Here is a 72089-nt window from a genome sequence, read left to right on the forward strand (position 1 = left end):
TGAGTATAACAACGTAACCAATGTAGACCGTGTTAAAACTTACACAGTAACCAACCTGAATGCAGCATGCTATTCCCCTCAATGTGTCCTCGGTACATCTGGAGTTGATTTAGGTCCCTCAGTTTTCCGTGGACGGCAGACTCGTCTTTTATTCCTAAAATGTGACACCACAATGGCCAGATCCCTGGTCTTATATCCGCCCTCATCTCCTTGTGAACGAAGGTGACTAGTAACGGATTACATTGATAAATTAGCCTACCCAGACTCACACATCTATTACATTGTGAAAGTGTTTCATAATAAATGACCATGGGAATGATGTTACTTCTTTTTGACTGTATGTTTGGCATTGTCAAAGACTCACTAGCCCTACTATTCATAAGATCTGGTTTGATATTTTAATTAAAGGCTGGAGAAAGTTGATTAGTTATTTTTACTTTCAAACATCAAACAGCAGTGAGCTGCTGGCTGGGCAGGGCATCATGCACACGCCAGTGATCAGCTGAGCTATTTATAGCTATTGGAGAGACAAATCATGTCAACCATCATATGATGTTCTGTTGTCTATTCTATTTAGGCCTGTAACCTGTGAGTGATGATACAAAGGATCACAATACAATCGTATTTGTCACATGCTTCGTAATCAACAGGTGAAGGCTAACTGAAATATTTCCTTAGGTGCGTTTCCAACAATGCAGAGTTAGTCAAAATAGAAATAGTGACACGAGGAATAAATACACCGTAAATATGAATGAGTAAAAAAGAACATGGCTATATACAGTGAGTACCAATACCAAGTCGATGCGCAGGGGTACCAGGTAATTGAGGTAGCTATGTACATATACGTAGGGGTAAAGTGACTAGGCAACAAATCAAATCAAATTTATTTATATAGCCCTTTGTACATCAGCTGATATCTCAAAGTGCTGTACAGAAACCCAGCCTAAAACCCCAAACAGCAAGCAATGCAGGTGTAGAAGCACGGATAGATAATAGACAGAGCTGTAAGCAGCAGCGTATGTGGTGAGTGTGAAAGTATGTGTGCACATGTTATGTGTGTGTGTGGGTGTATGCAGTTTGGGTTTAGGGGTGTGAGCGTGTGGTTAGAGTCCAGTGTGTGTGTGCATGGTCAGTGCAAGAAATGTAGTAAAAAAAGGTCAATGCAGGAAGTCCGGGGTGCCATTTTATTAGCTATTTAGCAGCATTGTTTAGCAGTCTTATTGTTTGGGGGTAGACGCTGTTCAGGGTCCTGCTGGTTCCAAACTTGGTGCACTGGTACTGCTTGCCATACATTAGCAGAGAGAACAGTTGTTTTTTTCAGCCTCCCTGAGGGAAAGAGACGATGTCGTGCCCTCTTCAAAACTGTGTGGACCGTGTTAATTCCTTAGTGATGTGGACACCGAGGAACTTGAAGCTCTCAACCCGCCTCATCGTCCTCGTTGATCAGTCCTAACACCATTGTGTCATCAGCCAACTTGATGATGGTGTTGGAGTTGTGCACAGCCACGCAGTCGTGGGTGTAGAGGGAGAACAGAAGGGGACTAAGCACACAACCCTGAGGGTCCTCCATGTTGATGGTCAGCATGGCAGATGTGTTGTTGCCTACCTTCACCACCGGGGGGCAGCCCATCAGGAAGTCCAGTTGCAGAGGGAGGTGTTCAGTCCCAGGGTCCTGAACTTGGTGATGAGCATGGAGGGGACTATGGTGTTGAATGCCCATAGTCAATAAACAGCATTCTTACATAGGTATTCATTTTGTCCAAGCAAGGGGATACCTAGTCAGTTGCACAAGTGAATGCATTGAACTGAAATGTGCCTTCAGCATTTAACGCAACAATGACCAGCCATTCAAAGCATTTCATGGCTATGGATGTGAGTACTATGGGGTGATAGGCGTTTAAGCAGGATACCTTGGTGTTCTTGGGCACAGGTACTATGGTGGTATGCTTGAAACAAGTTAGTATTACAGACCAGATCAGGGATAGGTTGAAAATGTCAGTGAAGATGTCAGCTCATGCTCTAAGTATGCATCCTGGTATTCTGTCTGGCCTTGTGAATGGTGACCTGTTTAAAGCTCTTCCTCACATCGACTACAGAGAGCGAGATCACACTGTCGTCGGGAAAAGCTGATGCTCTCAAGCATGGTTCAGTGTTGCTTGCCTCGATGCGAGCATAGAAGGCATTTAGCTCATCTGGTTGGCTCGTGACGCTGGGTAGCTCGCAGCTGGGTTTCCCTTTGTAATCCGTGATTTTTGTAAGCCATGCCACATCTGACGAGCGTCAGAGCCAGTGTCAGAGGATTCGATCTTAGTCCTGTATTGATGCTTTGCTTGTTTGATGGCTTGTCGGAGGTCGTATTGTGATTTCTTATAGGCGTCCGAATTAGTCACACTCCTTGAAAGTGGGCTTTAGCTCTGTGCGGATGTTGACTGTAATCCATGGCTTCTGGTTGGGGTATGTACGTACCAGTGGAGGCTGCTGAGGGGAGGACGCTCATAATAATGCCTGGAATGGAGTGTCAAGCACATGGTTTCCATGTAGTTGATACCATTCCATTGACTCCATTCCAGACATTATTATGAGCCGTCCTCCCCTAAACAGCCTCCACTGGTACGTACAATCACTGTGGGGACGACGTCGCCGATGCACTTATTAATGAAGCCGGTGACTGATGTGGTAAACTCCTCAATGTTATTGGATGAATCCCCTAACACATTCCAATCTGTGCTACCGAAACAGTCCTGTAGTTTAGCAACCGCTTCATCAGACAACTTCCGCATTTAATGCGTCACTGGTACTTCCTGTTTGAGTATTTGCTTGTAAGCAGGAAGATAGAGTTATGGTCTGACTTGCCAAAGTGGGGGGGGCATGGAATGACCTTGTATGTGTTTCTGTGTGTGGAGTAAAGGTGATCTAGAGTTTTGTCATCAATAGTTGCACAGGTGACATGCTGATGAAAATGAGGTATAACGGATTTCAGTTTCCCTGCATTAAAATCATCGGCCACAAGAACCCTCTGAATGTATATTTTCTTGTTTGCTTATGGCCCTATACAACTTGTTGGGTGCCATCTTAGTGCCCGCATTGGTTTGTGGTGGTAAATAAACAGCTACAAAAAATATACATGATAAATAGTATGGTCTGCACCCAAGACTTCCTTAACATTAGAGATTGCGTACAAGCAGTTGTTACTTGTTAAGAAAGAGACACACCCTTCCTCCTTCCATCTTACCCAAGTCTGCAGTCCGGTCTTGGCAATATATAGACAAACAGCAAGATATATATCCATATCATCGTTCAGCCACGACTCTGAGAAACATAGGATATTACAGTTTTCAGGTCCCATGGATAGGATAGTCTCGAATGGAGCTCATCCAGTTTGTTCTGCATGCAGTGATTGCACGTTCGCCAATAGAATGACGGCCTATTTGCTCGCCAACATAGTTTTGTCAGGCTACCTGCTCGCCTGCCTCTCTTTAGCTGCCGCTTCCTCTTTCGAGTCCTGGGGATTAAGGCCTGGTTGGAGTAAGCAGAACATCCAGAGCATTTTGTCCAAATCGAGGTTAGTGATTGCTGTTCTGATGTCCAGAAGCTGTTTTCCATTTTAGGAAATGATGGCGGAGACAGTATGTACAAAAAAGTTATCAGCGTAAAAAAATATATATATCCACTGCAGCACCATCTTTTCTTTTTGTTATTAATTGTGAGCGGACCAAGTAATTGGGAGTCACTCTAAAGCGGGAAGGTGGAATAAACGAGTCAGGAGTAGGTTTTCTTGATTGAACACATCTTCTCTATTGAGGGCATTTGGTCAACACAAACACTCCAACATAATCAATGAAAATCTTCCAAGGAAAAACATACATCTTCTTCTCCAGATGAAACAGGAACACAATTATCTTTAAACTACAACAAAAGTCACGGGACTGTTACCGTCTTAGTGGTTTTTCCTGGATAGCTCCTCTCTCGGTGGCCATCTTCCAGAGATAGTTTTCCCCTCCCTCTCTCTGCTGGTTCCAGTCTCTCTCTTATAGGGGAAGGAGAGTATGTAATTAGTACCATCAGCTATGCTTAATTGCCTCTGGTTACCTTGTCTCCCCTGCCTTGTTGGGCTACTATCTGTGAGCCCAGCTTGCCCTCTGGTGGTCCTTCCACATAATCTAAAACTGTAAAACCCTATTAGCCAAGTAATTGAATAAAAAAAAAATTGAACGGGGTTCGTATTTGATGCATATTGCATTGGAGGGTCTGGTTCATTGGTATGGTTGAGGGAAAATAGAACTCATAGCCCCATAAAAATTATGCATGAAGATCTTTCTATAAACTAGGTTACCAGTGAGGATTTCCTACGCTGGACAACTTCTTACCTGACAATCTACCAATTTCTTTAATGTCATTACATTAAGCTATAAGGGGGAAAATAGCTCTATTCAATCAAATTCACAAGTCCTTTTCTGTCCTTGCATTTATGGCAGTGAAGTTGTTATCATATAGGCCTATTAAATTATAGGCCTCAGTTAAATTAGACACTGAACTTGAACCTTTTAAGAATCCTGGATCTAACTGTCTTTGTATAGAAATCTCAGACATGCAATCTCAACCACACTGCACACTGCCCTAACCCATCTGGGCAAGAGGAATACCTATGTGAGAATGCTGTTCATCGACTACAGCTCGGCATTTAACACCATAGTGCCCTCCAAGCTCGTCATCAAGCTCGAGACCCTGGATCTCGACCCCGCCCTGTGCAACTGGGTACTGGACTTCCTGACGGGCCGCCCCCAGGTGGTGAGGGTAGGCAACAACATCTCCACCCCGCTGATCCTCAACACTGGGGCCCCACAAGGGTGCGTTCTGAGCCCTCTCCTGTACTCCCTGTTCACCCACGACTGCGTGGCCACGCACGCCTCCAACTCAATCATCAGGTTTGCGGACGACACAACAGTGGTAGGCTTGATTACCAACAACGACGAGACGGCCTACAGGGAGGAGGTGAGGGCCCTCGGAGTGTGGTGTCAGGAAAATAACCTCACACTCAACGTCAACAAAACTAAGGAGATGATTGTGGACTTCAGGAAACAGCAGAGGGAACACCCCCCTATCCACATCGATGGAACAGTAGTGGAGAGGGTAGTAAGTTTTAAGTTCCTCGGCGTACACATCACAGACAAACTGAATTGGTCCACCCACACAGACAGCATCGTGAAGAAGGCGCATCAGGGCCTCTTCAACCTCAGGAGGCTGAAGAAATGTGGCTTGTCACCAAAAGCACTCACAAACTTCTACAGATGCACAATCGAGAGCATCCTGTCGGGCTGTATCACCACCTGGTATGACAACTGCCCCTCCCACAACCGTAAGGCTCTCCAGAGGGTAGTGAGGTCTGCACAACGCATCACTGGGGGCAAACTACCTGCCCTCCAGGACACCTACACCACCCGATGTCACAGGAAGGCCATAAAGATCATCAAGGACAACAACCACCCGAGCCACTGCCTGTTCACCCCGTTATCATCCAGAAGGCGAGGTCAGTACAGGTGCATCAAAGCTGGGACCGAGAGACTGAAAAACAGCTTCTATCTCAAGGCCATCAGACTGTTAAACAGCCACCACTAACATTGAGTGGCTGCTGCCAACACACTGACTCAACTCCAGCCACTTTAATAATGGGAATTGATGGGAAATTATGTAAAATATATCACTAGCCACTTTAAACAATGCTACCTAATATAATGTTTACATACTCTACATTATTCATCTCATATGTATACGTATATACTGTACTCTATATCATCTACTGCGTACTTATGTAATACATGTATCACTAGCCACTTTAACTATGCCACTTTGTTTACATACTCATCTCATATGTATACACTGCACTCAATACCATCTACTGTATCTTGCCTATGCCGCTCTGTACCATCACTCATTCATATATCTTATGTACATATTCTTTATCCCCTTACACTTGTGTCTATAAGGTAGTAGTTTTGGAATTGTTAGCTAGATTACTTGTTGGTTATTACTGCATTGTCGGAACTAGAAGCACAAGCATTTCGCTACACTCGCACTAACATCTGCTAACCATGTGTATGTGACAAATACAATTTGATTTGATTTGATTTATCTAGGTAACATTTTGAGTCTCCTTATGTTACAGGTGAAAGCTGTTTTCATGGGCACACCAAGACGCAGCCGGTGGAGAAGAGGTATTTGGAGTGTACTTCTGGTCTGACTCAGGAGGTGTGCACACCATCCACCACTTCTAAGTATTTTACTCGCAAATGTTCAGTCCTTAGACAAAAAAGTAGACGAGCTCAGGGCGAGGATCTCCTTCCAGAGAGACATTAGGGACTGTAACATACTCTGTTTCACGGAACCATGGCTCTCCCCGGATACACTGTCCTTCTCCATACAGCCAGCTGGGTTCTCAGTACATTGCACAGACAGCAATAAAGAACTCTTCTGGCAGAAGAAAGGCTGTGGTGTATATTTCATAATTAACTACTCATGTTTCTTGGTCATTTCTCTGCCTAGAAGGCCAGCATCCCGGAGTCGCCTCTTCACTGTTGATGTTGAGACTGGTGTTTTGCGGGTACAATTTAATGAAGCTGCCAGTTGAGGACTTGTGAGGCGTCTGTTTCTCAAACTAGACATGTACTTGTCTTCTTGCTCAGTTGTGCACTGGGGCCTCCCACTCCTCTTTCTATTCTGGTTAGTCTTGTTAGTCTTGTTGGGTATGCATGGGTGTCTGAGCTGTGTGCTGGTCTTTTAAACAGACAGCTCAGTGCTTTGAACATGTCAATACATCTCACAAATACAAATATGGAATCATGTAGTGAAAAAGTCAATCTGTACTCCTCCACTTGGAGCCAGGAGATTTTTATGAAAATTGACATGAAATATTATTAATATTATTAATGTTAGCTCTTCTGGATTTAGGGACTGTGAGATCTGGTGGCATGTCTTGTTGGGTATGCATGGGTGTCAAACAGACAGCTCACAGTGCTTTGCATGCCCTCTCACAAATACAAATAGTTCAATCTCTCCTCCACTTGGAGCCAGGAATTGACATGATATGTTAGCTCAGATCTAAGGGCAAGTCCCTCTTTGTGGCCTCTTTGTGGCACCTGACCACACGACTGAACAATAGTCTGGATGCGACAAAACTAGGGACATGCCTTGTTGATAGTTCTGTTAATAAGGTATTATGGACAGACTTCTCCCCATCTTTGCTACTGTTGAATCAATATGTTTTGACCATGACCTCAACTTGCTCAATTTCCACATGAATTATTACAATATTTAGTACAGGTTTAAGGTTTAGTGAATTATTTGTCCCAAATACAATGCTTTTAGTTTTAGAAATATTTAGGACTAACTTATTCCTTGCAACCCACTCTGAAACTAACTGCAGCTCTTTGTTAAGTGTTGCGGTCATTTCAGTCGCTGTAGTAGCTGACGTATATAGTGTTGAGTCATCCACATACATAGACACACTGGCTTTACTCAAAGCCAGTGGCATGTCATTAGTAAAGATTGAAAAAAGTAAGGGGCCAAGACAGCTGCCCTGGGGAATTTCTGATTCTATGTTGGAGAGGCTTCCATTAAAGAACACCCTCTGTGTTCTGATAGACACAATATAGCAGGGGATGTAAAGTCTAACAAAACAGCCCCCACAATCTTTTTATCATCAATTTCTCTCAGCCAATCATCTGTCATTTATGTAAATGTTGTGCTTGTTGAATGTCCTTCCCTATAAACGTGCTGAAAGTTGATTTTCAATTTGTCTACTGTAAAATAGCATTGTATCTGGTCGAACACATTTTTTTCCAAAACTTTACTACGGGTTGGTAACAGGGTGATTAGTTGGCTGTTAGAAACAGTAAAGGGGGCCTTACTATTCTTAGGAAGTGGAATAATTTGTTCTTTGTTCCAATCCTGAGAGCACACACTTTCTAGTAGGCTTAAGTTGAAGAGATGGCAAATAGGAGTGGCAATATCATCCCCTATTATCCTCAGTAAATTTCCATCCAAGTTATTAGACCCCGGTGGCGTGTCATTGTTGATAGACGACAATAATTTTTACACTGAGCAGCTACATGTCCCATTCTTTGGCATTTAAAATTCTGCAGTGCAAATGTGACACATTCTCTAACATTGAAACTAAGGAATCCTATCTGTACTTTTACCTGCAAGACTTTCTCAAACCTCAGCATCATCTTCACCTGACTCACTAGCAGTTTCGAACACAACCTCAGTTTCTGCTTTCTTCTTCACCTGACTCAGAGAAACTGGCCAATGTTCTCCCAACCCCATGTGCCCTGTTGCATATGGTGCTTTCATGTCAATTGGGAAGTAAAAAAAAAAAAAAACAGGTCAAATCACGACATCAGTGATCTTCAGGTCGGATTTTTTTTCGGGGTCCCAGTTGTTTTGAATGTTCTGTAGTTTGAGATTTCTGAGTTCCGATTTCCCAGTTGTTGTGAACGCTGCATTAGGTCCTGTCTTGGTACGTCATTATTTACATCTTGTAACAGTATCTACCGGAACTTCCGCTAAAAACGGAAGTAGGTACGTGGCCGCTTCAGGCAGCTGACATTCTGCATGATGGCGACAGAGGTTCAGAGCGCCGACCTCAACAATGGCAGTTCTAGCCGGCTCGAAGTCTCCATCGACGGCCTCACCCTCAGCCCCGACCCCGAGGGCGAGCAAGTCGCAGAACCTAACCATGATACCGGGGACCAGAGCGCCACCGACGATACTGAAGAAGGCGAGTCTTCCAAAACCACGATAGAGAGGAAATGGGGCTTTGGTTTGCTGGAGCTATACAGACTAGCCTTGAAATTCTTCAAAGGTATTTTATATTCGTATTTGATAAAATGTATAATAGCCTTTATTCACGATTTGACTAGGTAACGTTAGACAGCTTTTCATCCCTGTGTTCGTTGTTTTCTTGCGGTGCACTAGCTAACATTTAGCTCAACGTTAGCTAGCTAGCCACTTGCTAATGATGCTTGGCTAACTGACAACATGAAGCAAATTGAAGCTTTTTCATCCCTCAGAATCTCTGAATTCCAAATGTACCTGCATGATTGCTGGATTGTGTCTCTTGTTGTTCAGACAACGCAAGAATAAAAGGCTAACTGTAATGTTTAGAGCCGAGATTAAAGATGAGGCGACAGTTAACTTGACATGTAAATGTATCTATATGGTCATGTGGATCCTCCACGTAGCTAACTAGCTGTCAGTCTCTAGAGTCTAGTGAATGAGAATCCAGTTATGTGACAGGCACACACCCCACTAACCCATGATCATGTCTCGGTTCCATTACACATTGGACGAAGGGTGTTCTGTATGGGGGAGTTTTGTTACGAGCCCCACTGCCATATACCCATGTTACTGCCCGTGTTTACAGTCGACTACCTGTGCTAATTAGCGATCTGCATCTCATAACACCTGTGTGTAAACGGAAGATGGACGCCACAAACGTGTTACTGAAAAATAAGGTTCGCTGCAACTGTGTTAAAACTGTACAGTGTGTATTTTGCATATATGAAACTAGAGGTATTTATGTTTCTAGAACAATACCGCAATTGACAACCGATACATTTTAGATGGAGTATTTGGCCGTTTTGGCGTCCAGAGCCAATTCACCTTTATCCATAGCCTCTACGAATCCGAGATTGGAAGACTCCTCTCTCTTATCTAACCTGTAGGCTCACTTTCAGTGTACAGTCCCATTACAAGTCAGAATGTTGAATTAGCTTCATTTGAACATACTATTCCTGTTGTCTGCAGTTTTTGTCCTTTATGTAAGGTAATCTGAGACAAAGTATCCACAAAGTAGTGTTGGTAACCAGACTTTCAGTACAATGGTCTCTATCGGTTTTCTATTTCTGGTTTGTGTTTTCAATACCGATGCAATTCGCTCGCGACTTGCACGATATATCAATAATGGCTGAGATTGATTTACATTTTATTAGGAGTTATTTTAGTCCAGGGGCTAGTCTTCCAAGAGTCCTTAAGAAATGCAAAAAAAAAGACAGAACATTATCCCACACAATCGGCTGGCAAATTTGACAAGCACAAGCAGCTTATTGCGAGGTAACTTCCTTCGGTCGACAATGTTTGGTTACATTCGGCTGTTTACATATTGTACATCTCATGAAATGCGTTACGAGATACAAGCGATAGAATATACTGGCACCTCAAGAAGTCGAATAAACATTACTTTACTGTGGACATTTGATCTCTACCTTCCGGCAAAAGGACCAACCGCACGGGCAACCAGTAAAGTAAACTCAAATATTATTTTATTCAACATTCTGGCTTGTAGAGCCTTCTGTCTTTTTTATGGTGACTTCTTTCAGACTGACAAAGCATGTGAACACCTGCTCGTCGAACATCTAATTTCATGGGCATAAAATCATGGGCATTAATATGGAGTTGGTCGCCCTTTGCTGCTATAACAGCTTCCAATCGTACAGGAAGGCTTTCTACTAGATGTCGGAACATTGCTGCTGGGACTTTCTTTCCATTCAGCCACAAGAGCAATAGTGAGGTCCAGCACTGATGTTGGGCAATTTGGTCTGGCTCGCAGTCAGCGTTACAATTCATCCCAAAGGTGTTCAATGTGGTGGTCAGGACTCTGTGCAGGTCAGTCAATTTCTTCCACACCGATCTCGACAAACCATTTTTACAGTGAATTTCGCTTTGTGCACGGGGGCATTGTCATGCTGAAACAGGAAAGGGACTTTCCAAAAAGTTTGAAGCACAAAATCGTCAAGTGTCATTGACTGCTGTTGCATTAAGATTTCCCTTCATTGGAACTAAGGGGCCACCTAGCATGAACCATGAAAAACAGACCCAGACCATTATTCCTCCTCCACTAAACTTTACATTTGGCACTATGCATTGGGGCAAGTAGCGTTGTCCTGCCATCCGCCAAACTCAGATTCGTTCGTCAGACTGCCAGAAGGTGAAGCGTGATTCATTGCACAGGAGAGCATGTTTCCAATGATCCAGAGTACGGCGGTGAGCTTTAATCATTCCAGCCTACACTTGGCATTGTGCATGGTGATCTTAGGATTGTATGCTGCTGCTTGGCCATGGAAACACATTTCACAAAGCTCCCTTTGAACAGTTCTTGTGCTGACGCTGCTTCCAGAGGCAATTTGGAATACGGTAGTGAGTATTGCAACTGACGATAGCCCTTAAAAATTGTCTAAGCGCTTCAGCACTCGGCGGTCCCGTTCTGTGAGCTTGTGTGGCTTACCACTTCCCAGCTGAGCTGTTGTTGCGCTTAGACGTTTCCACATCACAATAATGGCACTTACAGTTGACCCGGGGCAGCTCTAGCAGGGCAGAAATTTGACGAACTGACTTGTACAGTCGTGGCCAAAAGTTGAGAATGACACTCATTTTCACAAAGTCTGCGGCCTCAGTTTGTATGATGGTAATTTGCATATACTCCACAATGTTATGAAGAGTGATCAGATGAATTGCAATTAATTGCAAAGTCCCTCTTTGCCATGCAAATGAATTGAATCCCCCCCCCAAAACATTTCCACTGCATTTCAGCCCTGCCACAAAAGGATGAGCTGACATGTCAGTGATTCTCTCGTTAACACAGGTGCGAGTGTTGACGAGGACAGCATCACTCTGTCATGCTGATTGAGTTCAAATAACAGACTGGAAGCTTCAAAAGGAGGGGGTGGTGCTTGTAATCATTGTTCTTCCTCTGTCAAACATAGTTACCTGCAAGGAAACACGTGCTGTCATCATTGCTTTGCACAAAAAGGGCTTCACAGGCAAGGATATTGCTGCCAGTAAGATTGCACCTAAATCAACCATTTCTCAGATCATCAAGAACTTCAAGGAGAGCGGCACAATTGTTGTGAAGAAGGCTTCAGTGCGCCCAAGAAAGTCCAGCAAGCGCCAGGACCGTCTCCTAAAGTTGATTCAGCTGCGGGATCGGGGCACCACCAGTACAGAGCTTACTCAGGAATGGCAGCAGGCAGGTGTGAGTGCATCTGCATGCACAGTGAGGCGAAGACTTTGAGGATGGCCTGGTGTCAAGAAGGGCAGCAAAGAAGCCACTTCTCTCCAGGAACATGTCAGGGACAGACTGATATTCTGCAAAAGGTCTGGGGTAAAATCCTTTTCTGATTGTTTGGGGCATCCAGAAAAAAGCTTGTCCGGAGAAGACAAGGTGAGCGCTACCATCAGTCCTGTGTCATGCTAACAGTAAAGCATCCTGAGACCATTCATGTGTGGGGTTGCTTCTCAGCCAAGAGAGTGGGCTCACTCACAATTTTGCCTAAAACACAGCCATGAATAAAGAATGGTACCAACATATCCTCCGAGATCAACTTCTCCCAACCATCCAGGAACAGTTTGGTGACGAACAATGCCTTTTCCAGCATGATGGAGCACCTTGCCACAAGGCAAAAGTGATAACTAAGTGGCTTGGTGAACAAAACATATTTTGGGTCCATGGCCAGGACAATTCCCAGAACTTAATCCCATTGAGAACGTTTTGGCACCTTTTTTGCAAGCTTTTAAATGATTTCAAGCTAAACCTTTAATCTAACTGCACTGTCTGTTTTACAGTAGCTATTACATCAAACATGCCATGCGATTGTTTGAGGACGGTGCTCCACAAAATATCTTTTCACCGGCACAGGTTTCATAAATTGTCAATTGGCGTTTTAAATACTCACTTTTTGAGTCTTCCTCAGATGTCATCCAAAGGGTCCCAGCTATAATATGTAGTGTTGTTTTGTTAGATAAAAAACTTCTTTATATCCCAAAAAGTTAGTAGCTGTTGCCATCGATTTGAGTAATCCACTCTTTCAACATGCAGAGAAAGGAATCCAAAAATCTACCCCTAAACTTTGTTTCAACAAGTCAAAATAAGTTTCTATTTACTCCTCAGATACCCTAAAATGTAATCAAACTATAATATTTCTTATGGAAATAAGTATGTTCAATAGGAAACCGATTTTTAGCAGGTGAGTCCTGTCTTCATGGCGCGTGCAAACATGAATTTCCAAGACTGTCCCTGTACAAAACCGGATATTTCTTATTCATTTTTGAAGTTACAAGCCTGAAACCTTGAACCTATACTGCTGACGCCCTGTGGAAGCCATAGGAATTGCATCCAGGGAGATATTTTCAGTGTGCCCTTAGACTGGCCATTTTAAGAGGATGGTCTCTCAAAAGAAATTCTGGTTGGTTTTTCTTTGGATTTTCTCCTACCATATCTATTATTCTCCTACATTATTTTAACATTTCTACAAACTTCAGTGTTTTCTTTCCAATGGTACCAATTATATGCATATCCTGGCTTCAGGGCCTGAGCAACAGGCAGTTTACTTTGGGCACGTCATTCAGGCGGAAATTTAGAAAAAAGGGGCCAAGCCCTTTAACCCTTTCCAGTGATAACTTGGATGTCTAATCCAGGGTAGGCCGTCATTGTAAATAAGAATTTGTTCTTAACTGACTTGCCTAGTTAAATTAAAAAATATATATATGATATGAGTGTGGTGGTAATTTACCAGCATTGTGAATGCAACTTTCCCGAGTTCGATCCTTTATTCTTACCCCCCAGGGCAATTGAACTTATCCCAGACGCTGCTCCAAGATGCCACAGATGGGGGGAAAAGGTATATTTTTATGCAAAAACTCTCTACCGTTGTTACTCTCCCTCCCGGTATGGCTACAAGTCCCTCCCCCGTCCTGCCTTTGGCAAATCAGATCACGACTCCATTCTGCAGAAAATCAAAACAGGAAGTGCCCGTGCTAAGATCGATTCAATGCTGGTCTGACCAGTCAGAATCCATGCTTCAAGATTGTTTTGATCACGTGTACTGGGATATTTTTCCGGGTTTTCTCTGAGAATAACATTGACACATACACGGACACATACTTCATCAGGAAGTGTATAGGAGATGTATGCACTGTGACTGTTAACCTACCCAAAACAAAAATCGTGGATCGATTGATTGCGGAATTTGCGTAAAACTGAAAGCGCCAACCACTACATTTAACTTCTTGCGTCGAGCCATCCCGGATCCGGGATCGTGACTACAGCCTCAAGCCCATTACCATAACGCAACGTTAACTATTCATGAAAATCGCAAATGAAATTAAATCAATATGCTAGCTCTCAAGCTTAGCCTTTTGTTAACAACACTGTCATCTCAGATTTTCAAAATATGCTTCTCAACCATAGCAAAACAAGCATTTGTGTAACAGTATTGATAGCTAGCGTAGCATTTAGCATAGCATTTAGCGTTAGCATTCAGCAGGCAACATTTTCACAAAAACCAGAAAAGCATTCAAATAAAATAATTTACCTTTGAAGAACTTCAGATGTTTTCAATGAGGAGACTCTCAGTTAGATAGCAAATGTTCAGTTTTTTACAAAAAGATTATTTGTGTTGACAAATCGCTCCGTTTTCTTCATCACGTTTGGGTAAGAAAAAACCCGAAAATTAAGTCATTAAAACGCAAACTTTTTTCCAAATTAACTCCATAATATCGACAGAAACATGGCAAACGATGTTTAGAATCAATCCTCAAGGTGTTTTTCACATATCTATTGATGATAAATCCTTTGTGGCAGTTGACTTTCTCTTCTGAAGAAATGGAACGCGCATGGACCTAGAGATTACGCAATAATTTCGACACAGGAAACCGGGCGGACACCTGGTAAATGTAGTCTCTTATGGTCAATCTTCCAATGATATGCCTACAAATACGTCACAATGCTGCAGACACCTTGGAAAAACGACAGAAAGGGCAGGCTCATTCCTGGCGCATTCACAGCCATATAAGGAGACATTGGAACACAGCGCCTTCAGAATCTGGGGCATTTCCTGTATGAAACTTCATCTTGGTTTCGCCTGTAGCATTAGTTCTGGGGCACTCACAGAATATCTTTGCAGTTTTGGAAACGTCAGAGTTTTTTCTTTCCAAAGCTGTCAATTACATGCATAGTCGAGCATCTTTTCGTGACAAAATATCTTGTTTTAAAATGAACGTTTTTTATCCAAAAATTAAAAGAGCCCCCCCTATCTCGAAGAAGTTAAGTGAGGTGAAAGGTGACTGGGAATATGGTGTATACAAACTGACCTGCTCGATTCGGTCTTATGTAGCAACATTTGAAATTGTGTTTTTTACATAGGATAAAAGTAGACTCAGAGCTAGAAAATTATATTATCATTCACTACAGTTAAGGAACAATGAGAAAGTAATTCTGCTTTGATGGTTGATACACTTTTAACCACACTTTGAAGAAAATGACCCTTGACTGTTTTGGTACACCTACTGGAGAGCTTTTCTTTGTCTACACCATTCAGCATTGTTCTCACCCTCTTAAACTTAAGCCCCACCCAGCTCTTTAAGGTTTGTGAGGCCATGTACTAAACAACCAAAGATTTCAAGAATAATTGCTGATTTATACTACAGGTGTGTTTGTAAATTCAATCTGGAGTGCCAGAGTGAGCTCTGGGCTTTCGTAAACTGAGCGTTGTCAGATTGTCCTTTCGTAAATTCAGAGCTATTCCCTCGGAGCGCTCTGGCCGAGGAGTAGGGTTGATACGAGCTTTCTGACCTAACATCAGTCAAGTACCTAAGCAAACTTGCTGACGTTGGCTAGCTTGCTCGCTACTTCTAGACAGAAATGAGGGTATAGCTCATTCTGACCATTTTACTTGTCCTCGCAGAGCTGGTTAGGCTGTTTTTATGTCATCCAGATCGTTGGTGAAGGCAACTGTGCTGTTGGCAACAATTTTAATGATACTTTTTGGCAAATGTTTACTGACACCGGCCATATTCAATGGGTATTGAGCATTCGTAAATTTGTAGTTATAGATGAGTGATCTGAAATCAAAGTAGATAGCCAGAGTGAATTTACCAGCTACGTCTATCGACAGGTGTCGCAGTGACGTCATTAACATTGTAATGAAATGGTTACTTGCATAGTGGTTAGACATGTAGTTAGCTAGCTAAACAATGAACCATAATCCCAACTCATAACATTACCACCCTGCATGAATCTGCAGGTAGCTAACCAACCAGGTTCAATGTTAGCTAGCTGGTGAACATTAGGCTATAACTAGCAATGCGAATGGCTCTGAGATATGAATAAAATTACTACACAAATCATACACCTGGTGGAGAGAGGCTGTATGACACAGAATGAATTCGTTATGGGTGCTGTACGTTACGACATGACACAATTGAACGTACAGCGTCAGAGGGGTCTGTGTTTAAAAATTAAACTTTTCTCCAATACTATCGGGCCATTACCATGTCAATCAACTCTTGAATAGAAATGTAGTTCACACTCCAGATTGATGCTTGTTAGGTTCTAAATTAATCTCATAAAATGTAATGGACAATTTAGTAAAGCTTAAACCAAGTTTATTTACCCATTGGGTCACACAGCTGCATAAGACACAGGCAGGCATATTTCCACCAGTGCTAGTGTGTATAATTAATCGCTCTCGTGCTCTCTCTCTCATACATATATAAAAATGACATCTTTGTTACTAGGCAGGAAGTTAAGTGATACGGCTACAAGCTGTTCTTTCATAAGATGACCTGACCTCTACCCCATTCCTCACTACACAGCTCTCCATCCTTATCAGTGCCTGCCACATGATTATGTTTCCTTCACTCTGTACATTCCAAGCTTAATTGCGTCCACCATGTACATTCCTCCTACAGATAACAGTAAACCCTAGACTATGGCACCCCTCATGTCTCTAGTGTAACTGATGATTAACAATATTTAATGCCAACAGTCGATACAGTCCCATTACTTTTCATTGCAGCCTCGTTTGAATGCCACGGTTGCGCGAATTTGTATGAAATGGGGTTAGCCAACAGTAGACTCTTGCCCATATATGTGGATGAAGGCTTCTCCCTCTGTCATGGTTGCCTTCGTTAGATTTAATCTGAAGACGGTGTTTTATACAACAGCCTTCTGTGTGTTCTCTTTATGACTCCGTCTGCATATTTGCAATAAAATACCAGAGTTCTCTCCATCTCCTTAGCTATCATACTCTAATTCCACCGTGCATTCAACTGATTTTCAAAACTCGGTCCTCCAGAAAGTGGAGAGCAACACTTCTGCAGTTCTACTACGTGATATCTTTCAAAAAAATATGTTAGTAAGTGTAACCTACACATACTGAACAGCTCACGCTATAGACAGAAGCATGCTACATGGCAGACCAATCTGAACTCATCCCTCGCCATGTCCAGCCCACCCATTCTGAGGCAATCATGGTCTCAATTAGAGGTCCACCGATTATGATTTTTCAACGCCGATAACGATTATTTGAGGACCAAAAATGCCGATACCTATTTAATTGGCCGATTTGTATCTATTTGTAGTCAGAAACATTGAAGTCATAAACAGCGCAATGCTTGACGAACAACGAAGAGCTGCTGGCAAAACGCACGAAAGAGCTGTTTGAATGAATGTTTACGCTTCCGCCTACCACTGCTCAGTCAGATACTTAGATGCTTGTATGCTCAGTCAGATTATATGCAACACAGGACACGCTAGATAATATCTAGTAATATCATCAACTGTGTAGTTAACTAGTTATTATGATTGATTGTTTTTTTTACAAGATAAGTTTAATGCTAGCTAGCAACTTACCTTGGCTTACTGCATTCGCGTAACAGGCAGTCTCCTTGTGGAGTGCAACGAGAGGCAGGTCGTTATTGCGTTGGACAAGTTAACTGTAAGGTTGCAAGATTGGATCCCCCGAGCTGACAAGATGAACATCTGTCGTTCTGCCCCCGAATGAGATCGTTAACCCACCGTTCCTAGGCCGTGAGCACCTGCCTTACAACAGGCCTACAAGACCTCAGTCCAACCTCTGTCCGCAATAGGCTGGCAGTTGTTTCCATTCTGTACTTGTCCCGCAGGTGTGATGTTCGAATGTACTGATCCTGTGCAGGTGTTGTTACACGTGGTCTGCCACTGCGAGGATGGTCAGCTGTCCGTCCTGTCTCCCTGTAGCGTTGTCTTAGGTGTCTTACAGGACGGAAATTACCATTTATTGCCCTGGCCACATCTGCATGCCTCCTTGCAGCATGCCTAAGGCGTGTTCACGCAGAAGAGCAGGGACCCTGGGCATCTTTCTTTTGGTGTTTTTCAGAGTCAGTAGAAAGGCCTTTTTAGTGTCCCAAGTTTTCATAACTGTGACCTTGATTGCCTACTGTCTGTAAGCTGTTAGTGTCTTAACAACCTTTCCACAGGTGCATGTTCATTAATTGTTTATTGTTGATTGAACAAGCATGGGAAATAGTGTTTAATCCCTTTATAATGAAGATAAGTGACGTTTTTGGGATTTTTACGAATGATCTTTGAAAGACAGGGTCCTAAAAAGGGATGTTTCTTTCTTACAACTTTTACATTATCCACATCACCACCAGACCATTATAGTATTCTCCGTGAACATATCCTGAAAGAAATTCTCACTCTGACAAATTTTAATAGGAAGTTAGCAAAAATAGTTAAGATCTTGCTTCCATGAAAAGGCAAATACCTGTTTGTATACCTATTTGCTTATGGTCTTGCCTACACCTAGAAAATGTGTTTTAGATGATATGATAAATAAATATTCTATTTGATTTGGAACAGCAAGCCAGACAATGTTAAACAGGCCTTTTGTATATAATGAATTTGGAGGGCAAAAATGATTAAATATTAAAGCATTAGACTAAAGGCTTCAGTCATACAAAAGTTATACTTAAATCCAAACTGGTTCTCTAGCAAATTAGTAAGAATGTCTCACCCTATGTTCAAGAAAGACCTTTTTCGCTTTTCAGATTACACCCTCTCAGTTATTTGAAAAGGAAATCATCTGCTTACTATTGCTATTTTTAAAACAAGCCATGAAGTTGTTTGCAATTTCAATTTAATCCACCAGAAAATACAGAACAAATAATACAACAAATATTGTGGTTGAACTCAAATATACTAATTGATCCAAAAAACAACATATTTGTAAAAAAAAAAATATATATATATATATATATATTATATCCTAAATATGACTGGTGGAGGTATGCCACTCAGACAGTGCTCATCCTTTATATTTATATATTTATTCCTTTCTTTTACTTTTAGATTGATGTGTATTGTTGTGAATTGTTACTACTGCACTTTTGGAGCTAGGAACAGAAGCATTTCGCTACACCCGCGATACACATATTTAGCAGATGTTATGTGACCAATAACATTTCACTAAGTTCTCAAATGTTCCATACGCCCAAACATTTTGTGCACAAAATTGTTTACATCCCTGTTAGTGAGCATTTTATCCTTTTGTCAAAGTAATCCTGCCACCTGACAGGTGTGGCATATCAAGAAGCAAACAATGCCACAGAGCATGCAATTGGCATGCTGACTGCACGTATGTCCACCAGAGTTGTTGCCACAGAATTGAATGTGAATTTCTCTACCATAAGCCGCCAACCTCTTTTTAGACAATATGTCCAACCAGTCTCACAACCGCAGACCACGTATAACCATGCCAGCCCAGAACCTCCATCTGGCTTCTTTACCTGCAGGATGGTCGGAGGGGTGGTGCGGAGTTGTATTTCTGTCTGCAATAAAGACCTTTTGTGGGGAAAAACTCATTCTGATTGGCTGGGCCTGGCTCCCAAGTGGGTCGGCCTGGCTCCCAAGTCTGTGGGTCTATGCCAACCCATGGCTGCGCACCTGCCCAGTCATGGGAAATCTGTAGATTAGGGCCTAATGAATTTATTTCAATTGACTGATTTCTTAATATGAGCTGTAACTCAGCAAAATCTTTAAAATTGTTGCATTTAACAAATTAAAGTAATACACGGAAAGTTTAGTTCAAATCATAAAGGGGTGCGGTCAAAAAGTGATATCAAATAGAACAACCTTTTAAATAAGTGGTATGCAAGCCAGATTCGAGACACGGACAGTTTTTCAGCCCATCGACAAGCAGTGTGTAGTTTCCATAGGTCAGCCTTTGGAGATCCTTCTGTGCCTTAATGACTTGACTTTTACTGCTTAATTGTAGGCGGACTGCCTTCCAATCTTCATAATTAAATGCACTTGGCTTCACATCAAAAGAAAGTCCCTGTTTCCTTTGAAGGGCCATTGAATGTAGACCACATACACATTTCATAGCCAATGGATAAGCATGGAAATACATTTGAGCCAATGCCATTACCATCACTTCCGATATACACCTTTTTAAAGCAGAAATCTGCAGGTTGTGGGTGACCTTGTTCCACCCCACTTCTTGTTTTGTTTTCACTTTGAACGAAAACAAGGGGGTTGAGTTCTGAGCCTCCTTGGGCTGGCCTTCTGGGCTAGGTGTGTCTTTGCGCTAATCCTGCCTACTCAAAAGACCCTGCTCCCCCAGAGCTGGAGAGGAAATGAAAGTCACTAGCAACCTAACGCTTCAGCCGCCAGAAACAAAAAGAGCAGAAGTCAACAAGCATCATTCTCTGTTAATCTTGATCCCAAAGGGGAAAAAGAAGCGAGAGACTGCTCATGACCAATCCATAAACTGGATAAAAATTGGAATTAATTTTAACAAGTGGAAGAGTGACTGACATGGCCCCCGTTCTCATGGACTGGTAACATTAGGTAAGTGTTGGGTTGCGTGTTTAGCCTGCTAGTTATGTTAGCTGCTAACCTCAGTGTGTTCAATGTTCATGCTAGCTGAGATGGCTAAGCTAGCTAACATATTCAGACTTTTGTACTCAAAGGAATCTAACAATAGCATCATGTAGCTACACTGCATAAACCCCAAAAGATGCTCAATGCCTTTATTTCAACTAGCTAACGTTAGTTAGCTGAAGCTAGGTGTGCCGATTGTTGACATGATAGTGTTTCGTGTGTAGATGATCATGCTAGCTAGGTGGTCGACAGCATTTCCAGCACCGGACCAATCCCCAAAAAAGTATCTAGCTTTAAAATTTGGTACAGTAACATCACACGAACATGTATTTCCCAGGGAGATACTGGTGAACACGGTCTGATTTCGAGGGAACCTGAGACAACAAGTTGTGTTTGTGAAAACTCCAATACTGAAAGAGGTAAGAAATGTATGCCATTTCTGTTATGCTTTGTGACTCAATAATTATTTTGTTGGTTATTGACCAAAATAGTTTGTTTGCCTGTTCAGCACATTCCCTGCCTATATACAGCATTGATTCTTACCCAGAGTAACCCAACTGAATGAATATCCATCATGGCCAGTAAAGTAAACAATGGCTCATCTGCATGACATATTGGTGGAATTATGGGTTAATGAAATCTTAGGATTGTACATTAGGATGGTACATTAGCATGACACATCTTACATGGTTATACACATCGCCACATTCTATGTACAGTGTATTCCGACCCCTTTACTTTTCCCACATTTTGTTATGTTACAGCCTTATTATAAAATGGATTCAATCGTTTTTTTTATCACGACCCCATCATTTATTCAGAATTTTAAAAAGATGCCTTATTTACTTAAGTATTCAGACCCTTTGCTATGAGACTAGAAATTGAGCTCAGGTGCATCCTGTTTCCATTGATCATCCTTGAGATGTTTCTACAACTTGATTGGAGTCCGCCTGTGCTAAATTTCAATTCATTGGACATGAATTGGAAATGCAAACACCTGTCTATATAAGGTCCCACAGTTAGCAAAAACCAAGCCATGAGGTCGACGGAATTATCCATAGAGCTCCGAGACAAGATTGTGTCGGACAGATTTGGGGATGGGTACCAAAACATGTCGGCAGCATTGAAAGTCCAAGAGCACAGTGGCCTCCATCATCATTCATTGGAAGAAGTTTGGAACCACCAAGACTACCTAGAGCTGGCCGCCCAGCCAAACTGAGCAATCGAGGAAGGGCCTTGGTCAGGGATGTGACCGAGAAGCCGATAGTCATTCTGTTAGAGCTCCAGAGTTCCTCTGTGATGGGAGAAACTTCCAGACGAACAACCATCTCTGCAGCACTCCACCAATCAGGCCTTTATGGTAGTGTGGCCAAACAGAAGCCACTCCTCAGTAAAATGCACATGACAGCCCACTTGGAGTTTGCCAAAAGGTACCTAAAGACTCTCAGACCATTTAGAAACAAGATTCTCTGGTCTGATGAAACCAAGATTGAATTCTTTGACCTGAATGCCAAGTGTCACGTCTAGAGGAAACCTGGCACCATCCCTACAGTGAACCATAGTGGTGGCAGCATCATGCTGTGGCTTCGCGACAAGTCTCTGAACGTCCTTGAGTGACTCAGCCAGAGACCGTACTTGAACCCAATCGAACATCTCTGGAGAGACCTGAAAATAGCTGTGCAGCAACGCTCCCCATCCAATATGACATAGCTTGAGAGGATCTGCAGAGAAGAATGGAAGAAACTCCCCAAATACAGATGTGCCAAGCTCGTAGTGTCATGCCCAAGAACACTCAAGGCTGTAATCGCTGCCAAAAGTGCTTCAGCAAAGTAGAGTAAAGGGTCTGAATACTTATGTATTTACAAAAATGTTATTTTAGATATTTGCCAGAATTGATTAAAAAAAAACGTATTTCTGCTTTCACATTATGGGGTATTTTGTGTAGATTGAGGGGGGGGGGGTTATTTAATCCATTTTAGAATAATGCTATGATGTAACAAAATCAAGGGGTCTGAGTACGTTCCGAGTCCACTGTATGTAAAGGACATTGTTGTGACAGACTTATTTGGTGGTAATGTCAACACAGCATTGATGGTGATTCACAATCCTGGACAGCATTGAAGAAGTGGTTGAATTCATAAATGGTGTGTGTTCTCGCTATAATGTACTCATGTTCCATAAATATTATGTGATCAAAATCACCTTTTTTTGGTATATGCATAGGATGCAGTCTGATGTATACAGGAAATGACATTGCAATGTACCGTATACTATTGATGTAAAAATGTTTTCCCAATGTCAACCTATAATGCACACGATAGTTTGGACCTGTTGGATGGAAGAAACCAAGTCAACCATAGATGATGACGAACATCCTAACCCTTCAGCTACACTACGTGCATCACCATCAAAAGTATCCATGTGGCGTTCTATCTGGTACAGAAACCAACCAAATCAACTTAGTCTCATTATTTAAATTCACAAGATAGAATGATAAAATGCACGTAAGCCATTGAAAATGTAACCTCTGTAGCAGGCCCGTTAGGATGCAATGCGGTCTTACCTGCTCTGATGACCTAGTAGGTGTTGAAAGATGGGAACCAGACCTAGGAGGACCTGGCAAAAGGGTCGTCATTCCAAACTGCTGTGTGTGGTTGGTACTGGCCTCACGAGAGGCTGTGGCACCATGTAGGCTTTTTACCTGGGAGCTGATAGCTAGTGCATTCAGAAAGTATTCAGACTCCTTGACTTGTACCACATTTTGTTACATTATAGCCTTATTCTAAAATTGATTAAATTGTTTCCCCCCCCCCCCGTCAGTCTACACACAATACCCCATAATGACAAATCAAACAAGTTTTTAGAAAAGTTTGCAAATACATAAGAATTCAGACCCTTTACTCGTTACTTTGTTGAAGCACATTTGGTAGTAATTCCAGCCTTGAGTCTTTGGCAAGCTTGGCACACCTGTATTTGGGGAGTTTCTCACATTCTTCTCTGCAGCACCTTTCAAGGTCTGTCAGGTTGGATGGGGAGCGTTGCTGCACAGCTATTTTCAGGTCTCCAGAGATGTTCGATCTGGTTCAATTCCGGGCTCTGGCTGGGCCACTCAGAGACTTGTCCTGAAACCACTCCTGCATTGTCTTGGCTGTGTGCTTAGGGTCTCTGTCCTGTGGGAAGGTGAACCATCGCCCCAGTATAATGTCCTGAGCCCTCTGGAGCAGGATTTCATCAATGATCTCTCTGTACTTTGCTCTGTTCATTGTTCCCTCAATCCTGACTAGTTTCCCAGTCTCTTCCGCTGAAAAATATCCCCACAGCATAATGCTGCAACCACCATGCTTCACCGTAGGGTTTCCTCCAGGCGTGACGCTTGGCATTCAGACCAAAGAGTTCAATCAGACCAAAAGGTGCCGTTTACAAACTCCAAGCGGACTGTCATGTGCCTTTTACTGAGTGGATTCCATCTGGCCACTCTACCATAAAAGCCTGATTGGTGGAGTGTTGCAGAGAGAGTTGTTCTTCTGGAAGGTTGTCCCATCTCCACAGATGAACAATCGGCTTCTTCGTCACATCCCTGACCAAGGCCCTTCTCCCCTGATTGCTCAGTGTGGCCGGGCGGACAGCTCTAGGAAGAGTCTTGGTGGTTCCAAACTTCTTCCATTTAAGAATGATGGAGGCCACTGTGTTCTTGGACGTTCAGTGCTGCAGAATGTTTTTTGGTACCCATCCCAGATCTGCTCATCTATGCTCTCCGGACAATTCCTTCGACCTTCTGGCTTGGTTTTTGCTCTGACATGCACTATCAACTGAGGGACCTTATATAGACAGGTGTGTGCCTTTCCAAATCATGGCCAATCAATTGAATTTACCACAGGTGGAATTCAATCAAGTTGTAGAAACATCTCAAGGATGATCAATGGAAACAATTTGTACCTGAGCTCAATTTCGAGTCTCATAGCAAAGAGTCTGAATACTTATTGTTAGGTTCTAATTTTCAGAGTAAATAACTGACGGACAATAGAGAAGCTTAACCAAGTTGAATTCTATCCAAAGGGTCGATACAGCTGGATTCAAAAAAATGAAATTTCACACAAGCACTTATATTTAACCCTTTCTCCGAGGCTGTCTCCTCCACAACAAAACAGCCAATGCATCTATGTTACTAGACAGAACCTTAGTGATATCTGTTCTTCCTCATCTAACCTGACCTTTACCCCAAAGTTCTCACTCCTCCCCAACTCAAGGCTGTCATGGTTATTGATACCAGACTCTCTCTTCTCCCATAGGATCCCTGATGTCTAACAATAACATATCCTGACATAATGTAAATGTTATACATTCCCCCTCTCCTTTGGTTCTAAGATCTCCGCCTGTCTCCCCTACACATTCCAAAGCCATCTGACTCTTACAGATAACCATTAACTTCTGATATAACAACCATTCTCTATCATCCCTCAGATACTAAGGTATTGCTTCTGATCTATCATGTCTCTAGTATAGCAATGTTCAAAGTTTACCCAGAATCCAAATTTATATAAATTAGGTATTTTTGTAAAAAAAAATGCAAAAATTACTACAAACCTTTTTTCGCTTTGTCGTTATGGGGAATTGTGTGTAGATTGAGGATTTGTATTTATTTAATCCGTTTTAGAATAAGGCTGTAACGTAAGGATGTGGAGAAAGTCAAGGGGTCTTAATACTTTTCATATGAACTGTATGTCCTGCCTTGTATGTGTGTGTTTATTTAAGTTCTACAAGTGTTCAGTTGTCATGTAATGGTCCCAATTATGGGTGGAAGAGTCACTTTTTTACTTGTAATGTTTAATTGTGAATTACAGTTGAAGTCTGAAGTTTACATACACTTAGGTTGGACTCATTATAACTTGTTTTTCAACCACTCCACAAATTTATTGTAAACAAACTATCGTTTTGGCAAGTCTGTTAGGAAATCTACTTTGCATGACACAAGTCATTTTTCTAACAATTGTTTACAGACAGACTATTTCACTTACAATTCTCTGTATCACGATTCCAGTGGGTCAGAAGTTTACATGCACTAACTTGACTGTGCCTTTAAACGGCTTGAAAAATTCCAGAAAATGATGTCATGGCTTAGGAAGCTTCTGATAGGCTAATTGACATCAGTTGAAATAATTGGAGTTGTTCCTGTGGATGTATTTCAAAGCCTACATTCAAACTCTGTGCCTCTTTGCCTGACATCATGGGAAAATCTAAAGAAATCAGCCAAGACCCCAGAAGAAAAAATTGTGGACCTCCACAATTCTGGTTCATCCTTGGGAGCAATTTACAAACGCCGGAAGGTACCACGTTAATCTGTACAAACAATAGTACGCAAGTATAAACAACCATGGGACCATGCAGCCATTATACTGATCAGGAAGGAGGCGTGTTCTGTCTACTAGAGATGAACATACCTTGGTGTGAAAAGTGCAAATCAATCCCAGAACAACAGCAAAGACCCTTGTTAAGATGCTGGAGGAAACGGGTACAAAAGTAAAACAAGTCCTATATCGACATAACCTGAAAGGCCGCTCGGCAAGGAAGAAGCCACTGCTCCAAAACTGCCATAAAAAAGCCAGACTACCGTTTGCAACTGCACATGGGGACAAAGATTGTAATTTTGGGAGGAATGACCTCTGGTCTGATGAAACAAAAATAGAACCGTTTGGTCATAATGACCATCGTTATGTTTGGAGGGAAAAGGGGAATGCTTGCAAACCAAAGAATACCATCCCAACTGTGATGCACGGGGGTGGCAGCATCATGAGGCACTAAACAAAATAATGGCACCATGAGGAAGGAAAATGATGTGGCTATGTTGAAGCAACATCTCAAAATCAGTGAGGAAGTTAAAGCTTGGTCGCAAATGGGTCTTCCAAATGGACAATGACCCCAAGCATACTTCCAGAGTTGTGGCAAAATGGCTTAAGGACAACAAAGTATCGGAGTGGCCATCACAAAGCCCTGACCTCAATCCTATAGAAAATGTGTGAGCAGAACTGAAAAGGCATGTGGGAGCAAAGAGGCCTACGAACCTGAAACTTACTCCAGCTCTGTCAGGAGGAATGGGCCAAAATGCACCCAACTTATTGGGAAAGCTTGTGGAAGGCTACCCAAAACATTTTACCCAAGTTAAACCATTTAAATGCAATGCTACCAAATACTAGTTAAGTGTATGTAAACTTCTGACCCACTGGGAATGTGATAATGTGATCAATCATTCTCTCTACTATTTTTCAGATGTTTAACTTTCTTAAAATAAAGTGGTGATCCTAACTGACAGGGAATTTTAACTAGGATTGAATTGTGAAACTGAGTTTAAATGTATTTGGTTAAGGTGTAGTAAAGTTCCGACTTTTAACTGTATGTGGATTTTTACATGAGTCAAGTCTTTTGTCATGCATTAAGTAGTCCCATTCATCCGTGGATCTGTTACTACAGCAGTGTTAATGCTGATGCGAGAGAGATCACATCACTGAAATTATTTGCGCAAGTGTCAATGGCCTTTCCAAGTTTTCATAGTATTGATTCTAATGTAATTGTATATTCATTTCAGTTTCACCAGGAAAAGGTTAAATAGTTGTAATGAGCGTAATGGCTGCCATTCTGTATCAACAAAAGTTTCCTACCAAGCCCCTTGCACTGATGTTCTTGCCTGGTTGGTAATGGTACAGAATGACAGACACTGTATGTATACACACCACTGTATCCTATGCATATGCTGAAAAACAAAACATTGATTTTGATAACATAATATTGATGGAATATTAGTAAATTATAATGTGAACATACACACGGATTTGAGAGAATTAATACATTTCTTAACTATACTCAAAGTACTTGTATGAACAAAAAAAATTCCTACCATCATATTCCCTTTATACACCCCCACTGTATCCTGTGCATATGCCAAATAAACATTGATTTTGATAACATAGATAGTAAATTCAGCAAAAAATAAAATAAACGTCCCTTTTTCAGGACCCTGTCTTTCAAAGATAATTCGTATAAATCCAAATAACGTTTCAGATCTTTATTATAAAGGGTTTAAACACTGTTTCCCGTGCTTGGTCAATGAATCATAAACAATGAATGAACATGCACCTGTGGAACGGTCGTCAAGACACCAACAACTTACATATGGTAGGCAATTAAGGTCACAGTTGTGAAAACTTGGGACACTAAAGAGGCCTTTCTACTTACTCTGGAAAAACAAAGATGCCTAGTGTCCCTGCTCATCTGTGTGAACGTGCCTTAGGCATGCTGCAAGGAGTCGTGAGGACTGCAGATGTGGCCAGGGCAATAAATTACAATGTCCGTCCTGTGAGACACCTAACAGCGCTACAGGGAGACAGGACGGACAGCTGATCGTCCTCGCGGTGGGAGACCACGTGTAACAACACCTGCACAGAATCGGTACATCCGAACATCACACCTGCAGGACAGGTACAGGATGGCAACTGCCTGAGTTAACCCAGGAACGCACAATCCATCAGTGCTCAGACCGTCTGAAATACGCTGAGAGAGGCTGGACTGAGGGCTTGTAGGCCTGTTTTTAGGCAGGTCCTCACCAGACATCACTGGCAACAATGTCGTCTATGGGCACAAACCCACTGTCGCTGGACCAGACAGGACTGGCAAAAAGTGCTCTTCATTGATGAGTCGTAGTTTTGTCTCACCAGGGTTGATGGTCGGATTTGCGTTTATCGTTGAAGGAATGAGCGTTGCAACGAGGCCTGTACTGTACTCTGGCACAGGATCGAGGTGGAGGGTCCGTTATGGTCTGGGATGGTGTGTCACAGGATCATCGGACTGAGCTTGTTGTCATTGCAGGCGATCTCAATGCCATGCGTTACAGGTTAGACATCCTCCTCCCTCATGTGGTACCCTTCCTGCAGGCTCATCCTGATATAACCCTCCAGCATGACAATGCCACCAGCCATACTGCTCGTTCTGTGCGTGATTTACTGCAAGACAGGAATGTCAGTGTTCTGCCATAGCCAGATAAGAGCCTGGATCTCAATCTGGGACCTGTTGGATCGGAGGGTGAGGGCTAACACATCTTATGTTCATACAAATATTTACACATGTTAAGTTGAAAATAAACACAGTTGACAGAGGACTTTTTTTTTTTTTTAGTTTATATGTAGTGTTTTGTTCTTACCAGTGTAAGAAGCTAATGTACCATCCTATGACTTCATGGCCCATGGTCCACCAATATGTCATGCAGATGAGCCATTGTTTACTATACTGACTATGCTGGATATTTCTTTTAAGTCTGTTACAAATTCTTAATTACAATGACCGCCTAACCCGGACAACGCTGGGCCAATTGTGCGCCACCCTATGGGACTCCCAATCACGGCCGGTTCTGGTGGGTAGTTCACACTAGGTAGGAATCAATGCTGTTTATATACAGGTGATGTGCTGAACAGGCAAACATGGCTAACGATTTTGGTATTTTACCAACAAAATAATTATTGAATCCCAAAGCATAACAGAAAATGCAAATACAGCATTTCTTACCTTGGTCAATTACCAACAAAATAATTATTGATTCACAAAGTAAAACAGAAGATGTATACAGCATTTCTTAATTCTTCAGTGTTGGTGTTTGCACAACCACAACATGCACAGTCTTAGGTTAACTTGAAATCAGTCTCCACCAGTATTTCCCTGAGAAATGTTGTATTTTGGGTTTATTAATCATCCCCATCTAGCTGCTGACAAGGCAGCAGCTACTCTTCCTGGGGTCCAGCTACATTAATACAGTTACATACAGTTAACAATATGAGATTACATTTCATAACACTTTACCCAATACATTTAGTGTGTTCCCTCAGGCCACTTCTCCACTATCACATATTTACAATACAACATCCATGTGTACGTGTGTGTCTGCACAGTCCCCAGTCCCCCTGTTCAATATGGTATAATTGTATCGTTTTTTAAAATCCTATTCTACTGCTTGCTACTGCTTCTACTGCTGTAGGATCTGCCTTATTGATACTGTTGTTAAGAAGGCAGAGCTTTATTTTGGAAAGACTCCTCCCCATCTTAGCTACTGTTGTATCAACATGTTTTGACCATGACCGTTTACAATCCAGGGTTACTCCAAGCAGTTTAGTCACCTCAACTTGCCCAATTTCCACATTTATTTATTACAAGATTCAGTTGCTGTTTAGGTTTTAGTGAATCATTTGTCCCAACTACAATGCTTTTAGTTTTTGAAATGTTTAGGAATTTATTCCTTGCCACCATTCTGAAACTGCAGCTCTTTAATTGCTGCAGTGATTTCACTCGCTGTAGTAGCTGACGTGTATAGTGTTGCGTCATCCTCATACATAGGCACACTGGCTTTACTCAAGGCCAGTGAAATTTCATAAGTAAAATTGATAAAAGTAAGGGCCTAGACAGCTGCCCTGGGGGATTCCTGATTCTACCTGGATTATGTTGGAAAGTCTTCCATTAAAGAACACCCTTCTGTTAGACAGGTAATGCTTTATCCACAACATAGCAGGGGGTCTAAAGCCATGACACACACATTTTTTCCATCAACAGACTGTGATCAATAATGTCAAAAGCCGCAAAGAAAAAAACAACACAGCTCTCACAATCTTTGTATCGTGAATTTCTCAGCCAATCATCAGTCATTTGTGTAATTGCTGTGCTTGTTGAATGTCCTTCCCTACAAGCATGCTGAAAGTCTGCTGTCAATTTGTATACTGTAAAATAGCATTGTATCTGGTCATGTTTTTTCCCCCAAAAAGTTTAGTAGGGATTGGTAAACGGTTGATTGTTCGGCTATTTGAGCCAGTAAAGGAGGCTTTACTATTCTTGGGTAGCGGAATTACTTTTGCTTCCCTCCAGGCCTGAGGGCGCACACTTTCTAGTAGGCTTAGATTGAAGATATGGCAAATAGGAGTGGCAATATCAGCACTGTTATCCTCAGTAATTTTGCATCCAAGTTAAACACCAGTGGCTTGTCATTGTTGATAAACAACGATGTTATTTATTTTTTTTTATTTGTTTTTTTACATCTTCCACACCCTATGGAATTCAACATTACAATGCTTGTCTTTCATAATTTAATCAGTTATACTTGGAATTGTCGTGTCAGCGTTTGTTGCTGGCATGTCGTACCTACATTTGCTTATCTTGCCAATTAAAAAATAAAGTAATTGGCAATGTACGGAAACATATCTGACCAAATGGTATAGCTAGAAGCATTTTTTGGGGGGTGGTCCTGGACAGAAACTGCTGTCTTACCACCTAGCTAGTTAGCATTATCATCTACAAACGAGAGACACTACCATGTAAACAATCTGCATATCTAGCTTCAGCTAGCTGACTACCTAGTTGAAATAAAGGCATTGAGCATCTTGTTGGGGTTTATGCAGTGTCGCTACATGATCGTATCGTTAGATTCCTTCGAGTACAAAACAGTCCAAATTCAGATGTTAGGTAGCCTTGTTAGCTGCTAGCTTGAACATTGAACACATTAAGGTTAGTAGCTAATGTAGCTAGCAGGCTAAAAACGCAACCCAACACTTATCTAACGTTACCAGTCCATGAGAACGGTGGCCATGTCAGTCACTCTTCCATCGGTTAAAATTTAATCCAGTGTATCATGTTTATGGATTGGTCATTAGCAGTCTTTCTCGCTGCTTTTTATATTTTGGGGTTGAGTTGATTCAGATCCAAGAACAGAGAATGATGCTCGTTGGCTCCGTCTGCTCTTTGTTTCTGGCGGCTGAAGTATTAGGTTTCAAGTGACTTTCACTTCCTCTCCAGCTCTGGGGCAGTAGGGTCATTCGAGTATGCGGATTAGCACAGACACACCTAGCATAAAAGTCCAACCCAAGGTGGCTCAGGGCTCAACTGCCTTGTTTTCGTTCAAAGTGAAAACACTACACAAGAAGTGGGGAGGCATAGGTTCACCCACAATCTGCGGATTTCTGCTTTAATATAGTCACATTGTGTAAACAGGTTCTAAAGCTGGACTTCTCCTATTCTTCAGTGAAGCTGTGCATTGCAGTCATTGTTAATTTCTCCCAAAGGGCATTGGCAATATAAGGAGTGCACATTTAGAGAGCATGTCTTTCTCTCATCATTCGATCTGGTCTAAATTGAGGCTTTTCTACGACAGGTCCGACATGGCTAACTTTTTCGCTGACTGTATACACTGTAAAAGGGACATGTCAGTCACCATTCGCTAGCAACACGCTTAGCAACAAGATGTTCTGTGTGCCATTTCCAATATAGGCCTGTCTAGCAATGACTGATCAACATATTATTTGCCTTGATAGTGTGTTGTAGAGTCTAGCCCATTAGCTGGTTTGTCTTGTCCTCAGATAAGGATGGCAAGGCCTTCCACCCCACCTATGAAGAGAAGCTTCGTCTGGTGGCCCTCCACAAGCAGGTGTTACTGGGTCCATACAACCTCGACGCCTCTCCAGAGGTGGGCTTCTTTGACGTCCTGGGAAATGACCGCAGGTAAACCACCCCCACCCCACCCCAGTGTGTGTGACTTTTTAACTCCAGCTGATGCTCCAGCACTAGTGCTGCTGCTGCGTTTCAGGAAACGTGAGGAAACCGTTTGGAATCCAGGTTTTTCACAGCTCAGTGTGAAAAAATTGTCCCCCATCTCTATCTCCCACTCTAATTTAAATTCAAAGGGGCTTTATTGCCATGGGAACGTATGTTTATATTGGCAAAGAAAGTAAAATAAACAAAAGTGAGAAATTGAACATATACAGTACAAAAAAACTATACTATCCCTCTTTCCCCTTTAGGAAAGAGTGGGCTGCTCTGGGTAACATGGAGAAGGAGGAGGCTATGGTGGAGTTTGTCAAGCTGTTGAACAAATGCTGTAATTTATTTGCACCCTATGTCACCTCTCACCAAATAGAGAAGGATGAGCAGGAGAGGAAACGGTAAGTTGAGCAGGAGAGGAAACGGTAAGTTGTCCAGGAGGACAGACATTTCTGCCCATGACAGCAACATGGTGGAAACTACCCTAGGACTTAGGGAGTTTACTCAAGTTTGTCGTGTTTTTGTCTCTTTCCTTCCATCTTACCTCAGGAGGGAGGAGGAGGAACGACAGCGCCGCGAGGATGAAGAGAGGGAGCGACAGAGGCAGGAGGAGGAGAGACAGATGATCGAAGAGGAGGAGAGGCTGAAGAGGGAGGAGGAGGAGAGGAGGCAGTTGGAGGAGGAGAGGCTACGGGTGGAGCAGCAGAAGTGAGTACTGTGTCTGTGTGTATGATAGATTATCAGTTTCTTTAGCTTCAGCTTACCTCTCTACAGTAGTCCGGTGTTTGTTGAAAGAAGGGTGCTGAGTTGACTCTCTCCTCCATCCTCCCCCTCCCTGTGTGCAGACAGCAGATCATGGCAGCACTGAATGCCCAGACAGCGGTGCAGTTCCAGCAGTATGCTGCCCAGCAGTACCCAGAGAGCCCTGAGCAGCAGCTGGGTCTCATACACCAGCTACAGGAACAACACTACCAACAGTACATGCAGCAGCTCTACCAGGTCCAGCTGGCACAACAACAGGTACACACAACAACATTCTATCACTCCACATCTTCCTCAAGCAAGTGGGTAGGACAATGACATCACATCCGACCAACTCCTTGAATGCAATACTTCTTGAAGTTTGCTGTTGTCAAAAAAGCACTGTTTTAAGCAAAACATTTTATTTTATTTTTTATCCTTAAGTGTGTGCACATTACTATAGGGGAGAGTGGGGTAAGTTGGGCAATTTATTTTTTACATTTTTACATTCAGCATCACTCCAAGGAAAATTATAGTATTCTTTGTAACAAAGATATCTAGATATATTTCAGGATGATGTTTATCCCCAGAAATAATCAGAATTCATGTAAAAATGTGTTTTGAAAACCATAGCGTGTCCAAAAACAGTGGTCTCTTGGCACAACTTACCACGGTCATGGGGTCTGTTGAGCTGCAGGACAGGCTAAGTTAAAGAACCATTCTACCCCAAAACTATCTTTTGGTATTTGTTTCATTAGTCCTTTGTTGATATAGTAACAAAATGCAATCAATCAAGTTGCTGACATGCAAAACATGTTGGGACTATATCAACAATGGACTAATGAAACAAATACCGAAATATTGTTTTTTGGTGGAGTTTTCTTTTAAGCCACCTACAAATTTCTGTACTGAATGAAATATTACCACTACCGTTTTAAAACCAAACACAATTTAACACCATCACAATCGCTTTTGTCTTTTTAAACGTCCACACCAGTAGGAATCCACTTTTCTGAGCTGAAAGACGATGACCAGAGCTTACCCATGTCAATAAGTCATAGTTTTAGTCAAAGTATGACATATGTTAGGTGTTCCAGTGGCATGCATTGAAATGTGTGGCTTTTCTTTTGCAAAATCACTGAATTAACGGACATATTTTCAAATAATTGTCAACCTACGGTGCCTTCAGGAAGTGTTCATACCCCTCGACTTATTCCACATTTTGTTTTACAGCCTGAATTCAAGTGTTTTAAATATTATATATTTTGTTCACCCATCTAAACACAATACCCCACAATGATGACGTGAAAACATGTTTTAATAAATGTTTGCAAATAACTAATTTTACATAAGTATTCACACCCCCTGAGTCAATACTTTGTAGAAACACTTTTGGCAGCGATTGCAGCTATGCGTCTTTTTGGGTAAGCCTTTAAGAGCTTTCCACACCTGGATTGTGAAACATTTGCCTTTTATAATTTTTTATAAAATTCTTCAAGATCTGTAAAATTGGCTGTTGAATGGCGCACACACACAATCCATCACTCAATTGTCTCGAGGCTTGAAAATCCTTCTTTAGCATGTCTCATCCCCTTCATCTACACTGATTTGAAGTGGATTTAACAAGTGACATGAGTAAGGGATCATAGCTCACCAGACTGTCATGGAAAGAGCAGGTGTTCTTAATGTTTTGTACACTCAGGGAATTAGCCCACACAGCTACAAGGATGCACTTTCATGCTATGTTTAGGACCTCATATTGAACCTAATAGAGACCCCAACTGATGTATAGAACCTTAGAATCTTTAAAGTATCTACTTTGGTTTAGATACAAGCATCATGAAACCTCTAACACAAGTTAACTTGACTTCGTCCAAAAAAACGATTTTCACCAACTTGCTTACCACTTTTCCCATGTAGTTTCTTCCTTCAGTGTCCATGAAAATGATGATCTCTTCCTAAATATTTGGCGATTTGATTAATTTTGTGTATGGTTTCCTAGAAACAAGGGTGGCTCAATGTTCCCCTTTGGCTCAACTTACCACCATTTATACTTGGGATATCGCTTTTCAACAGGACAAGTTCAGAAATGGCTGGAGGACGTCTTTAAAACACTGATACTAAAACATTTCCCTAATTAGAGTTTTTATCAACTTCTGTTGTCTTTAATTTTTTATGAAGATGTTTTTTTGTGATCATTAAGGGGAAAGTTTGAGATTGTACAGAAATGTCTTAATTCTGCTGCCCTCTCAGTCATTGACCCTCCGTTCCCCCTCCCTCACCCTTCCAGGCAGCCTTACAGAAGCAGCAGGAGGATGCGGTGGTGAAGGCCACCCTGGAGGCCACTAGTGAGCCTGTAGCTGCAGCGCTCCCGGCTAGAGAGAAGGTCCCCTTGCTCAATGGCCAGTCAGACTCCCACTCTGAGGGAACGGACAGAGAGCCAGAGCGCTTAGAGCCTGCTGAGGAGGCCACTGAGAATGGGCCAATAGGTACACACACACAAAGGCCAGGTACAAACATGCATGCATGCACGCACACACACCGGCCAGGTAGACATACATGCAAGCATCCACAAGCGTGCACACATTCCAAATTGTAATGTGATGCCTTACTCTCTACACTTGGTGATGCGACTTTGGGGATCAGAAATGGATGAATAGGTAGGTGTAAGGGATATGTGAATGACTCCTCCCTAACCCTTTGATTGGCTAAGAAGTTGCTGGCCAGGACAGAGGATGCCAATTCCTAGATTGTAATCAAACCATGGAATTCATTCATCGGTTACAGCAGAGTATCTCTGCCTACTTTGTTATCCTGCATAGAACAAGGAGACAGTGTTCCTGTATAGCCCTAAAGCCAGTGCTGCCTGATCTAGTAAAAATGAAAGTCACTCTTACTACTCAAAAGCATACATTTGTTTGTATCCTGTGTTTTTCTGAAATGTTGCACCAGAGAAATGGATGTACATTGTGCACAATCTGCCACTGTTATATTTACATGCCCCTCTCATTCTGTCCTCTTCCCCCAGCAGACTCTCCCCCGGTCATAGCAGCCCCTTCCATGTGGACGCGACCCCAGATCAAGGACTTCAAGGAGAAGATTCGGCAGGACGTGGACAGTGTGATCACGGTGGGGCGTGGCGAGGTAGTGACAGTGCGAGTGCCCACCCACGAGGAGGGCTCCTACCTCTTCTGGGAGTTTGCCACGGACCACTACGATATCGGCTTCGGAGTCTTCTTTGAGTGGACAGATGCCGCCAATGCCTCGGTCAGTGTGCACGTCAGCGAGTCCAGCGACGAAGACGAGGATGAGGAAGGTGAGGAGAGGAAGATAAGATGCCTGCTGGATTTCTAATGGGATGTTATGGGGTTCTTTCGTGAGACCCGGGATACAGCTCTATTGAGAGGGCCTATACCTGCTTGTTTGTCATAGTTAATATTTTTTCATGTCTTTAACATAGCCCCTTATTGTTAATGTGTATGGTCCTTTCATACTGCTAGAAAAACACTAGGCAGCTATTCATTGAAAGCCACCTCAGACCAGATGAAAATAATCTTGTAGTGTGATCCAGTAGTTACTGACCAGCCCCCCTGATGGTCTGCGTTCCCTCTATTTCCAGGTGAGCCCCCTAGTGAGGAGGAGAAGGCTAAGAAAGAGGCAGGGAAGCCGCAGGTGGATGAGATAGTGCCGGTGTATCGGCGGGACTGTCACGAGGAGGTCTATGCCGGCAGTCACCAATACCCTGGCCGTGGGGTCTACCTTCTCAAGTTCGACAACTCTTACTCTCTTTGGAGGTCAAAAAGTGTCTACTACAGAGTCTACTACACCAGATAAGCCTGGAGGGACTACAGGCGACGGGGAGTGTGTGTTTGAAGAGAGGAAGGGGGGGGGGTGAGATTATCTGTTCTGGACTAGATCTCCAGAGGGCGATGGAGTTGTCGGACTCCCGTTGGAGATGGGACTCCTGTCTCTGTGTGTGTGTGTGTGTGTGCTTACACCTCATTGGAGCCTGTGGAGTCCCGGAGGTAGTTAACCCTGTAGTGTGTTCACCACCTGTCGTCTTCTCGCTCTTAGAGAACAACTCTAGGACTTTCTTGTATTTAATGGCCATCTTTCCTGCCCAAACATCATCTAACCCTAGTCTGCCCTGTCATGTCATTGTTATGGCTGTGCTTCTCTGAGTGAGACACTCCTTAACCTGAGTTCAAATTTAACACAACTGAAGTCCATACAGGGTTGGGGTTTTGTCCAATGAGAGAAGTCATTGGTCAAACGGAGTCCAAACATAGTGACACACTACACTACAGCACCATGCCTTTATACTCCAGAAGCCCTCATAGACCACCACGGAGTAACACTAAAACACACTCATCTGAACACAATCAGTTACTCAAGTGGCAACGCTTCTATTGCAAGAGCTACGCCCAAATCCACATCAACCCCTAGCTCCTACCAGCTACATACTTCTGGAGGTCTGAGAGGGTTGGATTTAAGACATAAGCAATATTGCAGAATTTCTAGTATAGCCTGTCCTAGGCCATGGTGGAGCTATTATCATATTGATATTATCTAAGCAGTCCTTTCAGATCGCCACAAGTGCAAACGGGGGAGGGGCTAGGGATTCATTTGTGATTGTACACTGTTCTACTGAGCGAAGGATGATGAAGAGCAAGGGGTTAGAAGGGGTATAGAGTTGGAAGAGGGATATGACATGTACATGGAAAAGTTCGGTATCTCAAAATGGAATGCTGAAAAAAGCGAGATTGTGTCTAAAAGCATTTAATTCATATTTATTATTCACCCTTTCTTGTAGTGTAGGATCATTTTTGTCTCTGTATAATATTTGGGTGTATTTCATCTCCAAACAGTGGCCTCCCTGCTTCAGGAGACATGTCTCTTTAGTCTTTTATAGATGCTTCCTTTCCTTCATGGCCACTGATCTCAAAGGACATGAGAGGTGAAAATGATAAGGATGGAAACTTACCCATCTTTCCCTATCAGTGGCTATGGAGGACAGGGGACAAGGAAAGGAATCCAGTAAGGCGTATTGGGACACCCCCATGTCTGTTCTGAAGGAGACTGGGCATTGTCATCTATTGATCACTCCTGTGTGTGTTGAGTTTGTCCATAGACTGGAGATGCTAATCCTATTTCATACATACGAACTGCCGGCTAATAACTTAGAGGGAATCATCAGTTGAAACAATAACAAATTGAAATCCCCACCCCTGTTTCAGTAAAAAGCTGAGGGATAGGGCTGGAGAAAGGTAACCACTCTCAAATTCATTGACAGAGCTATGGATGCAAGGACTGACCATCCATGATTACAATTCTAGTTTTAACCATATATAGTACTTGTTTACATTTACTTTGTTTACCAACATTGGAGTGAAACAAGCTTATATTTGAAGTTCTGATGGGTTATGACAGTTGAACTGAAGTCATGAAGAATTTAACTTGGAAATGTCTCAAGAATCAATGGGAATATTTCATTCATTCAGAAGTCCGAAAAGGGATGATTCAACTGCACATTCCCCTTTAAGATGAGTTTTACTGTGACCTCTCTCGAGCATTTGATCTTTCTGTCCTAATTGATGGATTGATTACGTTTTTTTTTTCATCCTCAAATAGGACTGTCTGCTATCGCTAATAAACTGAGATGATCACGTCTAGCTCTCTAGTCATCCATGTCTCTTTGTTGAGAGTAATCAGTTACTAACTGAACTCAGACTGAGCTCTGAAGGTGTGTTTTTCTTTAACTCTTACTGTATGATCTCTTAGTTGTTTATCTTGTTGCCATTATTTGGTATTGTCCAGTCAGATGTTCCTCCACATTGCATCTGCATGCTTTGTGTTTCACTTGAAGTCAAAGTCAGCCACCAGGGTTTGTTTATTTAAAGAAAAACAAATATTTATTTAACTAGGCAAGTCAGTTACGGCCGAACCGTAACCCGGACACCGCCAATTGTGCGCCGCCCTATGGGACTCCCAATCAGGGCCGGTTGTGATACAGGCTGGAATCAAACTCGGGAGCTGATCATTCTGTGTGAATTGTTCTTCTTTTGAATTACTTTTTCAATGAATCATACCATTGTCTCATACCATTGTTTCTGATGGGTTTTCAAGTCTCCTTTCCATTCAAAGATGCCTGACATTACCTTAACACTTAATAACGTCCACTGTGCCGAGATTGGTTGCACATCAACAGGGGTCAGAAAGAGATTGACTTAACGGTAGGCCTTATTCTATTTCAATCACCAACTCCGTCTCCTAGTTGTAGTTTGTACTGGTTGACTTGTGGCAATGGTTTTGACCCAGAAATTGAGAAATACATCATGCAAGGCACTATTGATGGTAAAGCTAGTTAGGAGCCACAAAGTTCAAGAAAGTCCCCATTATTGAGCTCTTTCATTGTGTTCTGTTCATTTGTCTGAAGTACTTTTGCTCACCAACTTTAAGCCTAATGATACAGATTGTTCTAGCCTTGTAAGTATATTATATAAATGGGTTTAAGTGTGGGTTCTAGAGATGGGGGGGCGGGGCATGAGTTGAGAGTTGATGCACTGCAAAGTATGGAGAAGTGGATATTATGTACATTGTTCCCAAATAAGTCAAACTCTAAAGTGTAAACTGAAAGACTGGATGAAATATGGGGGGAAAAAAGCTCATCCATTTTTGTATTGCTTTGACTTTTTTTTATCTGTATGCGTTTAAAGAAGAATCGGGCATATTTAATATTGATTAAACTTATGTTCATCTCTTACCTGAATGTCATTTTATTCTCACATTTCAAAAATGTAAATGTAAAACATCTACAATTACAGTTTGTGTTCAACTCTATTACAGTCAAGGGGTTACGCCAAGGTTTTATTTATGTTACTCCTGTCTCACTATGGTAATGGCTGAGGGTGGGGTCAATCTAGGAAGATACAATCACACATCTAGACAGGAGAAACTGCCACTCCACTTCCCATATAAGGGGCTGCAGTCCGCTCCTTTCTTTTTATTTTACCCTCACATGCCCTAAGGATGCCCCCAGACTTCTTCGGGAGGGTTTTTATATGGACAACTTACACGACAGAATCAAGAAAGCCCACACTCCTGTACATTTTAAAGTGTTTTAAATGTCAGCATTTTAACCAAACCGTACAACATTGCACAGAAGACACCTGGTGTGGAGGGGGACACTACCACAAAACCTGCACTGAGGAGAAACATGACGCACAGTGTGCCAACTGTGGAGTGATCTAGAGTGCCCACACAGAGCTCCAGGAGGAGGGAGGGAAGCGCCTGAACCACCTGAGGGTACTTTGCAGAAGAAAAGGTGGAGCCACGACAGCAATCAGAGCTACATCTGGCCGCTCTGAGTATGAACTTGGGGAGGTATCATGTCAGAACTTCAGACCATTTTAAAACCTTGCAATCAAGATAGCATATAGACACCCCAAGTACACAAACGCACTACATTAACTTTCAGGACTGAGAACAGTAGAGGAGAGGATGGCTGTTCTGGGGTGCAGGTTTACCCTCTGAAACCCATGATTCGGGAGGAACAAGCTGACCCACCTAGATTTTTATTCAGCACTCCCCTCTGTGCTTAACTATTGGGCATATTTATCACTTTTAAGACCATCTTAGAGTGGATATCTGATGCATTTTATTGTGATATTATCCACTCTTACTCCCTCTGATAGGCAGGCACCACAGTAGAAGCTGACATTTTAACAACCTAAATGGCAGTTTTACTTCATTGTAAGTAGATTTTTTTTTTCACACAGTGAAAACAACTTAAGCAATAACTGCGACCATTCGTCACACATTCAAAAATCACTAACCACTGCTTCCCTCCCAGTATCCAAACCAGTTTACCATCACCGACTTTCTATTTTTAATCAAGTTATTTACCTCTTTCCTCAAACCAAGTCCCCTTACAAACCCGGTTTAGGGTATCCTATCCCCCACCCTTCCCTTTAAACCAAAACCAGGTTTGTATCCTCTACCCAACAACTCCACTATTTTCATTATTTTATGTTTAAAAATATATATATTATTTTACATTTCAAATCAATTTGAGGAAGAAACAAGGAGAACTTCACCACCCCTTGTACCTTGCTAAACCAGACCTTTAAACTAGACCGATACATGAAGAGCCCTGAGATGTGCCTACCAGTAGCAAAGTTCGTCATTGTCCCATCTTGATCTTTTGACACAAAGCTGTCACAGAGACCAAAAGAGCGACATCTAAAGAGCAGCCCTTCAAGGGTATTTCCACTTCTCTGTGGCTGATGGCGTCTCCTACTGCCGAGCCCCAATGATGACTGCTGTCTCGTCACAGAAACAGAGGACCTGGCTGGCTTCCTCCAACACTTCACAGGTGGACACCCACACGGAGGATTGTGACAGACCACAGATCTGATCACAGTGGGAACACCCAATCCGCAAGTACACTACCGTTCAAAAGTTTGGGGTCACTTAGAAATGTCCTTGTTTTTCATGAAAACAATCATGAAATGAGTTGCAAAATGAATAGGAAATAGAGACGAGATGTTGACAAGGTTAGAAATAATGATTGTGTCCTTCAAACTTTGCTTTCGTCAAAGAATCCTCCATTTGCAGCAATTACAGCCTTGCAGACCTTTGGCATTCTAGTTGTCAATTTGTTGAGGTAATCTGAAGAGATTTCACCCCATGCTTCCTGACGCACCTCCCACAAATTGGATTGGCTTGATGGGCACTTCTTTACGTACCATATGGTCAAGATGCTCCTTCAACAGCTCAATAAGGTTAAGATCCGGTGACTCTGCTGGCCACTCCATTATAGACAGAATAGCAGCTGACTGCTTATTCCCTAAAAAGTTATTGCATAGTTTGGATATAATATAAATAATAGCAGTACAATCTTATACATGCATGCTCATATTTGAAAGACCTAGCAAGGCTATAAGCATGTCAGCCCAGCCTGCCCTGTTCAACAATTTTTTTTAAATATTTTTAAAACTACCTTGGTATTTATAATGTACAATCTTCAAATTAAATACATAAAAATTCATAAAGTAAACAAAAAAGTTCAGCCTTACCCATTCTCACCTTCCCCTAAATCAAAGCCTGATATTACGTCTATATAGTCCCAAATTCCATATAGCCTAAATAGAAAAATGATAAATTCATCATACCCATTCTGCATTACCATAAATGCAACCTTATTTTAAGTACACATAGTCGGTACCTTAATGCACAAATATTTTTTATTTTATTTTTTAAAATGATCCATATTTGTACTGTGTAATGCGGTGAAAATATGTATCGGGGACTACTTCAACAGGAGATAGATGACTCACGGCCACGTTGTAATCATTGAGTCCTTAAACATTTAATTGTTTCCATATAATTTATCCACCGCTAGACACGAACATTATGCTTCTATGCTCGGAGCCCTGTGAAAGTGGGGTACAGGGCATGACGTCTCTCCACTATTTCATGAGGAAATTGTTCATTAATATAGAATGGGGTGTTTTTCAAATCCCTACCCTGTTGTAAAACAAGCCAATTTTCATTTTGTAGTGGGGTTAGCATAGCTATGATCAGACGGTGCCTTCCCTCTACTCTGCCACCAAAACGGTGAGCTCTTTGAAAATCAATTGTTTCCACCTGTTCGTCTTGTCATTTTGAGATTACGTTTCATGAACACCTTAACTTGTTCCTCCATGGACTGAAAGTTTTCGTCTTCATCCTCCGTTATTCCCATTATTACAATATTGTTTCTCATACTTCTGCACTTTAGATCAAATAATTCGGCTTTCATTGTTTTATTATCATACCTACCGTAGGCGCTGTAGTGTCTTTTAGGGAGTCCACGGTAGTTTTCAATAATTTATTTGCCACTCGTATTTCTTCCATCATTTTATTACTGTAATCCATTACTGTTTTTAAGGCCTCAACCTCCCCCAGAAGTCCAGGCAATAGATTAAAAAAATGTAACTGCTCGCTCATGCTTGTAAGCAATGCGCTGTCTGCTGGAGACATAGTTATAAAAACGTCCCCTCTAATGTTAAATTTTGAATTTTAGACGGGGGGCTTTCCTCCCGTTTCGCAAGCAGAACTCGAGGAAAGGTCTTCTCTTGTTCGCTTCGATGTATCCGTTTTTTTCCGAGCATATCAAAATGCTGATCAATAAATAGTTCCAGTTTCTCCATATTATCCAGAATGTTTGTTTCATAGTTGTCAGCGAATCCTCAATTTTGTGATTAATTCATGGGACAAGCTGTGTTTACCACGCTGCCACCTCCCACGTCATCATCTCCGTTTCAGTCCAAGTAGACTTTGGGGCGTCAAGCACTCCTCCAGCATCATTTCATATTTTCTGCATCTCATGAATGTTCTTCTTTGTGATCCGAATACCTCAAACTTAGATTTGTCTGTCCATAACACCTTTTTTCCTGTCTAGTGTCTGTGTTCTTTGGGACATCTTAATCTTTTATTTTTATTGGATAGTCTGCGATATGGCTTTTTCTTTTCAACTCTGCTTAGAAGGCCATCATCCCAGAGTCACCTCTTCACTGTTGACATTGAGACTGGTGTTTTGCGGGTACTATTTAATGAGGCTGCCAGTTGAGGACTTGTGATGCGTCTGTTTCTCAAACTAGACACTCTCTAATGAACTTGTCCTCTTACTCAGTTGTGCACCGGGGCCTCCCACTCCTCTCTCTATTTTGGTTAGTGCCCGTTTGTGCTGTCCTGTGAAGGGAGTAGTACACAACGCTGTACATGATCTTCAGATTCTTGGCAATTTCTCGCATTTCTCAGAACAAGAATAGACTGATGAGTTTCAGAAGAAAGGACTTTGTTGCTGGCCATTTTGAGGCTGTAATCGAACCCAAAAATGCAGATGCTCCAAGTACTCAACTAGTCAAGAGAAGGACAGTTTTATTGCTTCTTTAATTAGGACAACAGTTTTCAGCTGTGCTAACGTAATTGCAAAAGCGTTTTCTAATGATCAAATATTGTTAATGTTGTAAATGACTATTGTAGCTGTAAACGGCTGATTTGTTTTATGGAATATCTACATAGGTGTACAGAGGCCCATTATCAGCAACCATCATTCCCGTGTTCCAATGGCACGTTGTGTTAGCTAATCCAAGGTTATCATTTTAAAAGGCGATCTTTTATGTTTTTACTTTTTACACTTTGTTTGTAAACCGTCTGTCAACGATAGCTTCACAGTGGTAGGTTGTTGGATTGATCTTGTTGATCGTGTTCATACCCGGTACAAACGGACTAAGTGGAAAACGGGACCAGTGGTGTAAATCGATCATGGTGAGAGAGAGACTTTGTACCCCCAACATTGAACCGGTTTCTGTGTCACTGCAACCCTACTACCAGCCCTGTAAATTCCCCCAACGGTTTGTTGGTAACTATTGGTAACTGTTTGTTACCGTTGTGTACATTCAACCAAACGCTAATATATGTATAATCTGTCACAGAAACTGGAATCCATCTCACCCAACAACCAAATGTATTTTAGGAGATTTTAACAACTGCACTTTGCTCAAAGTCCTGCTCACGCACCACCGGTATGTGAAATGCCATACTGGGAAAAATAAGACTTGATTTGTGCTTTGGGACAATACCTAATGCTTTCTCTGGCAGACCTTCCTGGGGACATCAGACCACAATGTGGTCTACCTCAGGCCAACCTACTGTCGGCTCCTAGAGAGGGAGAAACCCACAGATAAAACTACCTCAGGCCAACCTACTGTCGGCTCCTGGAGAGGGAGAAACCCACAGATAAAACGACCTCAGGCCAGAAAGGGAGAAACCCACAGATTAAAACTGTCGGCTCCTGGAGATCTGGAACAACAGTATCACTTGTCTCCAAGGGTGTTTTGACTACTATGTTGGAGGTATTTTTGGTCTCCAGGGGTGTTTTGACTGTACTATGTGGGATTTGGTATTTGGTCTCTCAGGGGTGTTTTGACTACTATGTGGGAGGTATTTGGTCTCCAGGGGTGTTTTGACTACTATGTGGGAGGTATTTGGTCTCCAGGGGTGTTTTGACTGTACTATATGGGAGGTATCTGGTCTCTATGTGGGAGGCAGGGGGGTGTTTTGACTGTACTATGTGGGAGGTATATGGGGGGTGTTTTGAGGTATTTGGTCTCCAGGGTGTTTTGACTGTACTATGTGGGAGGCATATGGTCTCCAGGGGTGTTTTGACTGTACTATATGGGAGGTATTTGAGGACAAACTATGTAAACCTCTTTTGAGTCAGGTAGTGCCTAATAAGACCTGTAAAATCTTCCCTACCAATAAAAAAATCTAAAATCACTACTTAGTCAAACAGACAGGCTTGGATGAGATCTTGAAGATAAGGGCCCTCAGCAAGGCTCACACAATCATTTTAGGCCCAAGCCACCCCCTGTACCCGGACGTTGAACTACTCCCCTCTGGGTGCAAATAGAGCACCCCCTGCAGGAAATACATAATAATATAATAATTTGTGCCAGGTGTGATATCCCTCCTAAACAGCTCGGATTAATGTTCTGTTAGGTTCTAAATTAACCTAATAAAACTCACGGACGCTTAATAAAGCTCACACCACAGCTGCATAAGACAAGGAACATATTCACACAAGTACTGGTATTTAACCCTTTCCCTTATGCTGAGCCCCTCTTTACTCATCTGAACAGCCAATACATTTCTGTTGCTACCAAGAAGATGAATGATATATGTTCTTCCTCACTTCATCTAACCTGACCCCAAATTGCTCACTCCTCCCTAACTCACGGTTGTCATGTTGACTGTACCAGACTATGTCTCTTCTCCTCCCATAGGATCCCTGGTGGCTAACAAAAACATATTCTGACAGAATGTAAACATTATACATTCCCCCTTCTCCCCCAGTGACATGAATAAGTATATTTCATATCTAAGAACCCATCAGTTCCTATCCACCCAGTAAGGCCAGCAGGCTTGTCTATTATATTGGCCTGTACTACCGGGAACATACCTGCCAAGGAAGTCGTCTCCATCTGTAGTGGAGCAGACGGAGAAAAGCAAGCATTGTTCTGTCCTCATTACTATCATTAATGTGTTAATTACATACCACGTTCAATTATTATTACGCAATTCATTGAATCATATAACTATTAATTACAGTGCCTTGCGAAAGTATTCGGCCCCCTTGAACTTTGCGACCTTTTGCCACATTTCAGGCTTCAAACATAAAGATATAAAACTGTATTTTTTTGTGAAGAACAACAACAAGTGGGACACAATCATGAAGTGGAATGACATTTATTGGATATTTCAAACTTTTTTAACAAATCAAAAACTGAAAAATTGGGCGTGCAAAATTATTCAGCCACCTTAAGTTAATACTTTGTAGCGCCACCTTTTGCTGCGATTACAGCTGTAAGTCGCTTGGGGTATGTCTCTATCAGTTCTGCACATTGAGAGACTGAAATTTTTTCCCATTCCTCCCTACAAAACAGCTTGAGCTCAGTTGGATGGAGAGCATTTTGTGAACAGCAGTTTTCAGTTCTTTCCACAGATTCTCATTGGATTCAGGTCTGGACTTTGACTTGGCCATTCTAACACCTGGATATGTTTATTTTTGAACCATTCCATTGTAGATTTTGCTTTATGTTTTGGATCATTGTCTTGTTGGAAGACAAATCTCCATCCCAGTCTCAGGTCTTTTGCAGACTCCATCAGGTTTTCTTCCAGAATGGTCCTGTATTTGGCTCCATCCATCTTCCCATCAATTTTAACCATCTTCCCTGTCCCTGATGAAGAAAAGCAGGCCCAAACCATGATGCTGCCACCACCATGTTTGACAGTGGGGATGATGTGTTCAGGGTGATGAGCTGTGTTGCTTTTCCGCCAAACATAACGTTTTGCATTGTTGCCAAAAAATTCAATTTTGGTTTCATCTGACCAGAGCACCTTCTTCCACATGTTTGGTGTGTCTCCCAGGTGGCTTGTTGCAAACTTTAAACAACACTTTTTATGGATATCTTTAAGAAATGGCTTTCTTCTTGCCACTCTTTCATAAAGGCCAGATTTGTGCAATATACGACTGATTGTTGTCCTATGGACAGAGTCTCCCACCTCAGCTGTAGATCTCTGCAGTTCATCCAGAGTGATCATGGGCCTCTTGGCTGCATCTCTGATCAGTCTTCTCCTTGTATGAGCTGAAAGGTTAGAGGGATGGCCAGGTCTTGGTAGATTTACAGTGGTCTGATACTCCTTCCATTTCAATATTATCGCTTGCACAGTGCTCCTTGGGATGTTTAAAGCTTGGGAAATCTTTTTGTATCCAAATCCGGCTTTAAACTTCTTCACAACAGTATCTCGGACCTGCCTGGTGTTTTCCTTGTTCTTCATGATTCTCTCTGCGCTTTTAACGGACCTCTGAGACTATCACAGTGCAGGTGCATTTATACGGAGACTTGATTACACACAGGTGGATTGTATTTATCATCATTAGTCATTTAGGTCAACATTGGATCATTCAGAGATCCTCACTGAACTTCTGGAGAGAGTTTGCTGCACTGAAAGTAAAGGGGCAGAATCATTTTGCACGCCCAATTTTTCAGTTTTTGATTTGTTAAAAAAGTTTGAAATATCCAATAAATGTCGTTCCACTTCATGATTGTGTCCCACTTGTTGTTGATTCTTCACAAACAAATACAGTTTTATATCTTTATGTTTGAAGCCTGAAATGTGGCAAAAGGTAACAAAGTTCAAGGGGGCCGAATACTTTCACAAGGCACTGTAAGTAGTAATCTGGGACACCACGGGAAAAGTTATTTAACGAGCTACTATCTCCCTTCTAAACTCTAAGATATACATATCTCTTATATCAGTCACAGGTCAAATCATTCATTCTTATTACCTCATCAGTCTCATTCTGAATGTTGCAAAGCTCTTGAATATCTGCACGAACCCTAGCATAAATGATGAATCAGCGATCTACAAATTGGCTTCATTAATTATTTACTAACTAGCTAATCACACAGAATTACTTAAGTTAAGCTTTATTTTGATGTATTACACATTTATTTTCATGAATGTTAAATATTTATATTTCTGTAGTTTGAATTTCGCTCTCTGCAATTTCACTGGATGTTGTTGAGGTGAGTCGCTAGTGGAATGCCTGCGCTAGAAAGGATAAACTAGCCACGGTTGGTTGAATGAGCCCTGGTTGGATAAAACAGACACGGCTGGATGAATTTCCATCTCCCATCGTCTCCTCCTGCTCCATCCTTCTCAATCTTGCTCCTGCAGAGCTCTTGCATCGTAGGAAAGGCTCTTGTCACAAAGTTCACCTTTTCAACCGTGCTCATGTCGTGCAGCAAACCTCTCATGGTGGTGAAGTGTATACCGGTCTCAAGCTCAAACCCAGACTTATCAAGCGTTAACTTGTATGTCTTTCCTTTTGCGGTTACAATTTCTAAGAAGTATCCATGGTCGTCTTCACAACCCAGGGAATGTTGAATCCATACCCAAAATGCACACAGTCCACAACTCAGAGAATGTGTTGTTTCTGAATCATGTTGTTTCAATTGTCACCGCTAGGGGGTGCTAACATGACATGGAACTGAAATAGCCAAAAGGCCACTGTGTGACCCAAGGACAGCGGGAGAGTCAACACTGTGTGGTCAAAATGACCCCAGGACAACACAGTGTCGGGTTGGGTCAAAATGACCCAAGGACAGCGGGAGGGTTAAGCCCTATCCGGCTTACCGCTAATTCGGCATGATGGGAGACACCGTTTCTGGATCACGAATTCGAAACATATTTTTCACCACTTTTTCATGAACATGGCCCAATCTCTTCTATCCGACTTGCCGCTAGATCGGGATGACGTGAGATACCGTCTCTGGGTCACGAAGTTGAAACATATTTGTCAGCACTTTTTCATGGCCATGGCCAAACATTTTTTAAGACCTATACGGCTTACCGTTAATTCGGGATGACGTGAGACACCGTTTCTGGGTCACGAATTTGAAACATATTTTTCACCACTTTTCATGAACATTGAATTTTTTTTTTTTTTAGGCCCTTTCCAGCTTGCCGCTAAATTAGGGTGACGTGAGACACCGTTTCTGGGTCACAAATTTGAAACATTTTTTTCACCACTTTTCCATGAACATCGTGTGAGCCCTGCTTGTTGTTGTTGAAGAACGATATTCTCCAAGCACCCCACAGGGCAGACGTCCCAATTATTCGCAAAAGGAAGCGACGCAGAGGACGAAGAGCCGGATGCCTCGTCCGGACCCGCAGAAGACAACTAGGAAAGCTACCATTACCGTCAATATTACTCGCCAACGTGCAATCATTGGACAATAAACTAAACGAGGTACGATCACGAATATCCTACCAACGGGGACATCAAAAACTGTAATATCCTATGCTTCACAGAATCGTGGCTGAATGACGACATGGATATTCAGCTCCGACATGACGGGAGAAACCTTTTCTAGGTCATGAATTTGCAACATATTTTTCAGCACTTTTTCATGAACATTGTCAAAAATATTTTTGTTTGCTTCTAGTGTCTCACCTGTTCTGAATCTGAATTGGAAAAATATTTTTCAGCACATATTTTCGTTAATCAACACAGTGCCAGGTCACAGTGTTGGGTCAAAATGACCCAAGGACAGCGGGAGGGTCAACACTGTGTGGGGTCAAAATGACCCAAGGCCAACAGTGTCAGGTTGGGTCAAAATGACCCGAGGGCATCGGAGGGTTAAACAAAGCGATTGGGCCATGGCCATGAAAAAGTGCTGGAAAATTTCTTTCAAATTCGAAACGGTGTCTCCTATCATGCCAAACTAGTTGCATACCGGACAGGGCCTGAACAAATATTTTCAGCCATGTTCATGAAAAATTGCTGAAAAATAAGTTTCAAATTCGTGTCCCAGAAACAGTGTCTCACGTCATCCCGAATAAGCGGCAAGGCGGATAGGGCTTTAAAAAATGTAGGGCCATGTTCATGAAAAAGTGCTGAAAAATCTGTTTCAAATTCGTGACCCAGAAACGGTGTCTCCGTCATGCCGAACTAGCGGCATGCCGGACAGGGCCAAAAAAAAGATTTTTCGGTGATGTTCATGAAAAAGTGCTGAAAAACACACTACCGTTCAGAAGTTTGGGGTCACGTAAAAATGTCCTTGTTTTTGAATGAAAAGCAAATTTTGTGTCCATTAGAATAACGTCAAATTTATCAGAAATAGAGTGTAGACATTGTTAATGTTATAAATGACAATTGTAGCTAGAAACGGCAGATGTTTTATGTTATATCTATATAGGCATAAAGAGGCTAATTATCAGCAACCGTCACTCCTGTGTTCCAATGGCACATTGTGTTAGCTAATCCAAGTTTATCATTTTACAAGATGAATTGATCATTAGAAAACCCTTTTGCAATTATGTTAACACAGCTGAAAACTGATTAAAGAAGCAATGAAACTGGACTTCTTTAGACTAATTGAGTATCTGGAGCATCAGCATTTGTGGGTTCGATTACAGCCTCAAAATGGCCAGAAACAAAGAACTTTCTTCTGAAACTCATCAGTCTATTCTTGTCCTGAGAAATGAAGGCTATTCCAAGTGAGAAATTACCAAGAAACTGAAGATCTCGTACAATGTTGTGTACTACTCCCTTCACAGAACAGTGCAAACTGGCACTAACCAGAATATAAAATAGGAGTGGGAGGCCCGGTGTACAACTGAGCAAGAGGGAAAGTACATTAGAGTGTCTAGTTTGAGAAACAGATGCCTCACAAGTCCTCAACTGGCAGCTTCATTAAATAGTACTCGCAAAACACCAGTCTCAACGTCAACATGTGAAGAGGCGACTCCGGGATGCTGGCCTTCTAGGCAGAGTTCCTCTGTCCAGTATCTGTGTTCTTTTGCCCAATTTAATATTTTATTTTTATTGGCCAGTCTGAGCTATGGATTTTTCTTCGCAACCCTGCCTAGAAGACCAGCATTCCTGAGTCGCCTCTTCACTGTTGACGTTGAGACTGGTGTTTTGCGGGTACTATTTAATGAAGCTGCCAGTTGAGGACTTGTGAGGCATCTGATCTTCCACCACATCAGGCGGGATTCAGTGATCTGAAAGTACATTATACAAAAATAGCAATAGACAAACAACAACTCTAAGTCAATCACAATTTTTAAAGACTACAGTATATGCAATAATTTCATGTACAATTGCATTGTTTACCTCAGCTTCGGCTCCTGCCCATACAGCAGTGGAAGCCTGGATGCTGATGTTGTATGCAAAGAAAATTACCTTCAGGTTGTCCTCCACCGTTCCTGGTAACCGACAAAGGACTTGCCAATGGCAGTCTTGAGGGTCTGATTCATCCAAACCTGGAGTAGGGGGTAGGAAAGGGAAATCAATTGACAATGTAAGATATTGAAATACGTTATATACACAAAGGTATGTGGACACCCCTTCAAATTGGATTCAGCTATTCAGCCACACCCATTGCTGACAGGTGTATACAGCTGTGTACAGTACATACAATTATCATAGACAAACATTGGCAGTAGAATGGCCATACTGAAGAGCTCAGTTACCTTCAACGTGGCACCGTCCTGTGATGCCACCTTTCCAACAAGTTAGTTAGTCAAATTTCTGCCCTGCTAGAGCTGCCGGTCACCTGTAAGTGCTGTTATTGTGAAGTGGAAACGTCTAGGAGCAACAATGGTTCACTTGCAAAGTGGTATGCCACACAAACCCACTGAACGAGCCCGCCGAGTGCTGAAGTGTGTAGTGTGTAAAAGTCGTCTGTCCTCGGTTGCAACACTCAACTGAGTTCCAAACTGCCTCTGGAAGCAACGTCAGCACAATGACTGTTTATGAAATGCACAATAGCTTCATGAAATGGGTTTCCATGGCTGAGCAGCCGCACACAAGCCTTAGATCACCATGCGCAATGACAAGCCGTCAGCTTGAGTGGTGTAAAACTCGCTGCCATTGGACCCCAGAGCAGTGGAAATGCATATCTCTGGAGTGATGAATCATTTGTATTTTATTATTTAACCTCTATTTAACGAGGCAAGTCAGTTAAGAGCAAATTATTATTTACAATAACGGCTACCGGGGAACAGTGGGTTAACTGCCTTCAGAAGGACAGATTTTTTACCTTGTCAGCTCTGGGATTCGTTCCAGCAACCTTTCGGTTACTGGCCCAACGCTCTAAAAACTAGGCTACCAGCCGTCCCAAATCATACTTCACAACCTGGCAGTCCAATGGACTGGCGGACGCCAGGAGAATGCTACCTGCCCGAATGCATAGTGCCAACTGTAAGGTTTGGTGGAGCAGGAATAATGGTCTGGGGCTGTTTTCATGGTTCCAGTGAAGGGAAATCTTAATGCTACAGTATACCCCATCGAACACCTTTGGGATGAATTGGAACACAGACTGCGAGCCAGGCCTAATTTTCCAACATCAGTGACCAACCTCACTAATGAGGGGCGGCAGAGTTGCCTAGTGGTTAGAGCGTTTGGACTTGCCTAGTAAAATAAAGGTAAAATAAAAAAATAAATAAAAAAAATGCTCGTGGCTGAATGGAAGCAAGACCCCGCAGCAATTTTGGAATGGGATGTTCGAAGAGCAGGTGTCCTCATACTATTGGTCATGTAGTGTACCATGTCTTGTTTTGAGGTGTTTTGACTGATTTCATGACATGTTAATATGGCTCAAATTCACAAGCTAACCAACAACTGTAATTAGATATTTGAGAGACAACAAGTGCTCATTGCGCAAATGTATTTATGTTTACAAAACACATTAGAGACTAAATATAGTTTTCATGTTGTATACAATCTAAGACAACCCCTTCTGTTTTTCCCCAGTTGCGCATGCATCAGTTTTGTTGCTAAACAATTAACACGTCTCTATATGGATCAGCCAATAGGCCTGGATCAACTTTCTCAAAGAATCTCACTCCCACTGGGCCAAAGTCCTCTTTATCATAACCATGCCCATCGAAGCAAGGCTTGGGCTCTGAGCTCTTCACCACACCTTCCACCTCACTTAACTTCTTGGATATAGGGGGCGCTCTTTTAATTTATGGATAAAAAAACGTTCCCATTTTAAACAAGATATTTTGTCACGAAAAGATGCTCGACTATGCATATAATTGACAGCTTTGGAAAGAAAACACTCTGACGTTTACAAAACTGCAAAGATATTGTCTGTGAGTGCCACAGAACTAATGCTACAGGCGAAACCAAGATGAAACTTCAAACAGGAAGTGAGCCAGATTTTTGAGGCGCTGTGTTCCAATGTCTCCTTATATGGCTGTGAATGCGCCAGGAACGAGCCTACACTTTCTGTCGTTTCCCCAAGGTGTCTGCAGCATTGTGACGTATTTGTAGGCATATCATTGGAAGATTTGACCATAAGAGACTACATTTACCAGGTGTCCGCCTGGTGTCCTCCGTCGAAATTGGTGCGTAATCTCCAGCTGCATGTATTTTCCCATGTGATTCAGAGGAGAAACAAAACTTCCATTAATGACTTATCATCGAATAAATATGTGAAAAACACCTTGAGGATTGATTCTAAACAACGTTTGCCATGTTTCTGTGGATATTATGGAGTTAATTTGGAAAAATGTTAGGCGTTTTGGTGACTGAATTTTTGGGTTTTTTTCTCAGCCAAACGTGATGAACAAAACGGAGCGATTTCTCCTACACAAATAATATTTTTGGAAAACGGAACATTTGCTATCTAACTGAGAGTCTCCTCATTGAAAACATCCGAAGTTCTTCAAAGGTAAATTATTTTATTTGAATGCTTTTCTTGTTTTTGTGAAAATGTTGCCTGCTGAATGCTAGGCTTAATACTATGCTAGCTATCAATACTCTTACACAAATGCTTGTTTTGCTATGGTTGAAAAGCATATTTTGAAAATCTGAGATGACAGTGTTGTTAACAAAAGGCTAAGCTTGAGAGCCAATATATTTATTTCATTTCATTTGGGATTTTCATGAATAGTTAATGTTGCATTATGGTAATGAGCTTACGGGATTGCTCGTCGCAACAGGTTAAATCTCCCTCATTCACTTCCATTTGACCTCCAGAGCTCGGTCTAGCTGATGTTTTACTCTGTTTGAACTTGACCCCAGTCTTCTTTGACACACCATCTCCCATTTTCTCACCATCTTCATCAAACTTAGATTCAACCTCTGCTTTCCTCATTCTCTACAACCTCTTCTTCCTCTTATTCCTCCTCCATTCCTCCTCCGAAATCCACATTTCCTTGACCCTGTCTCAATATTCCTCCTCCCTTGGCTTCGCTAGCGGCCCTGTGTCATTCCAACATAACTCCATCTCATCATTCAACTTTCAAAATTCCAGCCTGAGATTCCCAAGTCTAAGCATGTTGATCGATTTGAATGACTAAAGAGATCATTTTTTTGGGCAACGAGCAAGAAGAGCCTTGGCAGTAGCAGTGAGACAGATATTTGTAGACAGCACCACCGAATGACTAGGATGACTTCAGACACTTGGCAGCAAACAAGGCTGTAACTTCACTGTCTGTAGCTTAGTCTGTACATTCAAACTTTAGACATATGGAAATGTATAATTAATTTGTTTAATGACCATACATTATCTATAAAATTAAATATCCAACAGAGAGACACTGGACGGAGTGAGGGGATTCAATGCTCCTGGACTGTTTTGAGAATACTGATAGGAATATGTTCAAGGATTTATTTACCCACTATTCATCCACTACACATCAGTCACAAGTATTTAAAAAAAATTGATGATGTTGTACCCACAGAAATAATCTGGATATACCCAAACCAACAAATCTGGATGAACAGAGAAATCTGTGCCATGTTGACAGCCCGTACTGCAGCATTCAATGTCAGCAAAGCAAACTGATGACACGATGCATACAAGGCGAGCAGGTACAAGCTCCGGGAATCCATTAGGGATTCAATAAGACAACATAGACTCAAACTGGAATCACAATACGACAGCTTAGACACACAACACCTGGCAAGGACTACATGCTATTACGGACTACAAAGGCAAATCCAGCTGTGTGATGTCTGCCCATCCCAGACAAGGTTACAAAACATTCTATGCTCGCTTTGAGGCCACCAACATCGAGCAACCCTGGAAGACTCTTGCTGGTTCGGAAGACCAGTTGCTTCTGATCTCTGAGGCTGACATGAGGAAAACTCTCAAGAGACTGAATACTCACAAAGCCGCCGGCCCAGATGGCGTCCCTGGCCGCGTCCTCAGAGTGTACACCGACCAGCTGGCAGGCGTATTCTGGGACAGGCTGTAGTCCCCACATGCTTCAAGACCACACCCATCGTTCCAGTGCCCAAGAACACCACAGTGGCATGCCTAATTGACTATTGCCCCGTTGCAGTCTCCCCCGTCATCATGAAGTGGTGCGAGAGGCTGGTCATGGAACACATCAAAGCCAGCATGCCAGACACAATGAACCCATTCCAATTTACCTACCTTTCCAACAGATCTACGGAAGCTTCCATCTTCATTGCTATCCACACGGCCCTATCACACCTATGTAAGAATGCTGTTTATTGACTAAAGTTCAGCATTCAACACCATTGTTCCCTCCACGCTTGTCACTGAGTCTCGAAACCACCCTCTGCAACTGGATCCTGGACTTCCTGACGGGCTTACCACAGGCTGTGAGGATTGGCACCCCCACTCTGACTCAACACTGGGCCCCCCCAGGGATGTGTCCTCAGCCCACTGCTGTACTCTATGTTCACCCATGACTGCGTGGTGAAGCATGACACCAACTCCATCAAATCAAATTTATTTATATAGCCCTTCGTACATCAGCTGATATCTCAAAGTGCTGTACAGAAACCCAGCCTAAAACCCCAAACAGCAAGCAATGCAGGTGTAGAAGCACGGCGGCTAGGAAAAACTCCATAAAAAGGCCAAAACCTAGGAAGAAACCTAGAGGAACCAGGCTATGTGGGGTGGCCAGTCCTCTTCTGGCTGTGCCAGGTGGAGATTATAACAGTACATGGCCAAGATGTTCAAATGTTCATAAATGACCAGCATGGTCAAATAATAATAATCACAGGCAGAACAGTTGAAACTGGAGCAGCAGCACAGCCAAGTGGACTGGGGACAGCAAGGAGTCATCATGTCAGGTAGTCCTGAGGCATGGTCCTAGGGCTCAGGTCCTCCGAGAGAGAGAAAGAAAGAGAGAAAGAGAGAATTAGAGAGAGCATACTTAAATTCACACAGGACACCGGATAGGACAGGAGAAGTACTCCAGATATAACAAACTGACCCTAGCCCCCCAACACATAAACTACTGCAGCATAGATACTGGAGGCTGAGACAGGAGGGGTCAGGAGACACTGTGGCCCCATCTGATGACACCCCCGGACAGGGCCAAACCGGAAGGATATATCCCCACTCACTTTGCCAAAGCACAGCCTCCATACCACTAGAGGGATATCTTCAACCACCAATTTACCATCCTGAGACAAGGCCGAGTATAGCCCACAAAGATCTCCGCCACGGCACAACCCAAGGGGGGCGCCAACCCAGACAGGAAGATCACATCAGTGACTCAACCCACTCAAGTGACGCACCCCTCCTAGGGACGGTATGAAAGAGCCCTAGTAAGCCAGTGACTCAGCCCCTGTAATAGGGTTAGAGGCAGAGAATCCCAGTGGAAAGAGGGGAACCGGCCAGGCAGAGACAGCAAGGGCGGTTCTTTGCTCCAGAGACTTTCCGTTCACCTTCACACTCCTGGGCCAGACTACACTCAATCATATGACCCACTGAAGAGATGAGTCTTCAGTAAAGAATTAAAGGTTGAGACCGAGTCTGCGTTTCTCACATGGGTAGGCAGACCATTCCATAAAAATTGAGCTATATAGGAGAAAGCCCTGCCTCCAGCTGTTTGCTTAGAAATTCTAGGGACAATTAGGAGGCCTGCGTCTTGTGACCATAGCGTACGTGTAGGTATGTACGGCAGGACCAAATCAGAGAGATAGGTAGGAGCAAGCCCATGTAATGCTTTGTAGGTTAGCAGTAAAACCTTGAAATCAGCCCTTGCTTTGACAGGAAGCCAGTGTAGGGAGGCTAGCACTGCTGAAGTGAAAGCCATCCTCTCTTGGGGAATGCTGCTTTTTAGTTAGCTTTGCGACAGTATAAAAAATGAATTTTGGATTGTTCTTATTTTCCTCAATTAAGTTGGAAAAATAGGATGATCGAGCAGCAGTAAGGGCTCTTCGATATGGCACGGTAATGTCTTTCAGCTAGTCGGAAGACTTCCAGTTTGGTGTGGCGCCATTTCCGGTCCAATTCTCCGGAAGCTTGCTTCAGAGCTCAGGTATTTTCTGTATACCAGGGAGCTAGTTTCTTATGAGAAATGTTTTTAGTTTTTAGGGTTGCAACTGCATCTAGGGTATTGCGCAAGGTTAAATTGAGTTCCTCAGTTCGGTGGTTAACTGATTTTTGTCCTCTGGCATCCTTGGGTAGACAGAGGGAGTCTGGAAGGACATCAAGGAATCTTCGTGTTGTCTGTGAATTTATGGCACGATTTTTGATGTTCCTTGGTTGGGGTCTGAGCAGATTATTTGTTGTAATTGCAAATGTAATAAAATGGTGGTCGGATAGTCCAGGATTATGAGGAAAAATCTTAAGATCCACAACATTTATTCCATGGGACAAAACTAGGTCAAGAGTATGACTGTGACAGTGAGTAGGTCCAGAGACATGTTGGATAAAACCCACTGAGTCGATGATGGCTCCGAAAGCCTTTTGGAGTGGGTCTGTGGACTTTTCCATGTGAATATTAAAGTCACCAAAGATTAGAATATTATCTGCTATGACTACAAGGTCCGACAGGAATTCAGGGAACTCAATAAGGAACGCTGTATATGGCCCAGGAGGCCTGTAAACAGTAGCTATAAAAAGTGATTGAGTAGACTGCATAGATTTCATGACTAGAAGCTCAAAAGACGAAAGCGTCATTTTTTGGGGGGGAAATTGAAATTTGCTATTGTAAATGTTAGCAACACCTCCGCCTTTGCGGGATGCACGGGGGATATGGTCACACGTGTATCCAGGAGGTGAGGCCTCATTTAACACAGTAAATTCATCAGGCTTAAGACATGTTTCAGTCAGGCCATCAGTGATTAATTCATTGACTATAATTGCCTTTGAAGTAAGGGATCTACCATAGCCCTATTTTGAGATGTGAGGTATCATGATATATTTCAATAATGACAGGAATGGAGGAGGTCTTTATCCTGGTGAGATTGCTAAGGCGAACACCGCCATGTTTAGTTTTGCACAGACACGGTCTCAATGGGGATAGCTGAGCTGACTACACTGACTGTGCTCGTGGCAGACTCCACTATGCTGGCAGGCTGGCTAACAGCCTGCTGCCTGGCATGGACCCTATTTCATTGTGGAGCTAGAGGAGTTAGAGCCCTGTCTATGTTGGTAGATAAGATGAGAGCACCCCTCCAGCTAGGATGGAGTCCGTCACTCCTCAGCAGGTCATGCTTGGTCATGTTTGTGGGTGAGTCCCAGAAAGAGGGCCAATTATCTACAAATTCTATCTTTTGGGAAGGGCAGAAAACAGTTTTCAACCAGCGATTGAGTTGTGAGACTCTGCTGTAGAGCTCATCACTCCCCCTAACTGGGAGGGGGCCAGAGACAATTATTCGATGCCGACACATCTTTCTAGCTGATTTACACGCTGAAGCTATGTTGCGCTTGGTGATCTCTGACTGTTTCATCCTAACATTGTTGGTGCCGACGTGGATAACAATATCTCTATACTCTCTACACTCGCCAGTTTTAGCTTTAGCCAGCACCATCTTCAGATTAGCCTTAACGTCGGTAGCCCTGCCCCCTGGTAAACAGTGTATGATCGCTGGATGATTCGTTTTAAGTCTAATACTGCGGGTAATGGAGTCGCCAATGACTAGAGTTTTCAATTTGTCAGAGCTAATGGTGGGAAGCTTCGGCGTCTCAGACAAGACCAGATCAGACCAGACATCAAGATGCTGACGACAGTACACTACTGTTGTAGGCCTGATAACTGACAACGAAGAGTCAGCCTACAGGGAGGAGGTCAGAGATCTGGCAGTGTTGTGGCAAGACAACAACCCTTCCCTCAACGTCAGCAAAACAAAGGAATTGATTGTCGATTTCAGGAAGCAGTGAGGAGGACACGCCCTAATCCACATCAACGAGAGTGCAGTGGAAAGAGTCAGCAGCTTCAGGTTCCTCAGCGTCCCCATCACCGAGAACCTCACATAGACAGAAAACACCACTGGCCTGGTCAAGAAAGCACAACGGCACCCCACTTTCTCAGGCGGCTGAATACATTTGGCATGCCTCCCTGGGTCCTCTTCAAATTCTACTGCAGCACCATTGAGAGCGCCCCGACCAGTTGCATCACAGCCTAGTACGGTAACTGCTCCTTCCATCTGACAGACGGTACCGGAGCATCAGGTCCCAGACATCCAGGCTCAGAGACAGCGAGGCATACCCGCAAGCCACCAGACCACTGAACTCTTGAACTGGGACAGGTCTCTTGCACAGACCACTGAACTCTTGAACCAGGACTGACCGCCGGCACAAGTCTCTTGCGCTGGCTCCCTGCACCTTGCCACACATGTACACAAACACTCACACGCTACACACACTCCATGACTGATGCTACTGGACTTTATATAATTGCACAATGCCTATTTCTTATTGCACAATCTATTGCACAATTCAACAGCATGTGTAAATATCCCACTTTAATTCATTCGAGTGCCTTCTTGTATTAAATGTTTTGCAAAAATGAATTCAGCAATTATTTTTTAGTACCCTTTCATTCATTTTTCTATTGTTGTTGCATTGTCGAGTGGTGAACCTGCAAGTAAGCGTTTTGTTGCACTGTGTACTCCACACATATATTACATGTTCAGTGTCTTCGGAATGTCTGACTTTTTCCACATTTTGTTTGGATACAGCCGTATTCTAAAATGTATTAAAACGTTTTTTCCCCCTCATCAATCTCCACACAATACCCTGTAATGATAAAACAAAAACAGGTTTTTAGAAATGTTTGCTAACTTGAATAAAATATCAAACCGAAATATCACATTTACATAAGAATTCAGACCCTTCACTCAGTACTTTGCACCTTAGGCAGCGATTACAGCCTTGAGTCTTCTTGGGTATGACGCTACAAGCTTGGCACACCAGTATTTGGGGAGTTTCTCCCATTCTTCTCTGCAGATCCTCTCAAGGTATGTCAGGTTGGCTGGGGAGTATTGCTGCACGGGCTATTTTCATGTCTCTCCAGAGATGTTCAAGTCCGGACATGCCGAGACTTGTCCCGGAGCCACTCCAGTGTTGTCTTGGCTGTGTGCTTAGGGTCGTTGTCCTGTTGGAAAGTGAACCTTCACCCCAGTCTGAGGTCCTGAGCGCTCTGGAGCAGGTTTTCATCAAGGATCTCTCTGTACTTTGCTCAGTTCATCTTTGCCTCGATCCTGACTAGTCTCCCAGTATTGCAGCGGAAAAACATCCCCACAGCATGATGCTGCCACCACCATACTTCACCGTAGGGATGGTGCCATGTTTCCTCCAGGCGTGACGCTTGGCATTCAGGCCAAAGAGTTCAGTCTTGGTTTCACCAGAACAGAGAATCTTGTTTCTTATGGTCTGAGCGCAGTGGCGGTCAGTGCCGTTTAACCACTTAGGTGCACATTAGTAAAATAACGTCATCGTCAGCATAGCTAATAAAACTAAAGCTTCAATCCTGCAGTAACATTACAGTGTACAGTCAGTAAGCTGTTACACCGGGGGGCCCCGGTGGCAATAAATTAGTCAAACCAAAAGCTTACCTAGACTTGGAAGAGTTCCAGTGTTGTGTTGGAAAGTCATAGCCAGCTAGCTAACATAACACACCTCTGTTTGAGAAGGGTGTTTCAGTAGGCTAAACTAGCTAGCTGCATTTGCTAGCTAACTGAAACTGAAAAACAATGACTCTCTCTATTTCTCTCTTGCTTCTCCTTTTTTTGGAAGAAATGAATTTGTTAAACTGCTCAACTACTGTCTTTCTCTCTCTTTGAGTCAACTGCTGACCACATGCTATGCACTGCAGTGCTAGCTAGCTGTAGCTTATGCTTTCAGTGCTAGATACATTATCTGATACTTTGATTGAGTGGACAACATGCCAGTTCATGCTGCAAGAGCTCTGATAGGTTGGAGGACGTCCTCAGGAAGTTGTCATAATTACTGTCTAAGTCTATGGAAGGGGGTGTGAACAATGAGCCTCCTCGGTTGTGTATTGAAGTCAATGTACCCAGAAGAGGATGGAAGCTAGCTGTCCTCTGGCTACACCATAGTGCTACCCTACAGAGTGCTGTTGAGGCTACTGTAGACCTTTGCAAAATATGTATATTTGTTCTTTGTGATATCCAATTACAGTCTTTTCCCATTGCTACAACTCCTGTACAGACTCAGGAGAGGCGAAGGTCAAGATCCTTGCGTCCTCCGAAACACAACCCTGCCAAGCCACACTGCTTCTTGACACACTGCTCGCTTAACCCGGAAGCCAGTTGCACCAATGTGTTGGAGGAAACCAACAACCTTGTCAGTGCGCATGCGCCCAGCCCTTCACACGAGTCGCTAGCGCGTTATCGGAGTAAGACATTCCGACCGGCCAAACACTCACAAAGCTGGTCCAATTGTACAGCTGCCTGATGGGTCTCCCTGTGTCAAACTCGGGTTTGTAGTAACACCTCAAGCACTGGGATGCAGTGCCTTAGACCACTGCTCCACTCTGGAGGACCCACAAAATAGTGTTTTAATCAATTAGTTGGTGATGTGACTATATTTAGTAGTTTTCTCTAAAAATGATCACTTTTTTAATGTTTTACCATTTTTATGAAATTCACTGAGGGATGGTCCTCCCCTTCCTCCTCTGAGGAGACTCCAGTCTGAGAGTCTTTATGTGCCTTTTGGCAAACACCAAGTGGGCTGTCATGTGCCTTTTACTGAGGAGTGGCTTCCATCTGGACACTAACAAAAAGGCCTCATTGGTGGAGTGCTGCAGAGATGGTTGTTCTCCCATCTCCACAGAGGAACTCTAGAACTCTGTCAGAGTTTCCATCGGGTTCTTGGTCACCTCCCTTGGTAGTCCCAAATTTATTCCATTTAAGAATGATGGAGGCCACTGTGTTATTGGGGACCTTCAATGCTGCAAAAATACACAATCCTGTCTCAGAGCTCTACGGACAATTCCTTTGACCTCATGGCTTGGTTTTTGCACTGACGTGCACTGTCAACTGTGGGACCTTATATAGACGGGGTGTGCGCTTGTCCAATCAATTGAATTTACCACAGGTGGACTCCAAACAAGTTGAAGAAACATCTCAAGAATGATCAAACGAAACAGGATGCACCTGCGCTCAACTTTGTCTCATGGCAGACGGTGTGAATAAGGTACCAGATTTTATTTATACATTTGCAAAAATTTCAACCAACTTGTTTCCACTTTGTCATTAAGGGGTATTGTGTGGATTATTTAAATGGTTTATTTCATCCATTTTAAAATAAGGCTGTAATGTAACAAAATGTGGAGAAAGTTAACGGGTCGGAATACTTGCCGAAGGCACTGTACTTAACTAATAAACAAAATTGAACTTGATAACCATCTGCTTCACTAGAATATAGGAAATATATTTCAATTTAATTCAAGAAAGGTTTTACATATGTTCAGAGGGATTAGAAAAATCCATTTCAATACCATATTAAAAGTCTTTATTGATATTTGGTCAGTACATGAGAAGGATGGAAGTCAGAATAATGAATTCAAGGTACATCGCGTAGAAACAACACACATTGTCAAACAGAAATGTATTTGCCAAGGATTAAAAAAAATAAAAGTCAACATCTAAAAGATATCATTTAACATTGCAAAGCTACTAAAGTGAACTGTGGTTTGACTTTTATTGAGCATGACTACAACACCAGATGCTTGATCATTTGAGTTTGTCAAGAGTTCAAACAAGAACGTTAAGCAACATGTTCAAATAACCAAGAGACCAAAGAAAAAAAAGATCTAGCTTGAATCATACAAAACTCAAGTCATATGCACATACATTAATTCATTTCACGTAATGTTCCTGTTTAGCAATGCAATTATTTTCTTTAAATTGTGGAAGAGGTATCACGATAGGCAAAGGAGGAAAAGTTCTGGACAGCAGTTCTGTTTTACCAACTATGCGTTTGTGTCTCGTATAAAAAGAAAAAGACAAATGACGTGTTATTATAAAGTACATTACAAAACTGTGCCACTGCTCGCGCTCAGGCCGTTCTGAGCCTGCCGCGACCCCGCAGTCCTGTTCCCCTTGACGACCAGGGCAGACTTGTCTTCGTGGGGGTCGGTGTTGGAGTCTGTGTCGTTCGAGTGCTGTGTCAGGGACGTTTCGCTGCCCGTCGGGGAGTCCACGCTCTCATACCCTGTGCTCAGCTGGCTCCCGAACCCCCCTGCTGCTGTACCCCCTGCACTGCCACCAGTCTGGCCCCCCGCTGCCTCCTCTGAGTGGTTGGAGAGTTTCGTCTCGCCCTCACCGGGGCTGGAGACCATGGGGGATGGGGGAAAGTCTTCCTCTGTGCTGCTGACCTCGCGGTACAGGCTGGGGGTGGTCGCCGCACCCCCCTGGGAGGACGAGCTGCCGTTGCTTGGGCCGTTGGAGACCCTTCCGCAGTCTTTCCCGGCTTGGGCGGAGGGCTGCTCGGGCTGGCTGGGGGGCTCGGCAGAGGGTGAAGTCCTGCTGGGGCCTGCCCCGGCAGAGGCAGCCTGAGCTGGGTTCTGGGAGAGCTGCTGACGGGTCTCCCTGAGCTGCTGCTGGAGGACCAGGATGGTGCTCTGCATGCCTTCTACTTCCTCATCCAGCTGGATGATGAAATCGTTCAACTCTGGGAGGGATGAAAACAGACAAAGACACAAGTCAGAATATAGGGAGATGGGACGCAGTCAGGTTCAAGAAAGAAAGACTGCCTTCATTTACCTGGGGCTAACATTTATTTTTTACACTGAAAATACACTGAATATTAGAAACATGTCTAACAAATGCCTTAACAAAAGCTCCTGCACGCAGAGGAGCATATTGCTCCTCCAATGCAGAGGTTACAGACCACACTTTACTGTAGCACAGATTAATAACCTGGGGAGCTACAAAGCACACATGGGCCTTCACTGTGCTGAAAGTTAATATTTAATTAAAGCTTACATTTTTTTATGGATACTATTTGAACCCAGGTCTGAGTAGATGGATGTGGGCTGTTGTGTTCTCACCGTCTTGGCTGCTCTTGAGCTCCTCGCTGTACTTCTTCTGCAGGGCCAGCTCTGCCTCCAACTGGGCGATACGTCCCTGGGACAGCTGCCTCCCCAACTCCTGGTTCTCCTGGATCAGCATCCGGCACTTGGCCATTAGCTTCTTCCCCGTCTGGCTGCAAGGGAGACAGGCCTCACATCACACAATGACCCAGGGCACAGCCAAATGCCACCCTCAGGCAAGGACAGCCCAATCAGTCCAGTGACCTAACTAGGTGGTCACTATGGTGGTGTTCCAGGTTATAATTTATGCAGTCAAGCTCTGTAGATTATCAGATCACCTCACATTGCTTTAAGAGGTGTTTAACATTGCAGGTACCACATTGAGATCTTCTGATGTGCAGAACGACTGAAAAAAAACCCATCCACTAACACTATGAATCTTGCCTATCCATACAGCAAGTTTCCATTTTCCAAAGTAGTAGTTACAGATACCAGAGACCGTTTGGACTTGGCAAAGGATACCAGCAACGATAGCAGATGCACATTCCGATAAAACAACATTCTTATGCAGCAGCAGTACCTTTACCTTTTGAGTATCCCATGCACATTTTACTACTACAGGTAGTACAGAACTAAGTTAAAGTACCCAATTACAGCAACCGTACATTTGGTTTCTACACACCCAAATTGTACTTTCAACAGCAAATTAGACCCAAAGAAAACCTAGTCTGTCACAACCGACCAGCTTCTAATGGTGTGAGTATTACTCAGTCAGCAACTTGGATAAGATCACCTGAGGTAATAATGCACTAACCACTGCAAAGCATCCTCTGCTGACTCTTTTAAACAAGGAAAACACATGCTTAAATTGCATTGACATTTCAGAGGAACCATGGCAGCCAGAGAAATCAACTTCAGAAGTCACCACGTCACTTAAAACCTAGGAACACTGCATGTCGCAACAGACCATAGATACTTCCTAAAAACACAGCAGCTTGGACACTGGTTCCAGAAGCATGTGTGAAAATCATACTATTGAAAATGAACTGTGAGAGGCAACCGATGAGATTTGAGATTACTTTTCGTAATACTTGACAATGCATTGTCTGACAAGGATGTTGCATTCAGCTGTACCACTTCGAACAAGTATTTTTGACCATCAATAGAATGACGTTAGCCAGGTATTGGAAAAATAAAAACCAGACATTCTTAGGAGAAACTGGATGAGCAGCTGATAGTGGATTTGAAGTCTAAACGATTAGAAAACACACAATCGTGTTACTCTGGATGCTACCTGAAAAGGTCAAGGGGTATCAATTCTTCTTGCTTGCCATCAAAAACGTAAAATGTTGCTTTTAAGAAAACTACTTCCAATGGATCATACCCATCATTGTTGGAGTCTTGTGGTGAATACAGCATAATAGTAATTTTACGGGTTGTTCCCACCACGAGTGTTGTAACTATATTGATGGCCAGATATCCATGGCTGTTTATTGCTCTGTTTGGAATTGAAAAACCAATCAATGAATTGCATATTGCCGATAAATTACAATTTTTCCAATTAATGACATCCGTGAAATGTTAACTGGAATTGAACCCCCCGTAAAAAGGTTTACGGTTGCTAGGGGGGAGGTAGTGTGAAGTCAACAACATAAATACATAAAGAACAATATCATATTGGACTGAATAAATACATTCTCATGAAGTGGTAACATTACTTGTTTCACACATTTGAAATCATTATGAGAAAATATCACTCAAGCACCAACTGCAGTGTGTACATTTTACAATGAACAATTTGGAAACATCAAGCGTCAAAATAATGTAGCCTACTCAATGTTCTTTTTTTTCAAGGTCACCAAATCAAACAGAGCAAATGTCTGACACACTGCAGTGCAAGAGTATTTAAGAGAATCAAAAAGAGGAAAGTAAATGAAACAGAAACATAAGAGGCAACTCACAAAATAAAACATGTAAATACACTCTACCCATATGTGGGCCCATGCTCAAAGACACAGGCAATCAGACCCTCACTCACGCCACGCCTCAACCATAGTCAATTCTGGACTGAGGGTCTGGCTCCTCCCCCAGAGTCTTAAACATTCTACTGGCTCCTCCCTAGAAAGTCTTACAGTTTATCCTTGAACCTTTCCCACAGTATTTTCATTGTATTCTACAATCTGTCCAAGAGTCTTAGAGTCTCAGGAGCACTAGTGGGTATGGGTGTGGCGTTTTCCACTTAAATGTCTTTAGCTAGCGGGGCATTGTCTTTAAATGTTCAATTGGTTATTTAGGCTAGGGGTGCTCTCCCTGCTCCGGCAGTTTGCCCAAGACTGCCTCAATCTCCACCATAACAACCCCCCTCATTTAATAAGGTAACTGTCTGGCTTGGGCTGAGAGAGGGGCGGTGGGAGGCATATCCGTGTCGGACGTGACCACCTCTTCAGGAACAGTCCCGACTCCTTCAGGGCCCCTGGACGGTGAGGTGAGAGAGCTGAAACACAAGTGTCACCTGACCATACTGTTTTTTTCATTCAGTTTAGATTATGTGATATGTGGCTGGGGGACAGTAAAAGAGTACACAAAACATGGATGGCAGTTTGTTTTTTGTGTATTTGGTAAAGTCTGAGTCTTGTGGTGAGTACAGCATTTCTCAGCCATCCCCCCCCACCATGATTCCTGCATGCCTGCAGAGGGGGTGGGGGGTGTGAGGAGGTCTTGACTTTTTTGTGGGGGTGGGAGGAGGAGGGGGGAGTTATTTTGATTGTCTTTACCTATCTGGTGTAAATTTCCAGGCACTCAGTTCATTTTGGGCCTGCTCCAGTTTGTCTTTAGTCTGTTCCAGTTCTCCCTTCATTTTGAGGAAAAATAAGTTGATGGCCGGGTCTACCATTGATGAGCGCAGTTGGGCGGCACTGGGTTGCTGGACTTGCTTGAGGTACTGGATCTGGGTCTGCAGGTTGAAAGAGATAAGTGTCAATAAAGGCACAAGCACAAACCCAATTTAGAAAATCCCTCCTTAAGCTTCTGAAAGTTAAAAATACATTGACTTAATTTACACAAGAGGCAATGGATGTGTCTAATAATTGAGCTACAAAAGCACAGTCCCCATTACTGTAGCTGAACAAAGTCATGCTTACACGCTATTTATTCAACTTTGTAAATCATTATTGAAAATAGGTTGCTTTCAAAAGACACCCTCCTGTTAAACTACAGCGTGAAAGACAGCTTTGGGATGATTAGCCTAAGTGTGGGACTGGACTCATCTTGTACACTATAACTCTGCGTAACATCTTATGCACCAAACTGGCCAAGTCAGTTTGATTGAACTTAGTTGCCCGACAGAAGGAATGGCATTTTCTGTTGAGTGAGCCGCTATGCAGTCATTCAGAGAGTGAGAGGTCTGACAAGCAAGACTTCAGGAGCCTTAGTGATATGGGGCGGGGGGCGGGGGAATCGATACAGTTACATATTAGGGATATCATTTAAAAAAAAACATTATTTTACGATACATTGTATCATTTTGACAATATCGTATTATTTTGCGCACCTTGGCTGTAAACGGACCTAAAAGTAGTTACTTCAAAGCTTGTTCTCCCATCATCTTTTTAAATAGGGAGTCAATATGTTTTCAGCAATTATTTCCATGACTGATCAAAACTAGTTTAAGACTCTTGTCCCTCTGCAGCAGACATATGGTAAGCAATATGTTTTGAACATCGAATCGCAATAAAAAAAAATTATAGAATCACAATACAAATTGTATCCGCACCCAAGTATCGCAATAATATTGTATCGTGAGGTACCTGGCAATTCCCAGCCCTAGTGGCCAGTGTTTTATGTTAATGTAAGCGCTAGTGTTATTTTGTTTCCATCAGGAGTATGACATTAAAGACTTGGGGCGAGCGGGGAGGAGTAAACTATTGACAAACCATTGATATGGTGGAAACTCTGCTATACTGCACCCCCGATTCCCAGTACAGCTTGGGAATAGGACTTGGACTAAGGTCAATACCTACACTTATATCCAAAAGGTTGAGGTCTACTGCATGACAAACATTTGGTTACTAAAATAGGCCTACATATCCCCTAGTCCCCTCATTTAGAAAAACAGCAGGAAGTATTGCAGTGGGATACTTACTGTACACTCTTGCATTTCCTGCTCCTTGGTTGCGAGCCGCATGACTAGGATGTTCTCCCTGCGTGACGCCTCCTGCTGCTGCTGCTTCAGCTTCTCCTCAGACTCCTTCAGTCCAGTCACATCGTTCGCTGAGAGGAGAGAAACAACGCACAGTTAACCTGTGTCAACTGAAAAGGAGCCATCAACACCTAAACAAAAACAAACTTAAAAAAGGTGTTAAGTGTGGGTATGTGTTCTTCTAAAATGCGAAACTGATACCCAAAGCCTACCACTAAAAACATAGGATAATCCTTTCCTATCAACAGCTGACACTCTTATTGTATTGAATGATGACTTGGTAAAATGTTGGAGTAGGCCTACATTGTTTGGGGCACTTACAATTCAGATCAGCATATTTTGCCTCCAGGATCTGGACGTAGGCTTCATGTTGGTTCCACCTAAAGGACCAATAGTAAACATGAACACACTTGTTATCACATCCAAACAGAAACAATCATCCCACCCTCCCCCATCTAACAATAGTGTTATCTATTTACCTCACACACAGTTCCTCTCTGGTCAGGGTCTTCATGTCAGATTCACTGAGGCGAACCTGAATGAAGATGGGAAAGAGTCAGCAAGTTATTGGCTTTAGCTGCATATAACTTGTCAATACTGGAATCTTGGTTAACATATAGAGGCACCCTCTCACCTTCTTTGGAAGAGGTTCCTCATTTGTCATTCTGAGTTCTGAAAGGGAAGTAAAAGTACCAATTAATTGAGTTGAAGTTTCAAGAGCAAGCCATTCAAAAAATGATACATGAGCTGCTACAGCAGATCAAGCAAATATTCTGGAAGTTACTTTTCGTAACAAGCTATGGGCATTAAGGTATAAAATAATGGGTTAGAGACCATTTTCGCTAACCATGCTATTAAGCTAGTTATTCTAAACTACTGCGAAAAAGTCACGTCCGGTCGGTGCTGTATAAAAAGTGGCATGTTTATAAATTCTCTCTAGAAGGATTATGTTAACTAGCTAGCGAAATTGCTATTGTTACCATAATAAACCAACTAGCTGCAGTTGATAGTAAGCTTGAAGTATTCAAATATTCGAATGTGCTTGTGTCAGTCTCATCCATTCTCTTTGTTTGCTTTAGTTCTAACGTTAGCTAGCTAGTCCTCATGCATCTCCCACGTTAACAGTGCAAATCCACAACACGTAACATTAGCTAGTTTGCTACTGTTCTAGCTTAACTGGCTAACGTTACGTTTAGACACCTAACGTTAGCTAGTTAAAACCGGACTTCTATTACAACTCTGATTCTTTGTTATAATCGATAAACGTGATAGCAATTCCATTCATATGTGTTTGTTTTATTTTAAAACATTTATTAGCAGGATAATACGCAATGGCCAGCCAACTGTTACATTAGCTAACGTTCGCATGTCTCGATAAGAAAACAAAATAACTAACACCTCACATTTGGCCCACGTCAGACTTACGAGCTACCTTGGAATTCAGTCTAACGATATTTTACCTACTTTTAAGGATGATCTCAAGTAAATGTATAAAATGTGCATCGCCTTAAACTGTTTAACCAAAAATGTTCAGCTAACGTTAGCTACCTGTCGGTTATCGTGTTCTGCTTCTTGTTGTCACAAAATGGCGGAGAAAGCAGAGACGCCAGACTCTCTCCCTGCAAAATTAGCGTTCCTCTTTCTTTCGCGGACTCGTGTTCGCAAAACCCTGCCGCAAATGAACACTTACCGGACCCGTTTCCTTCAATATTCGAAACCAGTATGTGTTGACCGCCTTAGCACTAATATGCAACGTTACAATCCGATTTAAATATGTTTCTAACTTAATTATTGTTATTCGAATTCGCCACGGTAGAGATTCGGTGTCGCCGCCATCATCCGAGAGACGATGGCAACCACAGCAGCGCAAAGCTCTCTAGTTGCTACAGTGCTGAAGGGGCGGGCTGAGTTAACATGATGCTATCAGACATGTTAGGCTAGCTAACTTTGTCACTTACAGAATAACATCAATTTCAATCACTATCCATCCAAACCATTTAGATTAAACATGTTTTGAATTTGCCAGATAAATAGCTTTTCAACATCTTCAGAAAATGAAAAAAAAAAAAATGGGACTCACAACATGCATTGCTGTAGGTTCCTGCCATTAGTTGGCTAGCTGGAAAGTTAATGTGTTGAAGTGTAATCAGTTGAATTCTGTTTTAATGTGACATTCAACAATATTGTTTTAAAATGTAAACCAGTCATTAATACAATAGTTCACCTGTCAAGTTTGCTAAACGTGAGAAATGCAGCTTGGGTAAAAAAAAAAAAAAAGTCAAGGCCATCCGGAAGCAAAAATGGGATGGGTGGAACTATGATATGGAATGGCGTTCTAACGCTCGAAATGTTTTAATTCTGCACAATGTAGCTAATCCCTTTTGCACTAAACGTTATCGTAAGTATACAGTACAAACATGTTTGATTGTATACGGGTTTCTAGTAAAATGTGTGTGTATAAATAAATACGTATCCGATGCCACCCCCACGTACTGATATGGTATCTTCTAACAGTGATGTTGAATTTCAAGGGCAGTTCTACTTCTATTCTGAACGGTGAACAGCGCATACGGTGTGAAGAAACATGAGCATGTTAAGCAGAGTGGGTCAAGTCCGCAGGTAAAACTACAAAATGCAATGAAGTTATCCATTCGGTAACAAGCCATGATTAAAACACGATGAAGGGCGATAACAAACGAACGTTGCTATTGTTACGTTGTTTGTTTTACGTGATGGTTGTTAGTTATAGCTGTTTAGCTAGCTTGTGTTAGTAGTCATCTTGTAATAGTTACTAGTAGCTAACTAGTGAGAACGTTAACTACCCCCATATAACGATAAGCATTACCCAGCGTGTTACTGGCAATTCAGAAATGACTGACAGTAATCTGGTAAGTTGGTAAGCAGAAATGGTCTTATATGTGCATGTGGTCGGCCAACAAGTATGCGTAAAAGTTGTCAATATTAGCTATATACCCCGGCATTATTTTGACACTTGTGTTTATTGCCTTGTTTGTAATAGACAGCATCATGAGTCAGGCCTTGCCCCCTTGCCTTGACAACTCAACACCTTGCTCAGGCCGCAACAGGCAGCTTCATTATATACTATAGCTAACGTTCTTTTTTATCTCATCTGCCAGGACTTGAGCAAGTTGCTATTTATTCAACACAAGTAGCTTGTTAATCTTAGACAAATGTAATCTAACCTCTTCCCATACTGTCGGCTGGGGCCACGAGCTGCTTCTAAATGGAAGCTGGCTTGCAGCAACCATTACTGGTTGAGCTGAAAACAGTTTTACTGCTTATGCTTGATTACATTTCCCACGGATGGGAATGACATGACATCTCTATTTCCTGGTGGTTTTAGGTGTGCTGCCACCGTGACCCCAGTCCTGGGCACGGTGGCAGCCAGATGGAAGCACTCGCTCCCTGACCTGACCTACGACTATGGAGCCCTGGAGCCCCACATCAACGCAGAGATCATGCAGCTCCACCACAGCAAGCACCACGCCACCTATGTTAACAACCTCAACGTCACAGAGGAGAAGTACCAGG

General features: G+C 42.6%; 3 protein-coding genes across 8 annotated transcripts in view; 2 read left to right on the forward strand and 1 right to left on the reverse strand.

Annotated features, from left to right (window-relative positions):
- The first annotated feature begins 8551 nt into the window (after positions 1–8551).
- On the forward strand, positions 8552–38670 carry LOC118398385 (Golgi resident protein GCP60-like). 4 transcript variants are annotated; one of them, XM_035793663.1, is made up of 8 exons: positions 8552–8860; positions 32077–32218; positions 32518–32658; positions 32807–32965; positions 33103–33277; positions 35289–35487; positions 36027–36314; positions 36618–38670. In XM_035793663.1, the coding sequence occupies exons 1-8, from the start codon at positions 8611–8613 to the stop codon at positions 36830–36832; spliced, it is 1569 nt and encodes a 522-aa protein (XP_035649556.1). In that variant the 5' UTR covers positions 8552–8610; the 3' UTR covers positions 36833–38670. The 4 variants fall into 4 exon arrangements, with proteins under 4 accessions (XP_035649556.1, XP_035649557.1, XP_035649554.1 ...); XM_035793664.1 differs by having other exon boundaries at positions 36030–36314; XM_035793661.2 differs by having other exon boundaries at positions 8553–8860; positions 35289–35508.
- A 24130-nt stretch (positions 38671–62800) lies between these two features.
- LOC118398387 (pre-mRNA-splicing regulator WTAP-like) lies at positions 62801–70780 on the reverse strand. 3 transcript variants are annotated; one of them, XM_035793668.2, is made up of 8 exons: positions 70618–70780; positions 69172–69209; positions 69017–69072; positions 68859–68917; positions 68481–68608; positions 67114–67292; positions 64358–64512; positions 62801–63978 (listed from the first exon to the last, which is right to left on the reverse strand). In XM_035793668.2, exons 2-8 carry the CDS (start codon positions 69199–69201, stop codon positions 63338–63340), a joined length of 1248 nt encoding a protein of 415 aa, XP_035649561.1. In that variant the 5' UTR covers positions 69202–69209; positions 70618–70780; the 3' UTR covers positions 62801–63337. The 3 variants fall into 3 exon arrangements, with proteins under 3 accessions (XP_035649561.1, XP_035649559.1, XP_035649560.1); XM_035793666.2 differs by lacking the exon at positions 70618–70780 and adding an exon at positions 70228–70440; XM_035793667.2 differs by lacking the exon at positions 70618–70780 and adding an exon at positions 70086–70440.
- Positions 70781–71045: 265 nt separating this feature from the next.
- sod2 (superoxide dismutase 2, mitochondrial) overlaps positions 71046–72089 on the forward strand; it is a 12047-nt gene continuing 11003 nt past the window's right edge. Inside the window, exons 1-2 of the mRNA XM_035793670.1 lie at positions 71046–71156; positions 71902–72089. The exon at positions 71902–72089 is cut by the window's right edge and continues 15 nt beyond it. Coding sequence (XP_035649563.1) covers positions 71122–71156; positions 71902–72089 — 223 coding nt within the window. The 5' untranslated portion in view covers positions 71046–71121. The remainder of the gene's footprint in view (positions 71157–71901) is intronic.

This window comes from Oncorhynchus keta, chromosome 19 (genome assembly GCF_023373465.1).
Source record: "Oncorhynchus keta strain PuntledgeMale-10-30-2019 chromosome 19, Oket_V2, whole genome shotgun sequence".
NCBI classification, from domain to species: domain Eukaryota; kingdom Metazoa; phylum Chordata; class Actinopteri; order Salmoniformes; family Salmonidae; genus Oncorhynchus; species Oncorhynchus keta.

Bases quoted from the DNA above. Each gene is read 5' to 3' on its own strand.
- LOC118398385 (XM_035793661.2), top strand. From the start codon at position 8,611: ATGATGGCGACAGAGGTTCAGAGCGCCGACCTCAACAATGGCAGTTCT. The intron at 32,219-32,517 runs GTAAACCACCCC...TTTCCCCTTTAG, and splicing joins GTCCTGGGAAATGACCGCAG to GAAAGAGTGGGCTGCTCTGG. The intron at 36,315-36,617 runs GTGAGGAGAGGA...CTCTATTTCCAG, and splicing joins CGAAGACGAGGATGAGGAAG to GTGAGCCCCCTAGTGAGGAG.
- LOC118398387 (XM_035793668.2), bottom strand. From the start codon at position 69,201: ATGACAAATGAGGAACCTCTTCCAAAGAAG. The intron at 67,293-68,480 runs GTAAGTATCCCA...TTCAACCTGCAG, and splicing joins AGGAAATGCAAGAGTGTACA to ACCCAGATCCAGTACCTCAA. The intron at 63,979-64,357 runs GTGAGAACACAA...CATCCCTCCCAG, and splicing joins GCTCAAGAGCAGCCAAGACG to AGTTGAACGATTTCATCATC.